Below are 72,089 nucleotides of genomic sequence, written 5' to 3'. Positions count from 1 at the left end.
TCTTGTGAGGCTATCTAGATGAGGAAGATCCTTGTTGCATTATTTGGTCAGCAGATGGATCCTACAATGATTTAGTGTCACAATCTAAGTTGTATCGAACTATCGGATAATCTAGTTTTTCACGATCGTTCCAAGCATATCGACATCTGGTATCATCATCTAGGATATTGTGTGCTGAGGAGAATCATGTTGTTGGAATACATTCCTACAGAGGAGAAGGATGCAGATACTTTGAAAAATGAATTTTCAAGATGAAAATTTGAGTTTCACAAAGGCAGGATTGAGGTAGAAGATAATCCTTTGTTGTTGAGAGGGAGCGTTGAAAAATGCAACAAGAAAATCCTAATTTAATTTTGTCCTTGAATTACATTAGGAATTAAATACTAATTCCATATCTCATGACAACTTGTAATAGTTAACTAAGTTAATTTGACTTAGTTGGCTCAGTTAATTCGAGTTGGGAATCTATCTAGAGTCATGTATAGTGATTCCTAAATTTTAGGGGCCCAGGTTGAGTTTATTTTAAGTTGTAATTATTTAATTCAGTCTAACTGAGCTAAATTCAATTAAACTAGTTCCAAGTGATGGAGTAATTAGTGGGAGATCCAGTAGTGGGGTGTAACCTGCAGTAGTGGGGTGTAACCAGCACTGATCAACAAGTGAACTGAAGATTCGCTCATAATTAACTCATGCATGTCATATCAAAGAAAGACCCTATTGATATTGGAGTTTAGGGATAGTGTACGTATAATCATCTGAATTGTATAGGTGGTGCATGCAATAAGAGGAAGGCCTATGATGGATTGTGCAGTTATGGATGAGAACTTTCCCAATTAAACAGGGGGTAATTCCATAGGAAAATGCACAAGGAAATAGGAGCTTGGAAGGCAACAGAATTGGATAACTATCGGCGCGAGCTGGTTCATGAAGCAATGAGACAGATAGAGATAGTGTAGAGGTTGCTCAGGCTTAAGAAAATAACTGTAATCTTCTCATATTTTCTGATTAATGCAATATACATATAGCAAGGGTTTCTAGTTGTGGCTTTCCCCATAAAATTATTTTGTTATGTGTGATTGAATTCTTTCTCTTTTATGCTTCATGATTTCATCGATCGTTTATTGTTTTCGTTGATGAGTGGAGTATATTCAAGTCAATTGTTTTAGCATATTACAATCTGTAATTTGAATCTACAAGGAATTTCTTCAATGCTCACACTCAAAAATAAATATGGAGTTACTTTTGATGATTGCAGGTCAATATCTTGTTGTAATGTAAGCTATAAAATAATCTCCAAAATCATAGCTCGATGAGTAAATCTAATCCTTAGTGACATAATTTCAAAAGAGAAATTTAGTTTTCTTCATGGCACGCAGATTCATGATGTGGCCTCTCACATGCAAGAATCAATTCACTTTATAAAAGTCTTGAACAACCTGGTCATAGCCTCAAACTTGACTTATATAAATTGTATGATTAGGTGAGTTGGAATTTCCTACAACTAGTTCTACTCAAGATAGGAAATGGACTCCACACTGTAAACTGGATCACATGATGTTTACAATCTATCTCTTATCTATTGATGATAAACATATATCCATCCCCTTTATAATTCCTCTCAAGGGTTGTGTCAAGGATTCCCGCTCTCTCCATTTATATTCATTTTAGTAGACAAAGCTCTTAGCAAGTTATTTATGGAGGCACAATCTAGGGTTATCCTCAAAGGTATCAAGGTAGTTGATAATCAATTCCTTCCCCATCTTCTTTTTGTAGATGTTATTTTAGTTTTTTGTGTTCGATGTGTACAAGACCTTTCAACATTGAAATCCATGTTATAGCTTTTATGTAAAGCTATTATGATGGGGATAAATATTTCAAAATCATGATTTATCTCCCTATTGAAAATGTAGCAAGAAAATCTCAATTTGACTTTGCCTTGGTCAACCTAGAGAAAATTCGAATTTCCATTTCAGCAAAAATCTTGAAATTAGTTAATTGAGGTGACATGGCACTTGTCATTTAGTTAACTCGGGTAACTCCAGTTGGGGAAGCTTGAGTTCAATTCAGTATGATTGATTGCTAATTTGTAGCAATCTATTTTAGTTAAATTGATTTATGGTCAGTTAAAATAGTTCTAATTATTGGAGGAACTAGTGGAAGGTCAAGTTGTGGAAGTGTAAATTCAACCACACTCAGTGATCAACCAGTTAGCTTATCAATCAGCCCAAAATAATTGATGAATGCATAGAATTCGAGTTACCCAGTTGAGATGGAGATTCCAAGGCATTGTACTATAAGTTGTAGACTATTCCAATGTGTATAGGTGGTGCATACAATCAAAGGATGAGCCTAGAGGAATTGCACAATCAAATTGAGGGAATTTCCTAAATTATAGAGGTTAATTTCCTTAAGTAACATCGCAAGGAAATAGGAGCTTGGAGGGCTTGAAAATTGGCTAAGTATTGGCCAGAGTCAGTTAGCCAGACAGAGAGATAGACTATACACTTGCAAGTTGTGCTTAGGCTTTAGAAACCATATGTATTCATCTCTATGCTTTGATTAATGAAATATATATAGGAAGGGGTTTTGCGCATTTTCTTTCTCCTAGATAAATCTTTGTGCATGTGTGATGTTTCCTTTTTCATATCTATGATTTGTGTTCTAGATTGTGAATTGAATTCCACAAAGCAGTAGAGTAGCTTTGAATCTTTTGATTTAGTAAATTTCATAAGTAGTTTCGAATCTACACCATAATTTCTACATGGTACCAGAGTAGGATGCACAATAGAACAGGAAATTTGAAGATGGGTCTCAGAGGTTCGAATTTGTAGATCAATGTATCAAGATTTCTTCAGAGTTGAGAAGATAGCCTTCAACAGACTAAGGATATAGTATGCCTTGGAAGGAACCTCAAATATTTTTGCATGGAAGGATTGCATGGAGGTAGTATTGGATGACAATGGATTGCTAGAATACATCAAGACAAATGCGGAAAAACCACAAGCATATGATGCCCAAAACCTTTTTCAATGGAAGAAATATGTATCCATCTTGGATGGAGTACGGGATCATATTTTCTCGAATCTCCATGGAAAAGAAACTTTTTTCATGATGTGGAAAGAACTGACAAAATTGCTTGAGAATAGTAGTGACCACAAGAAGTTGGAGCTCAAGGATAAACTTTGAAGTATCAAGATGAAGAAGAATGGCACAATCCTATGATATCTAAGCAACTTTACACAATGTCGTGATGAAATCGGCGGGATCGGTGTTAATGTCCATAAAGAAGACTTTGTATCTTAGCCCTTCTAGGCCTTCCCAAGAGTTGGCATAGATATCATGATTCAGTGAATTGGAGGGAGAAACTATTGAGTTGGGAGAGCCTATGGTCCAACTTGGTATGGGAGGAAATAAGGAAAAATACCATAGATGCGACTTCATCCAAAAGCAAGGATGAAGAAAAAATTGCATTAGCTGGAAAGGAAAAGAACAGAAAATGGGAGAAATCCCAATCCTATCCAGAATCCGATCAGTGGGGAAAGAAGAAATATTTGTCAAAAATTAAATGCTTCTAATGTCATGAATTTGGGCACTATGCCACGAAGTGTCCACACAAGAAGACAAGCAAGAAGACCTCAGGAGGAGCATTAGGTGAAACTTTGGCTTAACAATTCAAGCTTGACTTTACCCTCATTGCATGCATGGTTGACAAAATAATTGGGAGCATGTGGTACTTGCACTCATGTGCCTCATTCCATATGACAGGGAATAAACAATTTTTCAGTGACCTGAAGGAAAAAGACTTGCAAATGCACATTGAGATGGGGGATGACAGAAGATACAAAGCAATTGGGATTAGTACATTCACCTTTTAGAGGGAGTCAAGCTCCCACCTCAAGATCAAGTATTTCATGTTCATTTTGGGCGTAACGAAAAATATTGTCTTTGTTGCAATTTTGGAAGACCATGGTCATGGTGTGATCTTCCGCAAAGGAAAGGCATTCGTGAGACACATAGCCACGGGACAGGTGAAGTAGATCAGGGTTCATGTGAAGAACTTTTACAAGCTAGATGTGTAAGATTGAATTGCATTGAGCATGAAGGCAGAGAATTTGCAGAGCCGAGATGTTGATGAACTTTGGCATAAAAGACTTGGTCATTTGCATCATGGCAGTTTGAAAATTATGCAGCAGATAACCACAGGCCTCTCCAAAGGAGCACTTGAGTAGAAGGATGCTTGCAAAGGATGCACCTTGGGGATGTACACAAAAGCCACCTTCCATGATCGAGACAAAAAAGCACATGCAGTCCTTGAAAGGGTCCACTTTGATGTTTGTGAAGCTTTCTCAACAACCTCCACTACAAGGCACAAATATTTTGTCATTTTTATTGTGACTTCTCACCGAAGTGTTAGATCTTCTTCATATAGAAGAATGATGATACATTCTCCACGTTTGTAGAATTCAAGGCACTGGTTAAGAAAGAAATCGGCAATAATGTGAAGGCTCTCAATAGTGATAATGGAGGTGAGTATGTGTCGAATGAATTTAAAAAAAAATGTGCAAAAGAAGGCATTCGACGAGAGTTGACAACACCCCACAACCCACAAAAGAATGGGGTGGCTAGGAGGAAGAATTGTAGCATTGTGGGAGAAGAAAGGGTGATGTTGCATGATCAAGGCCTACCTAAGCATTTTTGCATCAAGGCATGCAACACAATGTTAGGACCCTACATTGTCCCTTTTTGCTCATATATTTTGCTATCATTCCATCCTTTTTCAATCCATATTTAAAGCCTATGTTATTACTTTAACCCATTTTCCAAAGGTATATAACATTTCTTCTCGTTACTATATGTTTAACTTGTTTTACATATAATTTTACATTACTTTCATAATTAGCCATTAATCGGAAATATATAGTTGTTAAAACAGTCCGAAGACTGCAGGATTATCGTTGCGGTCTACGTTTCTGAAACAGATAGAACAATGCGCAAATCCCGTTGCTAAAACAGCCCGTGATTTGCATTTTAGATTCAGCAACAACAAGAATATATCATCGAAGGAGCTATTACACTAGCCGCAACAAATACATTCCAAAGTCGGCATTGTCACAACCATTGTAACAGTATTTTGTTAATGGAAGAACCAACTATCCTATTTTAGCATATCAGGTTAAGAATAGGATTTATAATGTAATCAAATGTATAATAGATGTCTCCTCTTCAAATAGAGGAGACATCAACGTTAGAGGGAGATCGACAGACTACGGAAAGGTCTAGCTGGGAGTAAGGGAACTTGAATCTTTTTGTAATATGATACTTTAACAGATGAATAAAATCTTGTTCTAAGCATTCCTTCTTAGTTCCTTTTTCTAGGGAATCTTGTGAGAAGGAAATGGCCCACCTTCATCACAAGATTCACCCATTAATTCTTGTAGTGTGTTAAGTATTATTTTGCATTCATACCTTGTTAACTCTGTTTGCTAAAAGTACTTATGCGTTATTGGAACTCTGCATTTATTGTTGAACTCTGTTTCTATTTGATTATTGCATTGTTTCCATAAATTCATTCTTAGGTAATTAGTGATTAATTTAATTGGTTTTCCAGAGTGAGTTTGTGAAGCATGGTAATCAGAAATAGGTGATGAAGATTCCTGCTTAGGGAATAGGGTCATGTTCTCTGTTAGAGCATAATTAGTCTTTTCCTTTGCAGATTGATTTCCTTTCCTAGATTGTTCTTTTTAATTTAATCCAGGATTCTTTTGATAATTGTCTGCAATAGAGAGATTATTCCTACGGTAACTCAAAGTAGAACTTCAGTTTATTTAAAGCAAGGTGTGATCAGTGTAATTATTACTACAACTTTTCATTGCTTTTGGGATTGAGCATATACAGTGTGTGATTTCCTTTGAAATACACAGACTTCCCTGGGTTGAAAATTCATGTAACAATTGGTTGTTTAAATTAATAAGCAATTAAAGTTACCAACATTTTGGCACCGTTGTCAGGGAAGGAAATTGTAGATTTCAAAAGAATTGATTTTTTTCTTTTAGATATGAAGAATGCATGAGAGGACGCAAGAAAACTAACCATACAGGTGGCAAGGGCACAGGGAAAGGAGGAAGAAAGACCTTTATTGACGAGATTATATCAAAGGCTGAAACTTCTCAGAGGCTAAGCTCTCGAAAGCCAAAGCCTCAGCTCTCCCTTCAAACAAACTATGAAACAGAGGAAGTTGTGAGCCCTGAAATATTTGAGGAACCGGTAGAAGACATTGAGGAACCGATAGAAGAAATTAAGGAACCAATCGAAGATGTTGAGGAGCCAACAGAAAACATTGAAGACAGAGTGAGTGCAGCAGGAGAACAACCAATGGAAGAGAACAATGAAGGATTCTTTGGTGGAGGACAGGTAGAACCTGAAGGAAGAGATGAGAATTCTCTCTCTACCTTGGGATTTCCTATTGGTGATCTTCCCAGAGGAGCAACTCCCATGAAGAATATCCCACTTTCGGCCTTACCTAACTTCCATGGTTTATCTTTTGAAGACCCTGATGAGTTTCTTTTTGAGTTTGATATATTATGCAGAAGCTATGATTATGTTACTAATGCTCAAAAACTGAAGCTATTTCCAGCAACACTAAAAGGAAATGCACTAAGATGGTTCATGAGTCTGGGAGGCCATGTAATCACAACATGGGAACAGATGAAACAGAAGTTTCTACTCAAATATCAAGACTACTGCCGGACGAGAGAAAAAAGAGAGGAATTATTTAAGATGGTACAAAAGGAGGACGAAAATCTAGAGGACTTTGTGGAAAGGCTACAATATAATCTGCAGAGATCCAATCATCCTGATGTAAGTAAAGATATTCTTAAAACAATATTATTGAAAGGGGTGAGGGATGATTGTCTAGACATGCTAAATATGCTTGGTAAAGGGGACATATCTAAATAATCATATGATGAAATTGTTAACCTCTGTAAAATATGTTCAAGAGGAGATATAAGGAATAGATCAAACAGCAGGGATAATACATATTCAAGAGTTCAAAAATCAGCTAGCGGAGGAGCAACAAGAGATGAAATAGGTAATTTACTTGAGGAATTTAAAACTGAAATGTTAAGTTCTTTTGCTTCATAGATTGACACCTTGTAGGTTAAGAAGAAACAAGCAGAAGCAGAAGTTGCTTTGGCTATCTTTTGTTGCAAATGCAGAGATAAACACCCACTAAGGGAATGCCCATTGGACAAAGTGCCAATTTGCACCCTTTGTGAGAAGGATCATGAAACACAACAATGCCCTTCTTTACCAGGAATAAAAGTAGCATTGCAACCAACCAAAGAAGAAGTTGAAGCAATCTATCTGTTGAAATAGAGAAGGAAATGGCAACCACGAGGACAAGGTATGAACTCTAATATGCCATTTATGTCTTCTAGTCGTTGGAACAATTATCCCTCTTTTAATCAAGAAAATTACCCTCCCTTTAACCAGATGCAATACCCGCCCTTCAATCAAATGAATTGCCCACCCTTGCAACAAACAAACCCCCCCTTTGTAGACCCAGCTATGTGGACTCCTTGGCATCCACAACAACAATCTTACTTTAACCAATGGAATCCAAACTGTAGGGGTCAACAACTGCCATTTCCAAATCAATTTCATCAGTTTGCTGGACTCTCTACCCAAGCTACATATGTGAAGCCACACAACTTCACTCCTATTTTCAAGGGTCAACAACAAGTCTACTTGCAGAACTAAAGTCCTCATCAAATTTTGGGCATGATTACAGGGAAGGAGGCTTTCTTGTGGAGAAATTCATGTGTCACACTTCAGGATTTTTGGAGCCTCTATTTACTGCCATGTCAACAAAGATTCAAGGAAGAAGTTAGATCCGACAACAAAATTGGGGGTATTTGTGGGTTACATAGAAACTCCCCACAACTACCGTGTGTACATACCATCCCTCAGAAAGATAGTTGTGTGAAGGGATGTAAAATTTGATGAAGATAAAGCCATGCAGTGTTGTCTTGAGAGAGAGATTTAGATTCCACCAGAAGAGGAGCTCTTAGCTCTAAACGAGGAACCTTAAGAAGTTGCAGAGCAACCAAAATTGAGGAGCAAAGAGTGGAGACATCCACTAAAGTAGAACCATCTAGAGAAGGCAGGAAAAGGACTAGGGAAACTAAGATACTTGTGCTAGATGCGAGGGAGAATGTGGGTGCTCCCTCAAATTAGTGCAGGCAGATTAGGTCACCACATCGCTACACTTTCTACATGGCTCTAATGACTAAGCCTGTCGAGACTGAGCCATCCTCTTTCGAGGAAGCAGTAGAGAAACCTGTATGGGTTGATGCAATGGTGGAGGAATATGAATCCATTGTAAACAATAGGGTCTGGGAAGTGGTCCAAAAACCAGCAGACAAATCAGTTGTGTCTTCGAGATGGATGTTAAAGGTAAAGCATGTAGAAGACAGAAGCATAGAAAAGTACAAGGCCATATTTTTGGCCAAGGGGTACTCTCAAGTTGAAAGGATTGACTATGAGGATATTTTTGCTCTTGTAGCACGGTACTCATCCATCAGATCAATCCTTTCTCTGGATGCGTAGATGAGGTGGAAGATCCACCAGATGGATGTGAAAACAAAATTGCTCAATGGATTTATTGAGGAGGAGGCTATATTGAGAAACCAAAAGGCTTTGAGAACTTTTATCAGGATTCTCATATGTGCATACTCAAGTGAGAATTGTATGGTCTCAAGCAAGCACCACGTGCTTGGTAAACTAGGATCAACAGTTATCTCACCAACTTGGGTTTCACCAAAAGTTAAGTGAATGAAAACCTCTATCATATTTTGGTAGAAGGTAAATTATTTATTATTTTCCTATATGTTGATTTCTTGATTTTAACTAGTGATAACCAGCTGATTAGATGTTGCAAGGAGGACCTTGCAGGAGAGTTTGAAATGAAGGACATGGGACTCATGCACTACTTCCTCAAATTGGAAGTATGGCAAGGTGATGGGGAATTGTTTGTCTCTTAGGGAAAGTATGCCAACAAGATACTTCAGAGGTTTTGCATGGATAGTTGCAAACCCATGATGACACCTCTAGCGACCAACTGGAGGAAAGAGGATGTCACTTCAGGTGAGGAAGTGGATGCTACTATTTACTGACAGTTCATGGCTTCACTAATGTATCTTGTGAAAACATGACCAGATATGAGTTATGTAGCCAACCAATAGAGCCAATATATGGTTAGGACAACCAAACTATTTTGGAGGGTAGCTAAGCATGTTCTATGGTACCTCTGAGGCACAACTCAGTTTGGACTTTGGTATAGATGAACATAGGGAGTGAAGTTGTGTGGCTTCACATATGTAGCTTGGGTGGAGAGTCCAGCAGACCGAAAGAGTACATCAAGTGGAATTTTTAGTTTTCAGTCCAAAATAGTTTCTTTGTACAATAAGAAGGAAATACCTGTGGTACTCAACATGGCAGAAGCAGAATACATGGTTGCAAATCAAGCAACATGTGAGGCGCTCTGGATGAGAAATATTTTTGTGGGACTATTTGGTCAGATGATCAATCCAACTGTGATCTATTGTGATAATCAGAGTTGCATCAAGCTCTCTAAAAATCCTATTTTTCATGATCGATCCAAGCATATAGATATCTGGTATCACCATTTACGGGATTGTGTGCAGAGGCAGATAATGTTGTTGCAGTACATTCCAATAGAGGAACAAGATGATGACATTTTGACAAAGGCCTTGTTAAGAGGGAAGTTCAAGTTCCATAGGTGCAGACTAGGGGTGGTTGATGATCCATTTCTTGTTGAGAGGGAGTGTTGAAAATCTAGCAAGAAAATTTCAGTTTGACTTTGCCTTGGTCAAAGTAGAGAAAATTCAAATTTCCATTTCAACAGAAATCTTGGAGGTAGTTAACTGAGGTGACATGCCTCTTTTCACTCCATTAAATCAGTGAATTCGAGTTGGGGAAGCTTGAATTCAGTTCAGTATGATTTATTGCTAATTTGTAACAACCTATTTCAGTTAAATTGAGTTATGGTTAGTTAAATTAGTTCTAACCGTTGGAGGAACTAGTGGAATGTCAAGTTGTGGAAGTGTAACTTCAACCACACTTAGTGATCAACCAATTAACTAATTAATCAACCCAAAATAATTTACGCACGTAGAGAATTTGAGTTCCCCAGTTGAGATGGAGATTCCAAGGCAGTGTACTATCAGTTCTAGACTATTCCAATGTGTACAGGTGGTGCATGCAGTCGATAAGCCTAGAGGAATTCTGCAATCCAATTGAGGGAATTTCCTAAATAATATGGGCTAGTTTCCTCAAGTAACAACACAAGGAAATAGGAGCTTGGAGAACTTGAAAATTGGCAAGTGTTGGCCATATTCAGTCAGGCAGGCAGAGAGATAGACTATACAATTGCACGTTGTGCTCAGGTTTGAGCTACCATATGTATTCATCTCTATTATTTGATTAATGCAATATAGATAGGAAGGGGTTTTGAGAAGGTGATTTCCCCTAGATAAATCTATGTGTATGTGTGATGTTACCTTTTGCATGTCTATGATTTGTGTTCTATATTGTGAATTGAATTCCACAATAGAGTATCTTCAAGTCTTGTGATTTAGTAAAATTCATGAGAAGCTTCAAATCTACAAAATAATTTCTAAATGGTATCAAAGAAGGATTCACAATAGAAAATGAAATTCGAAGTTGGGTCTCAGAGGTTCGATTTTGAAGATCAGTGTAGCAATATTTCTTCAAAGATGAGAAGATGGCCTTCAATGGACTAAGGTTAGATTATGCCTTGGAAGGAACCTCAATTTTTTTTGCATGGAAGGACCGCATGGAGGAATTATTGGATGAAAATGGGTTGCTAGAATATGGGTCGCTAGAATACATCAAGATAGATGTGGAAAAACCTCAAGCATCTAATGCCCATAACCTTGCACAGTGGAAAAAATATGTAGCCAAAGCGAGGAGATTCATCTTGGAGGGAGTATGGGATCATATTGCCTCAAATATTCATGAAAAATAAACTTCATTCGCAATGTGGAAAGCACTGACATAATTGTTCAAGAATAGTAGTGACCACAGGAAGTTGGCACTCAAGGATAAACTTCTAAGTATGAAGATGCAGAAGACTAACACAATTCCATAGTATCTGAACAAGTTTACATAGTGTCATGATAAACTTAGTGGAGTTAGAGTTAATGTTCCTGAAGAAGACTTGGTAGCTCTATCCCTTCTAGGTCTTCCCAAGAGTTGGCATAACTATCAAGATTTGGTGAAAGGGAGGGAGAAACTATTGATTTGGGAGCGCCTCTGGTCTAACTTGGCACAGGAGGAAATAAGGTGGATTACCAGAGATGGGACTTCATCCAAAGGCAAGGATGAAGAAAAAATTGCATTGGCTAGAAAGGAAAAGAAGGGAAAAGGTAAGAAATCCCAATCCAAACCAAAATCCCGTCAGGGGGGAAAGAAGAAATATTTGTCAAAAATTAAATACTTTCATTATCATTAATTCAGGCATTATGCCACAAAGTGTCTATAGGTTTTAAACCTGTATAGAAATTACTTGCAAACAAATTCTTAAAAAATAGAAAATAAATAATGGTGAGAATATAAAACAAATACACAGAGATTTCCCCTAGATCCGAAAACTGACACTACCAGATTGATTTTTCATTATATTCCTTTCAATGCTACAACACATATATATACATGTCGAAGCATTCATAAACACCAATCCATTAACCCTAGATTAGAACATAATCGTAGTTCCCTTGACCGCATCTAGAAGATACCATGGGCAAAAAACCATCATGCCCAAAACCATGTGCAAAACCCATGCACAAAATCGTAGGTAGTTCCGCCCACCTAATAAAGGGTCCAAAAAAAAACTTTGGGGCTAGTTGTGGAAAGAATATAACACACACCCAAAATTCTCCCACTTGTTGATTTCTTTTCCACACAGGGCATCACAGGAGAGCTTAGTCATTGATCCATCCCTACAATGCCCATTGTTTCTCTACACCAAGAAAAATTCTCAGTGCTCACAGACTTCGTCAATGCATCTACAACATTCTTCAAAATGTCCAAATTTACTAGCAACACCTTTTTTGCCTCAACCATAGCCATCACAATGTGATATTGAACATCAATGTGCTTTGTATTTGAATGATAAGCAGGGTTCTTTACCAATAAAATTACACTTTGGTTGTTACAGTCTATCCTTATAGCTCATTGTATCAACCCCATACTTGAAAATAATCTTTGCAACCAAAATACTTCCTTGCTTACATGAGTGGCTTCCATGTATTCTACCTCTGTAGTTGAAAGTGCCACTACAAAATGTCTCTTGCTCATCCAATTGACTGCACCTCCAAATAGGTTAAACACATACCCACTTGTAGATATTATTTTATCTAGATCTCCATCCCAGCCTGCATCAATAAATCCATGGATGTCCAAGACTCTGTCCAATCCTAGTCTTCCTTCGTAACATAGATCATAATCACTAGTGCCACACAAATACCTAAAAACCCGCTTCACTGTTTCTAATGCTCCTTCCCTGGTTTTGGCATAAACCTGCTCAATACACCCACTACATGTGTAATGTCCCGTCTAGTATAGACCACTGCATAAACCAGGCTGCTGAATGCACTTTTTTATGGTACATGGGACATGTCCTCTACCTCTTCTTGTGTCTTGGGACACTGTTCAACAGATAACTTTACACCTACAAGAATAGGAACCTTCACCGGTTTACTATCCTGCATATTAAACATTTGTAGTATTTTCTCGACATACTTCATCTGGTTTAACCAAAGCTTCCTCTTTACCCTATCTCATTTAATTTCCATGCCCAAAATATAGTTTGCAACACCAAGATCCTTCATGTCAAATTTGGAGGACAATTGGGTCTTCAAATCCTAGATAATTTCTTTGTTATTTTCAATCAGTAACATATCATCCACATACAAGACCAAATAAATAACACGGTCACCAATTAATTGAAAATACACATAGTGATATTCTTTGCTTCTGGTGAAGCTAAGACCCCATATAGATGTATCAAATTTAAGATACCACGTCCTTCGTGATTATTTTAACCTATACAAAGAATTTTTTAACCTTGATACCATTTCTTTCTTTCCCTTCACCACAAAGCCTTTAGGTTGCTTTATGTAGATCTCTTGTTCTGGATCCCTGTGAAGAAATGTTGTCTTCACATCCATCTATTCCACCTCAAAATAAAAAGCAGCAACAATAGATAAAAGTAATCTAATAGAAGCTACCTTAGCAATAGGAGAAAAACTATCACCAAAATCAATTCCTGGCACTTGGGAATAACCTTTTTCAACCAACTGAGCTTTGTATTTCTCCACCCCTCCTTCTGCATTCATCTTCTTCTTAAACACCCATTTGCTTCCAATGGGTTTCCTTCCATCCGGCAACTTCACTAGATCCCAAGCTTCATTTTTTCCCAAAGATGCCATTTCATCAACCATGGCCTCTTTCTAGAGTTTTCCATCCTCTAAATCTATTGCCTCCCTGAAAATTCGAGGATCATCATTAGTAATAGATAAATAAAAATTTGAACAAAAATCAAATGGACTGTGCCTTTCTGGTTGCCTTATTTCTCGAACTAATCTTCTCACAGTTGGAGTTTATGGCTCTTCATCTTCTGATTCCTCTTCTGCTGTAGAGTTTGATTCTTCCTCCTTTAGCTCAAATTCTATCTTCTCAGGTTCCTTCGGTAGGAATCGATGTTTAATAACATATTTCACCTCTCTAAACACCACATCTCAGTTGTACACAACCTTCCTTGTTTCTGGGTTCCAAAGATTATAACCTTTCAAATTGTCCTTATACCCAATAAAGATGCACCTTTCATATTTATTATCCAACTTGGTTCTTTTCTCCTTTGGAACATGTACATATACATCACAGCCAAATACCCTTTGATGTGAAAGAAAGGGTTTCTTACCAGCCCATACCTCATGTGTAGACTTATCCTCCAATGTTGATGAAGGTGATCTATTAACCAGGTAACATGCAGTCTCCACCGCCTCTACCCAGAATTATTTTCCTAACCAGAACTACTGAACATGATTCTTGCCTTTTCCATCAACATCATGTTCATTCTTTACGCAACTCTATTTTTATGAGGTGTGTATGGAGTAGTATTTTTTTGTGCTATATCACACTTCGTACAGAACTCTCCACCATTATCTATCCTCAACACCTTTATCTTCTTTTCTGGTTGGTTTTCCACCAAAGCATTAAATTCTCTAAACCTATCAAAGACTTCATATTTATTCCTGAGGAAATATAGCCATATATTACTTGAGAAGTCATCTATAAATGATACATAGTACACAAACTTACCCAATGCTGAAACCAAAACAGGTCTGAACACATCATTGTGCACAATCTTTAATATCCCTTTCGCGCTCTTAGCACCAAAGGGGAAACTTTCCTAATTATGTGTCCCATATACACAATGTTCACAGAAATAAAAATCCAGAGAGAAATTAGACATACTTTCTACCATACCATTACCATGAAGTAATTGAATTCCCTTCTCTCTAATATGTCCAAGACTTTGATGCTATAGCATGGACTTTTCTCTAGAGACCACAAGGTTTTTTGCTTCACTTTTAGGAACCACAAAATTGTTGCACCCATAATAATAGTGCTACCCAGAAGCTTGTACAGAGTTCCAATATGAACTCCCCCCATCAGTATCAGTGCTCCCTGAACAATCTTGCAGGTATCTTTCTCGAACATTGTTTTTTCACCTACATCATCCATCTTGCTTATAGAAATTAGATTTTTTGCTAATGCAGGAATATGCAAAACACCCAGAAGTATTCTAATCCTTCCACCTTACCACTTCAGCTTGAATTTTTTGCATCTGATGATTCTAGCCTTCTTGTCATCCCCTAAGAATAAATCACCACCATCATATTTCTCATACTCGCAGAACCACTCCCTATGGGGAGTGAAGTGAAAGGATGCACCTTAGTCAATCAACCATGCCTCATGATCTACATGTGTACTTGAAGAAGAAGCCAAGTACACATCCCCACCTTCATCTGAGGTGGTTTTCACCTCTAGAAAAGGAGCATCACCAGATCCCTTTCCTTTCTCAAGAGCTTTATATCTATAGCTCTTTTTGAAGTGCCCTTCATTTCCACATTTCCAACACACCTTTACAGGTTTTCCTGGATATTTAGATAGATTTTAATCTCCCACCCGAGGACTTATTTTTGTTACTGTTCTTGGACCGTACTTGTACAAACCAAGGCATCTCCATTTTGGCCCTCCATATTGGCAGCAAGGATGAGCCTAATTCATCAAAATTCAAGGTAGTTATATTGCTACCTATTGCAACAACCAAATTATCCCATGAATCTGGTAGAGAATACAACAAACTAATGCACTTATATTCATCTAAAAATTTAATATCAATAGATAACAACGCCTTACCACAGTATTAAAGGCATTCAGATGCTCTGTCACCGAGTCTCCATCCTTCATCCTCAGGTTATACATCTTTTTCCGTAGGAATAGTTTGTTCACCAGAGACTTAGATTACTACAAAGTCTCTAACTTGTCCCACAAAGCCTCCATCGTAACTTCCCTTGATACATTCAACAATACTAAATCTGATATACATAACCGCATAGTGCTCTTTTCTTTCTGATCCAACTTCACCCAGTCTTCAGATGACATTTTCATTGGTTAAGTACTTGGATCTACTGTGATCCACTGATCTTTATCCACCAACAAATCCTCCATCTTGAGTTTCCACAACTCAAAAATCTGACCATTAAATTTCTCTATCTTTATCTTTCCACTTCTTGCCATCTTCTTTCACCGCAAGAATCAATCTCATAGATATCCCACTGAATAGGGTCTACCACAAGCCCGAGAAAAACCCCTCAACAACAAAGGCATCCCCTTGAAGCTGAAACAACTCTGATACTAGATGTAGATTTTAAATTTGTATAAAAATTACTTGCAAACGAATTCTTAAAAAACAGAAAATAAGCAATGGTGAGAATATAAACCAAATACACAGAGATTTCCCTTGGATCCCAAAGTCAGGACTACCAGATTGATTTTTGATTATATTCCTTTCAATGTTACAACACATATATATACATTTCAAAGCATTTATAAACCCCAATCCATTAACCTTGGATTAGAACATAATTGTAGTTCCCTTGAATGGATCTACAAGATACCTTGGGCAAAAAACCATCATGCCCAAAACCATGTGTGAAACCATGTGCAAAACGCATGCACAAAACCATAGGTAGGTCCGCCCACACAATATAGGGTACAAAAAAAAGAATCCTAGGGCTAGTCATGGAAAGAATATAACACACACCCAAAAGTGTCCACACAAGCAAACAAGAAAGAAGATCTTGGGAGGAGCAACAAGTGAAGCTTTTGCTTCACAGTTCGAGCTTGAATTTACCCTCATTACATACATGGCTAGCATAGTAATAGGAAGCATGCGGTACTTGGACTCGGGTCCCTTGTTCCATATGATAGGGAAAATATAATTTTTTTAGTGACCTGGAGGAAAAATACTTGCAGATGCACATTGAGATGGGCGACGATGGAAGGTACCGCACAACCGGGATTGGTATAGTCACCTTTCAGAGGGAGTCTGGCTCCCCCCTTAGGCTTAAGGATGTCATGTTCATTCCAGTCCTAAAGAAAAATCTCATCTCTATTGCAGTTTTGGAAGACCGTGGTTATGATGTGATCTTCAACGAAGGAAAGGAATTAATGAGACACATAGCCACGAGACAAGTGAAGCAGATTAGGGTTTGTGTGAAGAACCTATTCAAGACAGATTTGGAAGACTATGCTTCATTGATCATGAAGGAAGAGAAGGTGCAAAACTAATATGTCGGTGAACTTTGGCATAAAATACTTGGCCATTTCCATCATGGCATTTTGAGGATTATGCAGCAGATAACCACGGGCCTCCCTAAAGGAGAACTTGATGTACCTTGGGGAAGTACAGAAAATCCACCTTCCATAATTGGGACAAAAAAGAACATGTACCCTTTAAAAGGATCCACTCTCATGTCTATGGACCTTTCTCGATAGCCTCCACTACCAGGCACAAATAATTTTCATTTTCATTGATAACTTCTCACATAAGTGTTGTATCTTCTTCATGTGAAAGAAGGATGAGACATTCTCCAAGTTCGTAGAATTCAAGGCATTGGTTGAGAAAGAAATAGAAAATAAGGTGAAGGCTTTTAGGAGTGATAATTGAGGTGTGTACATGTCGAATGAATTTAAAAAAAATTGTGCAAAAGAAGGCATTCGACGAGAGTTGACAACACCCCACAACCCATAGTAGAATGGGGTGGTTGAGATGAAGAATCATAACATTGTGGGAGCAACAAGGGTAATGTTGCATGATCAAGGCCTACCTTTGCATTTGTTGGCCAAGGCATGCAACACAATAGTTTATTTATAGAACCAAAGTCCTCATAATATTTTGGGCATAATTACACCAAAGGAGGCTTTCTTGGGGAGAAAGTAGAATGTGTTGCACTTCATAATTTTTGGAGCCTCTGTCACACAGAATGAGTCGATCTTGCGGACAAGATAGACCTTCCTAGAATCTAAAGAAGACCTAATGACAAGCAAACCAATCACACACTATCTTTCTCTAAATATGCTTTTATAAACAAAGGCAGACAAGTGTTTTTAGGCCTACCTTAGGTCCAACGCAAGTTTGTGGAAGCCTTCGCTCCTTCGATCCAAATGAGCTCCCTTGTTGCAAATCTGCAAACACAAACAAGCAAACAAATTAAATAGCACCTGAAAAGCCAATATCATAAAACATATTTAACATGAAAGTCAAGGAATTCATGAAACAAATAACATGAGACAATTTGTTGAGAAAAATGAGTTTGATTGTATTAATTCAAAAGAAGAGGAACTTTACAACCTGTGCCTTGACGCTGTGCAAGCTCCTCCCAGGGTCCAGCAAGAAGTCTCCTCTACTTTGACAAGTTTCACTCTCTTCCCAATGAAGCCAAAAAGGTATGTGATCTCTCCTCTTAAGCTCAACTAGGAAGTCTTAATTTCACCAGCATTTACCCTCAAAAATGTTCAGCGTCTAACCCCTCCAGCAACCAGCCCAATGCCTGAATTTATAGTGCAATGGAGGGAAGTTACTAGGTCCTCCTTCAAAGGGATAAAGCCCTCCTTCAAAGGGATAGCTCCTCTCATCAAGGGATTAGCTCCTTCTCTTTTGGGATGCATGAACCACCTAAGAGCGACCAATCCACGTCAAAATTCCTTCTAGAATCATCTAGAATTAACCCAAAGTGAGTTTTTTAGAATAAACTTGTGCCTTTTTTACTTTCACAGGGGTCCGCACCCACACCTTTAGGGACAGAGCAGGCAGGTCCGCAGTTTTTATGAACAGGGGGTGCGGGACCGCAAGCAACAGTGAGAGAAAGTGCAGAACCAGAGCTTTGTTGATTTTCAATGTCTTTCTCTCATTTTCAAAGCTTGACTTGAAGAGCTGAGGTCTGAGACTTGCTTAGGAGGACAGTACAAGTGATGATAGACCCATACTGACTGCAAATAATCATGGTGACGATATTTTTGTGTAACAGCCTCTATTTACTACTGTTTCTTCAAATAATCAAGGAAGAATTTAGAGCCAACAACATAATTGGGGGTATTTGTGGGTTACACAAAAACTCCCCACAACTACCGTGTGTACATGTCATCCCTCAGAACGATAGTTGTGCAAAGAGATGTAAAATTGGATGAAGACAAAGCCATGTAGTGCTCCCTTGTGAGGGAGCTTCAGATCCCACCAGAAGAGGAGCTCTTAGCTCCAAAGGAGGAACCTCAAGAAGTTGTGGAGCAACAACAAATTGAGGATCAAATAGTGGAGACCACCACTCAAGAAGAACGATTCAGAGAAGGAAGGAAAAGTACGAGGGAAGCCGAGAGACTTGTGTAGGATGCAATGGAGAATGTGGGTGCTCCTTCAAATCATCGTAGTCAGAGAAGGTCACCAGATCGAAGCACTAGCTACATGGCTATATTGACTGATCTTGTAGAGACTAGACCATCCTCTTTCGAGAAAGAAATAGAGAAACCTGTATGGTTTGATGCAATGGTGGAGGAATATGAATCCATTGTAAACAATAGTGTTTGGGAAGTGGTCCCAAGGCCATTGGAAAAATCAGCTGTGGGTTCCAGATGGATCTTCAAGGTAAAGCATGCAGTAGACAAAAAAGCAGAAAAGTATAAGGCCAGATTTATGGCCAAGGGGTACTCTCAGGTTGTTGGGATTAACTATGAGGATACCTTTGCCCCTGTAGAAAGGTACTCATAAATCAGATCAATCCTTGCTCTGGATGCATAGATGGGGTGGAAGATCCACCAAATGGATGTGAAAAAACATTCCTCAATGGAGTTATTGAGGAGGAGGTATATATCGAGCAACCAGAAGGCTTCGAGACTTTTGACCGAGAGTCTCATGTGTGAAGACTCGAGCGAGAGTTGTATAGTCTCAAGAAAGTACCCTATGTTTGGTACACCAGGATCAGTAACTATCTCACCGGTTTGGGCTTCACCAACAGTGAAGCAGATGCAAACCTCTATAATATTTTGGTAGAAGGTAAATTGTTGATTATTGTCTTATATTTTGATGACTTGACTTTAAGTGGTGATGAGAATTTGATCATATCTTGCAGGAGAGTTTGAAATAAAGGACATGGGTCTCATGCACTAGTTCCTCAAATTGGAAGTATGGCAAGGTGATGGGGAAGTGTTTCTCTCTTAGGGAAATTATGACAACGAGAGACTTCAGAGGTTCTACGTGGACTTTTGCAAGCCCATGGAGACACATCTAGCGACCAAATGGAGGAAAAAGGATGTCACTTCAGGTGAGGAAGTGGATGTTACTATTTACCAGCAGTTGGTGCGTTCACTAATGTATCTTGTGAAAACATGATCAAATATGTGCTATGCAGTCAACTAGCTAAGCCAAGCTATGGGTAGGCCAACCATATTATTTTGGAGGGTAGCTAAGCATGTTATACGGTATCTTAGAGGCACGATTAAGTTTGGACTTTGGTACAGAAGGACAAAGGGAGTGAAGTTGTGTGGCTTCACAGATGTAGATTGGGCAGGGATTCCATAAGAATGAAACAATACATCAGGTGGAATTTCAAGTGTTATGTATGGAGTGTCTTCTTGGTACAATGGGCAGCAAAGATTTGTGGCACTCAGCTCAGCAGAAGCATAATACATGGCTACAATTCAAGAAACATGTGAGGCGATCTGGATGAGAAAGCTTATTGTGGGACTATTTGGTCAAATGATGGATCCAACTGTGTTCTAATGTGATAATTAGAGTTGCATCAAGCCCCCTAAAAATCCTATTTTTCACGGTTGATCCAAGCACATATATATATATATATATATATATATATATATGATAGAAATTCCTTGTAGATTTAATCTGCTAATTGTAATTTTCAAAAATAGTAGACTTGAATCTACTCTACTCATCAGTGAAAATAATTAAACAATCATGAAATCATGAAACATACAAGAGAAAGAATTCAATCAACACACTAAACAGTGATTTCCTATGAAAAGCGGCAACTAAAAACCCTTGCTATCTGTATATTGCATTAGTCATAAAATATGAGAAGATACACACTAAACAGTGATTTCCTATGAAAAGCGGCAACTAAAAACCCTTGCTATCTGTATATTGCATTAGTCATAAAATATGAGAAGATTACAATGATTTTCTCAAGCCGGAGCAACCTCTGCACTATCTCTATCTGTCTCACAACTCCATATTAGACAAACCTAGGCCAATACTTAACCAATTTCTCACTTTCCCAAGTCCCTATTTCCTTGTGTTGTTTCCTTGGGAATTTTCCCTCTATTAATTAGGGAAATTCCTCAAAGGAATTGTGAAATCCATCATAGGCCTTCCTCTGACTGCATGCACCACCATTACAATTCGGATGATTATAAAACTGACAGTACATTGTCTCTGAACTCCAATCTCAACTAGGTAACTCTTAGATATGACATGCATGATTTATTTATGAGTGCATCATCAGTTAAGTAGTTGATCAGTGCAGGCAACACCACACTACTAGACCGCCCACTGGTTCCTCCAACTGTTGGAACTAGTTTAACTAACTTTAACTTAGTTAAACTGATTAATTAATTACAACTAAAAACAAACTCAACCAAGAATCCTGTAGTGTAGGATACACTCTACATGACTCAAGTTATACCCTCAACTCAAATTAACTGAGCCAACTAAGTCAAATTAACATAGTTAACAAATACAAGTTGTCATGAGATGTGGAATTTCAATTTTATTCCTAATTTAATTCAAGGACAAAATTAAATTAGGATTTTCTTGTTGCATTTTCAACATTCCCTCTCAACAAGAAAGTGATTATCCACTACCCTGATCTTGCCTCTATGAAACTCAAATTTGCATCTTGGCAATGCCTTTTCCAAAATATTTGCAGCCCGTTCCTCTATAGAAATGTATTCCAACAACATGATTCTCCTCTGCACACAATATTGTAGATGGCTATACCAGATGTCAATATGATTGGATCGATGAGGAAAAACTATATTCTCAGATATTTTGATACAACTCTAATTGTCATAGTAAATAATTGTAGGATCCATATGTTGACAAAATAACCCAACATGGATATTCCTCATCTAGATAGCTTCACAAGATGCTTGACTAGCAGTCATGTACTCTGCTTCTGTCGAACTGAGTGCAACTGATCTTTGCTTCCTGCTATACCAAGAAATTGTTACTGACCCAATACTGAAGATTCCCCTTGATGTGCTCTTCCTATCGGATGGACTCATTACCCACATGCATCTATGATGCCTTGAAGCTTCACTCCCTATGTCTGTGTGTACCAATGACCAAACTAAGTAGTGCCTCTGAGGTATCTCAAAATATGTTTACCTACCTTCCAATAGAGTTTGGTTGTCTTAACCATTTCTTAACTAAGTTGGTTAACTGCAAAACATATGTTTGGTTGTGTGTTCACCAAATACATAAGTGAACCCACAAGCTACCTGTAAATAGTAGCCTCCACTACTTCACCTGAAGTAGCATCTTCCTTCCTCTAGTTTCCTGCTAAAGGAGTCTCCATGGGTTTGCTGCTCTCCATGCAGAACTTCTTCAGCATCTTGTTGGCATACTTACCCTGAGAGACAACCAATTCCTCGTATCCTTGTCATACATCCATACCAAGGAGATAATGCATGAGCCTCAGGTCCTTCATCTCGAATTTTGTTGCAAGATCCTCTTTGCAATATTTTACCAGTTTCTCATCTCCTATTAGAATTAAATCATCGACATATAATACTATAATAAAAAATTTACCTTCAACCACAATATGGTAAAGGTTTGCATCTACTTCACTTTTGGTGAAGGCCAACTTGGTGAAATAGTTATTAATCCTGGTGTACCAAGCACGGGGTGCTTGTTTCAATTCATATAGTGCTTGCTCGAGTTTGCACACATGTGACTCTCTATTGAAGGTCTCAAATCCTTCTGGATGATCAATGTACACCTCTTCCTCAATAACACCAATTAGGAATGTTTTTTTCACATCCATATGATGTATCTTCCATCCCACTTGCACTGAAAGTGCTAGAATAGATCTAATTGAAGAGTACCTTCCTACTAGAGAAAAGGTCTCCTTGTAATCAATTCCCTCCACTTGAGAGAACCCTTTGGCCACAAATATGGCCTTTTATTTCTCCAAACTCCCTTTGTTCCTTTATTTACCTTGTAAAGCCATCTGGAACTCACTAGTGACTTGCTGACTAGTCTTGGGACCACTTCCTAAACAGTGTTCCTGATAATGGAGTCATACTCCTCAACCATGGCATCAACACACACTAGTTGCTGCACTGCTTCCTTGAATGAGGATGGTCCAATCTCTACACTCTCGCTCATTAAATCCATGTAGTTATTTTATTGATCTAGTGACCTCCTCTGCCTACGCTATGATGTGGGTGCTCCCACATTCTCTCTAGCATCATGCATCAATCTGTTAGCCTCTCTGGTGTGCTTCCTTCCATCTCTGGAAGTATCTGCATGAGTGGATGCTTTCACTCTCTTCTCCTCTACATGTGGCTGCTCCACATCATCCTGAGGTTATTCCTTTGGAGCTAAAAGCTCCTCTTCTCCATGCAACTAAAGCTCCCTCTCAAGGTAACATATCATGGCCTTCTCTTCCTTGAACTTCACATCTCTATGAACCATTTTCATCCTGTGAGATGGAAGGTACACCCAATAGTTGTGAGGTGTATCAGTGTACCCACAAATATTCCCAACTCAGTTTTTGGTTCTAGATTTTTCCATGCATCCTTGGTAACATGATTGTAAACTTATGAGCCAAAGATCCTGAATTATGGCACATCTAGTTTCTTACCTGAAAAGGGTTCTTCTCGTGTACTCATCCCGAGAATTCAATGAGGACTTTTGTTCTGCACATATACAGTTGTGTTGCATACTTCAGCCCACAAGTGCAATGATAGGCCATGATCATGTAACATTTCCTGTGCAACTCCCACAATATTTTTGTTCTTCCTTCCAGCCACCCCATTCCGTTGTGGGTTATAGGGTGTTATTAAATCCCATTGAAAGCCTTCTGATGCAAAAAAGTTCTTGAATTCATTCGACATGTATTCTCCACCATTATCGTTGCTGAGAGACTTAACTTTCCTATCAGTTTCTTTCTCAACAAGTGCTTTAGATTCACAAAATTTAGCGAATGTCTAGTCTTTCTTATGCATGAAGAAAATCTAGCATTTACGTGAGAAATCATATAAAAATATTACATAATACTTGTTCTTGGCCATGGAGGCTGCCAAGAACAGTCCACACACATTTGAGTGAACTCTTTCAAGGATCAGTTGCACTCAACCATCCTTATCATGAAAGGTAGCTTTGGTGTACTTCCCCAATGTACACACTTTGCATGTATCTCTCTACTCTAATGTACCCTTGGGAAGTCATGTAGAAATCTGTTGCATGATCTTCAAGGCTCTTTGGTGCAAGTGACACAATATTATATGCCACAACTCACCAATGTCTCAAATATGCACCTTCTCTACTTTTTTGCTCAAAGTAGCACAGTCTTCTACATCCAATTTGTATAGGTTCTTCACCTAAACCACGATCCACTTCACTTGTCTTATGGCTATGCGATGAAGGAAAGCCTTTCTCTTACTAAATATCACATCGTATCCATGTTCCTCCAACATAGCAACTAAAACCAAATTCTTCTTCATACCCAGAACAACATGACATCTTTTATTGTGAGAGGAAAACTAGATTCCCTCTAAAATGTAATAGTACTGATGTCGATCGCGCTATACCTTCCATCATCTGTCATTTCAATGTGCATCTAGAGGTCCTTCTCCTCCAATTCGCTGAAGAATTATTTGTTTTCGGTCATATGGAATGAGGCTCCACTATCCAGATACCACACACTACCCATCACCGATGTCACCATGTAAGCGATAAGGGTGAAATCCAACTCGAATTATGAAGCAAGAGCTTCACCTGCTGATCATCCTCAGGGCTTCTTGTCGGCCTTCTTGTGCAGACACTTCTTGGCATAGTGTCCCAACTCATGACAGTGAAAAAATTTAATCTCCAACAAGTCCTTCTTCTTTCCACCCTGACTAGAATCTAATTTGGAATAGGATGACTTCCATTTCCATTTCTTTGGCTTTCCAACTAAGGCACAATTCTCCTCGTCATCATGCTTCGATGAGGATTTATCTCTAGTGTTTCGTTGAATCTATTCTTACACCAAGTCAGACCATAAATGCTCCCACTCTAGTAGCTTCTCCCTCCCATTTACTGAGTCCTAATAGTTGTGTCAGCTCTTGGGAGGACCTTGAAGTGTTAGGCTAACCAGATCATCTTTAGCAACTGTCACACTAACACTTCCAATATCATCCTGACATTGGGTGAACTTGGTCAAGTAATTTGGTATTGTGTCGCTCTTCTCCATCTTGATTTTTTTGAGCTTGTCCTTCAGTGCCAGCTTCTTGTGGTCACTATTATTTTGAAACGGTTTTGTAAAGGACTTCCACATTGCATATACAGTCTCCTTACCATGGAGGTTCGAGACAATATTATCTCGAACTCCTTCTAGGATAATCCTTCTTGCCTTTGCAACACATTTTCTCCACTCTGCCAGATCTTGAGCATCAGCTACTAGGGGCTTAGGAATATATCTGTCTATGAAATCCTTAAGCCTGTTGTCTTCCAACACTACCTCCATCATGTCCTTCCAATCAATATAGTTCGAACTACCCTCAAGGGAATATTCGAGTCTCAATCCATAGAACGACATCCTTCTCCCTCTGAAGTATGATACTGCAAATTTGATTTCACCTGCAAAAGATGAACTTGTATTCTCCTTTTCTATAGTGATTTTTGATCTGATACCATGTAGAAATTCCTTGTAGATTCAAACTGCTAATGGTAATTTACTAAAAAATTAGACTTGAATCTACTCTACTCATCAGAAGAAACAATTAAATGATTGTGAAATCACAAAACATACAAGAGAAATAATTCAATCAACTCATTACACAATGATTTCTTGGGGAAAGCCACAACTTAAAGCCCCTACTATCTATATATTGCATTATTCAGAAAATATGAGAAGATTACAATGTTTTTCTCAAGCCCGAGCAACCTCTCCACTATCTCTATCTATCTTACAACTTCCTAGACAAGCCTAGGCCAATACTTAACCAATTTCTTGATTGCCCAAGTCCTTATTTCCTTGCATTGTTTCCTTGGGAATTAACTCCCTATTAATTAGGGAAATTCCTCAAAGGAATTGTGCAATCCATCATTTTCCTTCCTCTGAATGCATGCACCACCTGTAATATTCAGATGATTATACAACTGATAGTACATTATCGCTAAACTCCAATCTCAACTAGGTAACTCTCAGATCTTACGTGCATGAGTTATTTATGAGTGAATCATCAGTTAACTGGTTGATCACTACATGCAGCACCACATTACTAGACCTCCCACGAGGTCCTCCAATAGTTGGAACTAGTTTAACTAACTTTAACTTAGTTAAATTGAATTAATTAATTACAACTCAAAATAAACTCAACCAAGGCTCCTATAATGTAGGAGACACTCTACATGACTCAAGTTAGACGCTCAACTCAATTTAACCAAGCCAACTAAGACAAATTAACTTAGTTAACTAATACAAATTGTCATGAGAAGTGGAATTTCAATTTTACTAATTTAATTCAAGGACAAAATTAAATTAGGCTTTTCTTGTTGCATTTTCAATAGATATCCAGTATCACCATTTACGGGATTATGTGTAGAGGTCGATAATGTTGTTGCAGTACATTACGAAAGAGGAACAAGATGTTGACATTTTGAAAAATTCCTTGTTAAGAGGGAAGTTCGAGTTCCAAATGTGCAGGATATGGGTGGTTGATAATCCGTTTCTTTCTAAGAGGCAGTGCTGAAAATGCAGCAAGAAAATCTTAGTTTGACTTTTCCTTGGTCAAACTAGAGAAAATTCAAATTTCCATTTCAGCAGAAATCTTGGAGGTAGTTAACTGAGGTGACATGGCTCATGTCACTCAGTTAACTTAGTTAATTCGAGTTTGGAATCTTGAGTTTAGTTCAGTATGATTGATTTCTAATTTGTAGAAACCTATTTCAGTTAAATTGAGTTATGGCCAGATGTTGTAACTATTGGAGGAACTAGTGGAAGTTCAAGTTGTCAAAGTGTAACTTCAACCACACTCAGTGATTCAACTGTTAACTAATTTATCATCCTAAAATAATTGATGCATGTAGAGAAATAAAGTTGCCCAGTTGAGATGGATATTTCAAGGTAGTGTACTATCAATTGTAAAGTATTTCAATGTGTACAAGTGGTGCATAAAGTCAAAGGATGAGCCTAGAGGAAATGCGCAATATAATTGAGGTAATTTCCTACATAATAGGGGCTAATTTCCTCAAGGAACAGTGCAAGTAAATAGGATCTTGGAGGGCTTGAAAATTGGCTAAGTGTTGGCCAGAGTCAGTCAATCAAGCAAAGAGATAGACTATACACTTGCAGGTTGTTCTCAGGCTTGAGCAAGCAAATATATTCATCTCTATTCTTTGATTAATGCAATATATATATAGGAAGGAGTTTTGAGCAATTGTTTTCCCCTAGATAAATCTTTGTGAATATGTGATGTTTCCTTTTGCATTTCTATGATTTGTGTTCTAGATTATGAATTGAATTCCGCAGAGTAGTAGAGTATCTCTAAGTCTTTTGATTTAGTAAATTTCATGAGTAGTTTCAAATCTACACCATAATTTCTACACTCCCTCGCTCTATCTGGTTTTTTTTCTCAACAATATCTTCTTCTCATTCTTGCATAAGTTTTAAGATGAGGGCTTTAAATCTCTTAGTTTCTTCCTCAAACCAAATGGTTATAGGTATGTGGATTGATTGTGGCTCTATAAAAACATTGAAGCTAAAATCTTGTTTTAGTTTAATCGCATTTTATATATACGAGGTAGGATTACCATTCTTAAAGTTGTTCTCAAAAGTATTCATGTATATTGGGTGTCAATTTCTTATATCCCCAAAGGCAACTTATACAAGACTCAAAAGATCAATTTCCATTTACTAACGTCTAATGCTCATCACTTAGGTAGGATCCGTTTATTTAAGTGGGACAGGGTCTCCCACCCAAAAAATATTGGAGGCTAGAGCATCAAAAACATTTCCATTTCAATAAAGTTTTTGTGGCTCATAGTCTTTGGAGACTAGTTAACCACACTTCTTTTTGCGGAAGAGTCATGAAATTGAAGTATCTTCCTTCATTGTCTTTTGAGGAATGATTCAGGAAACTCATAAAATCCACAAAGTGATCCAACATATGGAAATACATCATTCTATATTTTCCCTTAATTGGTTCTTAAATGGTGTGGAGTATAGGAAATAGCATAAAGGTGAATTTGGGGGAGGATCCTTGACTTGGGGCAAGAGACGAATTATGATTTTATAACACTCTTATCAGTCAGTTGCATTGAGTTACGATTTTCTTTCTCTCTAATGCCAAGTCTCAATCTCCCAATTGTGGAGACGCATAGGATGGAAATCCTCGATCCTTTTGGGGCTCTCAGGGACAAAAGCATTAGAGTGGGAGAAATATTTTAACCTCCTTGTATTCAACTTTATTATAATGAGAGTTGAAATTGTGGATGAACTAGTATGGTCAAAAAAATAGTGTAATGGTGATTCCATAGAAAAATTTAGATATTATTGATATGTCAAATCATATTTTGTTAAAATTAGCAACAAGAAATTCCAATTTAATTTTTCCTTGAATTAAATTGTGAATTAAATCGAAATTACATTCTCATATAAACTTGAAATAGTTAATTAAGATTAATTGACTTAGTTGACTAAGGAAATTCGAGTTGGAAGTCTATCCAAAGTCATGTAGAGTGATCCCTAAATTTTTTAGGTGCCAAGGTTGAGTTATTTTGAGTTGTAATTAGATAACTCAGTTTAATTGAGTTATATTCAGTTAAACTAGTTCTAACTATTGGAGGAACTCATAGAGGTCTAGTAGTGGAGTAGTGCACCAGTGCATCACCAGTACCACACTAGTTAACTAAATATTCGCTCTCAAATAATTCATTCATGTCAGTTCAAATGAAGACCTAGTTGAGATTAGAGTTCAGGGACAATGTACTATCAGTTGTATGATTTTCTAAATTTTACAGATGGTGCACGAAATCAGTTGAGGACCTATGTTTGGATTGCGTGGTTGTGGAGAGTGAATTTCCCAAATAAATATGGGTTGATTCCTCTAGGAATTGTGCAAGGAAGTAGGGGCTTGGAAGGAAGTAGAATTGGCTAAGTGTTGGCTTGAGTTGGCTTGTGAGGTAGAGAGTTAGATTGAACTAGTGAAGGAATTGTTCAGGTGGAACAAGCATTGTATTTTCTTCTCAAATATTTTGGTTAATGAAATATAGATAGTTGTACTTTTAGCAGTTTCTTGCCCCAAAGAAATATTGTGTTATGTGCGATTGTTATTCTTCCTTTTCTACTTATTGTTTTCATCAATCAATTATGGTTTCCGCTGAAGAGTAGAGTAGATTCTTATCTTTTGTTTTAGCAAATCACATAATTCGTTGAATCTACATGGTATTGGAGTTGAAGACAATATAGAAGAGGAGATCTCAAGTTTGTTGTGCAGGTGAAGATCAAATTTGAAAGTTCATAATCTCGAGAAACAATATGTCTTTCTACAGGTTGCGACTTGAATATGCCTTGGAGGGAAACTCGAATTACATAGCTTGGAAGGACAGGATGGATGAAGTGTTGGAAGACAATGGCCTCAAGGAATTCATAGATCATGACATTCTTAAGCCTCCAACATCAGATGTTAAAGATATGGTGTAATGGATAAAATGTGTGGAAAAAGTGAGAAGGATTATCCTGGAGGGAGTTCGAGACCACATTGTCTCGAGTCTTCATGGCAAGGATACTCCATACTCAATGTGGAAGGCATTGACAGACCTGTTTCAAAATAGCAGTGACCATAGGAAATTGGCACTGAAGGACAAACTCAGAAAGATCAAGATGGAGAAGGGTGACTCTATTCCGAAGTACTTGACCAATTTCACCCATTGTCGGGATGAGCTTGGAAGTGTCAGGATCATTGTTGTCAAGGACAATATGGTGAGCCTAACTCTTCTAGGAATTTCCAAGAGTTGGCACAGTTATCAGGACTTTGTTAATAGGAGGGAGAAGCTACCGGATTAGAAACAACTATGGTCAGATTTGGTACAGAAAGAGATTTAGAGGAATACCAAAGGCGAATCCTCATCAAAGACTAATGATGAGGAAAATTGTGCCTTAGTGGGTAAGGCAAAGAAAGGGAAGGGGAAGGCATCCCATTCCAAATTAAATTCTTGTCATGGAGGCAACAATAAGGACATGTCAAAAGTAAAGTGCTTTCACTGTCATGAGCTGGGACATTTTTCCACAAAGTGTCCGCTCAAGAAGGTTGGCAAGAATCCCTTAGGAGGAGCAGCAAGACATGAGGCTCTTCCCTCACAATTCGAACTGGACTTTACCCTCATCTCATGTATGGTGTCACCGATGATGGGTAGTGTATGGTACCTAGACAATGGAGCTTCTTTCCACATGACTGGTAACAAAGAGCTCTTCAGTAACTTGGAGGAGAAGGATCTCCATATGCATATTGAGATGGGTGATGATGGGAGGTATAGTGCTACCAGGCTTGGTACAGTTACCTTTCAAAGGGAGTCGGGTGCTCCCCTCACTTTGCGAGATGTTATGTATGTTCCTGGTTTGAAGAAGAACTTGGTATATGTTTCCATGTTGGAGGATAGAGGTTATGATGTGATCTTTAGTAAGGGAAAGGCATTCCTTCGTCACATAGCCACGGGATAGGTAAAGAGGATAGGGGTTCAGGTGAAGAATCTCTACAAGTTGGAGGTAGAATATTGTGCTACCTTGAGCACGAAAGCAGAGAAGGTGCAGATCTGAGACATCAATGAGTTGTGGCATAGGTGGTTGGGTCACTTGCATCATGGCGCTTTAAAAATCATGCAGCAAATTTCTATCGGTCTTCCCAAAGGTACACTAGAACAAGTTGACACATGCAAAGGGTGTACTTTGGGAAAATACACCAAATTTTTCTTTCACGACAAAGACAATCGAACACATGTGATCCTAGATCAAGTCCATCCAAATGTGTGTGGACTATTCTCGCCAGTATACATGGCCAAGCATAAGTATTATGTTATATTTGTTGATGATTTTTCTTGTAAATGCTAGATCTTCTTCATGCATAAGAAATATAAGACTTTTGCAAAGTTTTGTTAATTTAAAGCATTGGTCGAGAACGATACTAGAAGGAAGGTAATATCTCTCAAGAGTGATAATGATGGAGAGTATGTTTTGAATGAGTTTAAAAATTTATGTGCTGCAGAAGGCATTCAATGAGAGTCGACAACACCTCATAACACACAGTAGAATGGGGTGGCTGAAATGAAGAATAGAATCATAGTAGGCGCAGAACAAGCGATGTTGCATCATCAAGGCCTACCACTACACTTGTGGGCCAAGGCATGAAACACAGTTATTTATTTTCATAACATAAGCCCTCATCAAATTCTTGGGATGAGTACACTGGAGGAGGATTTTTCAAGGAATAAACCAAATGTGGGTCACTTCAGGGTTTTTGGTTCATTTGTCTACTACCATGTAACCAAACATGCACGCAAGAAGCTTGAACCAACAACAGAGTTGGGTATATTTGTGGGGTACACTGATACACCTCATAACTATCAGGTGTACCTGCCAACCAACAGGATGAAAGTGGTTCACAGGGATGTAAAATTTGATGAAGAGAATGCCATGAGATGTTCCCTTGAGAGGGAGATTTAGCTACATGCAGTTGAGGAGATTTTAGCTCCTAAGGAGGAACCTCAGATTGATGTGGAGAAGCCACATGCAGAGGATCAGGGAGTGGAGACACCCACTCATGTAGATTCTTCCAGAGATGGGAGAAAGTGCACCAGAGAGGTTGATAGGTTATTGCATGATGTGAGAGAGAATGTGGGAGAACCCACATCACAGTGTAGGCAGAGGAGGTCACCAGAGAGGTACACTAGATACATGGCTCTTATGAGCGGATGTGTTGAGACAAAGCCATCTTCTTTTGAGGAGGCAGTGCAGTAATCAGTTTGGGTTGGTGTCATGGTTAAGGAGTATGACTCCGTTGTTAGGAATAGTGTTTTGGATGTTGTCCCAAGACTAACAGACAAGTCAGTGGTGAGTTCTCAATGGCTTTACAAGGTAAAGCAAGTAGCGGATGGTAGTGTGGAGAAACATAAGGCCAGGTTTGTGGCCCGAGGATTTTCTCAAGTGGAGGGGATTGATTATGATGAGACCTTTTCTCCTGTTGCAAGGTACTCATCAATCAGATCCATTTTGGCACTGTCAGCGTAGATGGGATGGAAGATACATTAGATGGATGTAAAGGCATTCTTTCTTAATGGAATTAATGAGGAAGAGGTGTATATTGAGATGCCTGAAGGTTTTGAGACCTTTGACTGAGAGACATGTGTGATGACTCAAGCAAGTGTTGTATGGGCTAAAGCAAGCACCCTGTGCTTGGTACACTAGGATTGATAACTACTTCATGGAGTTGGGTTTCACCAAAAGTGAAGTGGATGTGAACCTTTACCATATTGTGGTTGAAGGTAAATTGTTAATTATTGTTTTATATGTCGATGATTTGATTCTAACAAGCGATGATAAGTTGATCAAGCCTTGCAAAGATGACCTTGCAAGAGAGTTTGAAATGAAGGACTTGGGGCTCATGTACTACTTTCTAGGCATGGAATTATGGCAAGGTGATGAGGAACTTTTTGTCTCTTAGGGAAAGTATACCAATGAGATACTGAAAATGTTCCACCTGGAGAGTTGTAAACCCATGGAGACTCCTCTAGCATGTAACTGGAGGAAGGAGGATGCTACTTTTGGTGAAGTAGTGGAAGTTATTATTTGTAGGCAGCTTGTGGGTTCACTCATGTATTTGGTGAACACACGACCGGACGTGTGCTATGCAATTAACTAGCTTAGTCAAGTGATGGTTAAGCCGATCAAGTTGTATTGGAATGTATCCAAGCATGTGTTGAAATACCTTAGAGGCACTACTCAGTATGGTTTATGGTACAAACGAAAAGACAAAGTGAAGCTTTAAGGCTTCACCAATGCAGATTGGGCAGGGAGTCCATCCAAAAGGAAGAGCACATCGGGAGGGATCTTCAGTATTGGGTCAGCAGATATTTCTTAGTACAGCACGAAACAAATATCAGTTGTACTCAGTTCAGCAGAGGAAGAGTACATGGATGTTAGTCAAGCAACTTATTAGGCTATCTGGATGAGGAAGATTTTGGTTGGTTTATTTGGTTAGCAGATGGATCCAACTGTGATTTACTATGACAATTAAATTTGTATCAAACTCTAAAAATCCAGTTTTTCATGATCGGCTGAAGCATATTAATTTCTGGTATCATCATCTTCGAGATTGTGTGCAAAAGAAGAATTATGTTGCTGGAGTACATTCCCATAGAGCAACAGGATGCATATATTTTGACAAACGCATTGTTAAGATGAAAATTCGATTTTGACAGAGACAGTATCGGGATAGCAGATAATCCCTTTCTTGTTGAGAGGGAGTGTTAAAAATAGCAATAAGAAATTCCAATTTAATTTATCCTTGAATTAAATCAAAAATATATTCTCATAGCACCTTGCAATAGTCAATTAAGTTAAATTGACTTAACTAACTTAGGAAGTTCGAGTTGGAAGTCTATCTAGAGTCATGTAGCGTGATCCCTAAATTTTAGGGGCCCGGGTTGAGTTCTTTTGAGCTGTAATTAGATAACTCAGTCTAACTAAGTTATAGTTAGTTAAACTAGTTCTAACTGTTGGAGGAACTAGTAGAGGTCTAGTAGTGGAGTGGTACACTAGTACAATGCCATTACCACACTAGTTAACTAAAGATTCACTCTCAAATAATTCATGCATGTTAGTTCAGATGAAGACCCAGTTGAGATTAGAGTTCAGGGACAGTGTATGATCAATTGTATAATTTTCTGAATTTCACATATGGTGCATGTAATCAGTTGAGAACCTATGTTTGAATTGTGTAGTTATGGAGAGTGGATTTCCCAATTAAATATGGGTTGATTCCTCTAGGAATTGTGTAGGGAAGTAGGGGCTTGGAAAGTAGCAAAATTGGCTAAGTGTTGGCTTGAGATGGCTTGTGAGGCGGAGAGTTAGATTGTACTAGTGCAGGAATTGTTTAGGAGAAACAAGCATTGTATTTTCTTCACAAATCTTCTGGTTAATGCAATATAGATAATCAGGTTTTTTAACAGTTTCTTTCCCTAGATAAATATTGAGTTATGTGCAATTGATATTCTTCCTTTTCTACTTATTGTTTTCATCGATCAATTTTGGTTTCTGTTGAAGAGTAGAGTAGATTCTTGTCTTGTGTTTTAGCAAATCACATAAGTTGTTGAATCTATACAAGAATCTACATATTTTACACAGAATTCAAAGAGGTGTTGGAGCTCTTTGTAGAAGCTCCATGCCTCTTAAAAATTAAATTCACCTTTTATCTTTCTCTAAACAACAAAATCCTTACGTAGAACAAAGGATTGAAAATGGGATGGTTTGGCCCAAATAGATGTCCTCTGTTTAAATATTTTGAATAATTTATTTCTCGTATCTTAATTCCGTGTCCATATACAAAATGGGTATTTGGGAAGGTGGCTGTTGAGCTTGGTGCACAAGCTAGTTGGACTTAGTTAGACTTGGTTGATTGCATGAAGGTTTGGAGTGGGGATATATTTGTAGCCCAATTTGAAGCATTTATGTGCATTCTAGTCTATGGTATTTTGTGGGTATGAAATTCTAGTGTTTTTAAGTAATGGGATATCTCGATCAAAACTACACCTAGTTTAATTATCAATATAGAGTGGATCCAAAGAAGAATAAGAATATAAATATGGTAATGCCTTCATTGGATTATTACATCCATTGGGCTTCTTTGATGGCGCTTCTCAAGGCCATCCCCCTATTTGTAGGATCGTTGTAGTTTTATATCTTAATCATTCTCACTTTATGCATATTCATTGTGCTCTAGGTTGTGGGTCTAATAATCGAACAAAATTTATAGCCATAGGAATGATTCTCTCTACTGCTTCCCTAAAAATTATTTAAATACTACAAGTGATGGGGGACTAAAAATTGGTTATCGATTAGGAAAATAAGAAAGTTTAATTTTAATTTGTCTTCTTGTATTCTCTTTTTCAGGACATTCAGGAGGATATTCTATCCTTTTAATGGCTATATTTCAATTTTTTTTCTCAAATATCTCAACTAAAAACCAAATTCTCTCTCTAAGGAAGCTCTAGAGCTCTTTATTGGTTATTTCAGTATCATAAAATTTGTGTTTGGAGAGGACATGAATAAATGGATTTCCACTTCTAATTTTTTTTAGTGGTTATTATCTGCAACAACTTATGCAATCTATTTTTGTTGGTGTAGTTTATACTACATTTGGTAGAAGTGAAAAAATTTATATACAAAGCTATAGTTTACATCTTACAAAGAATAATCGAGGAGATAAATCTGATGCAGTGATAGATGTTGTGTTATCCACAAGAGGGGAACTATTCTAATGATTTCTTGTTTTTTTATAAAGATGGGTTGAAAAGCCATGATCAATCCATTACATAACAACATGTATATTCATGGTTGTTAGAATTGGTGAAGGTTGATTTCCAAGTAACAGATATGTTGCCTTGATATTTGGAACATGTGATCAACATGTGTGAACAATTGCAGGAAACATGCTTGGTATTAACATGACAATATAAGAGTTGATTTGTTTATATAAATATCCATTGGGTGATGTGACAATACATAGTAACATTCAATTGCAGCAAGGTAAAGGTAAAAGAAAGGAATTGGGTGATAATTCCTTTGGCTATGTTTGGAAATTGAAATTCCAAACAAATGAGTGCTTTGCATACAGGAAGTCTTCTTACCCCTAATTTGTCTGCAATTATGTGGATATGTGCTATATTCATGGACATGTATTTGACAGGTATAACAGTTGGTGTCTAGTTATAGCTGGATGTGTCAAGGAATTGGAGTCCCTTGAGAGATGGAATAGCAATTGTTTTTTTATAAAGATGGGTTGAAAAGCCATGATCAATCCATTACATAACAACATGTATATTCATCACTCATGAATATAATGGATTTTTTCTTTTGAAAAAAAACACACTATTTGGAACATGTGATCAACATGTGTGAACAATTGCAAGAAACATGCTTGGTATTAACATGACAAGATAATAGTTGATTTGTTTATATAAATATCCATTGGGTGATGTGACAATATATAGTAAGATTTAGTTGCAGCAAGGTAAAGGTAAGAGAAAGGAATTGGGTGAGAATTCCTTTGGCTATGTTTGGAAACCACAATTCCAAACGAATGAGTGTTTTGCATACAAGAAGTATCCTTACCCCTAATTTGTCTGCAATTATGTGGATATGTGCTATATTCATGGACATGTATTTGACAGGTATAACAGTTGGTGTCTAGTTATAGCTGGATCTGTCAAGGAATTGGAGTCCCTTGAGAGATGGAATGGCAATTGTTTTTTTATAAATATGGGTTGAAAAGCCATGATCAATCCATTACATAACAACATGTATATTCATCACTCATGAATATAATGGATTTTTTCTTTTGAAAAAAACACACTATTTGGAACATGTGATCAACATGTGTGAACAATTGCAAGAAACATGCTTGGTATTAACATGACAAGATAATAGTTGATTTGTTTATATAAATATCCATTGGGTGATGTGACAATATATAGTAAGATTCAGTTGCAGCAAGGTAAAGGTAAGAGAAAGGAATTGGGTGAGAATTCCTTTGGCTATGTTTGGAAACCACAATTCCAAACGAATGAGTGTTTTGCATACAAGAAGTATCCTTACCCCTAATTTGTCTGCAATTATGTGGATATGTGCTATATTCATGGACATGTATTTGACAGGTATAGCAGTTGATGTTTAGTTATAGCTGGATCTGTCAAGGAATTGGAGTCCCTTGAGAGATGGCATGACAATTGTTTTTTTATAAAGATGGGTTGAAAAGTCATGATCAATCCATTACATAACATGGTTTGAAAATATGGTTTGAAAAGCCATGATCAATCCATTACATAACAACATGTATATTCTTCACTCATGAATATAATGGATTTTTTTCTTTTGAAAAAAAGGCACTATTTGGAACATGTGTGAACAATTGTAGGAAACATGCTTGGTATTAACATAACAAGATAATAGTTGATTTATTTATATAACTATCCATTGGGTGATGTGACAATACATAGTAAGTTTCAGTTGCAGCAAGGTAAAGGTAAAAGAAAGGAATTGGGTGAGAATTCCTTTGGCTATGTTTGGAAACCGCAATTCCAAACGAATGAGTGCTTAGTATACAAGAAGTCTTCTTACCCCTAAATTGTCTACAATTATGTGGATATTTGTTATATTCATGGACATGTATTTGACAGGTATAATAGTTGGTGTCTAGTTATAGATGGATCTGTCAAGGAATTGGAGTCCCTCACTACAAAAAATCCCTGTGATTAGCGTCCCTTTTTACTTCTTTTTTTGCATCTAGAGCCCATTTTTGGTGCTATTTGCATCCATTTATCAAATATGGTGCAAAACTTGACACAAAATTTTCATTGAGTTTTGCACCGAATCTTACACCAAGTTTAGCACCAGGTATTGCAATAGGTTTTGCACCACGTTTTGCACCAAATTTTATGCCAAGTTTTGTGTCATCCTTTGCAGCAGGTTTTGTTCCAGGTTTTGCATCAAGTTTGGCACCTAATTTTGTTTGACATACTTTTGCATCCACTTTTTTCACCTACACTTGCATCAACTTTTGCATCCTTTTGTAAATCATTTTTTGCATCCATTTTTTCATCCATTTGTGCATCCCTTTTGCGCCAAGTTTTACATCGAGTTTTGTGTCTAGTTTTGCATATAATTTTGCATCTACTTTTGTTGCATCCACTTTTCCATCTTGTTTGGCATCCATATTTACATCCTCTTTTGCATCTATTATTGTGCCCACTATTTCATCTAATATTTTTGTGCCACAATTGGCGCCTAGTTTGGCACCTCCTTTTGCACCCACTTTTGATTATGATTTTGCATCCACATTTGCATCCTCATTTGCGTCTAGGTTTTCATCAACTACTACATCTATTTTTGCATCCCTTTTTGCATCCACTTTTGGATCAGGATTTGCATCAGGTTTGTGTCTCGTTTTGCATCTACTTTTGCATTGAATTCTATTGCATCCACTTTGCATACAATTTTTCATCCACTGTTGCACCCATTTTAAATTTCACTTTTTGCATCCCTTTTTTACATCTTCATTTGCATCATACTTTGATTCTTTTTTTGCATCTATCATTACATCCACTTTTGTTATGCCACAATTTGCACCATGTTTTGCACTTACTGTTGTTTTCACATTTGCTTCCAATTTTTCATCCATGTTCACATCCTCTTTTGCATCAAATATTGCATCTCTTTTTGCATCCACTTTTGTGTCAGGTTTATGCATTGGGTTTTGCATCTCGTTTTGTATCTACTTTTGCATGTACTTCCATTGTATCCATTTTTTTCATCCAATTTTGTTTTGCCTGTTGCATCAATGTTTGCTTCCACTTTTACATCCCTTTTTGCATCTTATTTTTCATATTTTTTGTCTATTGTTACATCCACTTTTGTTGCGCCATATCTTGTGCCTACCATTGCTACCACGTTTGCATCCACATTTGCATCCTCTTTTTTGTTCAAGTTTGCATCGGATATTGTGTATGTTTTTGCATCCCTATTGCATCCACTTTTGTTTCATCCATTTTTGCATCTACTTTTGTGTCCGTTGTTGCACCCATGTTTGTGTCCATGTTTGCATCCCTTTTTTCATCTTATTTTTTACCCATGTTTGTCTCTTTTTTGCATCTAAGTTTGTGTCCTTTTTTGTGTCCGTTGTTGCATCCACATTTGTTTCACCACAATTTGTGCCAAGTTTTATGCCTACTATTGGACCCATGTTTGCTTCCACTTTTGCCTTCATGTTTGCATCCAAGTTTGCATTAACAACTGCATCTGCTTTTGCATCCACTTTTGTGTCAAGTTTTTCATGTTGTTGTGCATCTACTTATGTTGTATCCACTTTTCATCCAATTTTACTTCTATTTTTGCCCCCATTTCTATGTTCGCTTTTGCATCCCTTTTCCAACACTCATCATATTTTCTGCATTGATGATATTCCTTATGGCATTGACAATTATGAACAATTGATGACAATGTCAATAATATTGACAATGATGAAAATGAAGATGATGGCGATGACATGAATTGTGATTATGATGATAAAGACGATAGTCGTTACAATGACAATGATGATGATGGCAATGATTATGATGATGACGATGCTAATGACCTTGGCGAATCTTCCCAATTTTAGATGTTGTCATTGCCATAATCATAAGCATTATCTTTGGTGTCATCATCCTTGTCATCATCATCATCATTATCATCATTTTCATCTAGGTCATCATCAAAAACAATAATGACATGAATGATGATGATGTCCATGATGATGATTACAACAATGTGGATAGAAATTACATTAATGATGGTGATGGGGATGATAAAAATGACAATGACGATGATAATGGTGGTGATGATGATCATCATCGATCATCTCTCAAAAATAGAGTTGTTATTTCTCTTACGTATATCAATGTGTCATAAACAACCCTTTTCTAGCACTGATCACATTTTTTGGGTTGATGATATTTCTTACAACATTTATAATTATGAACAATTACAAACAATGTCCATAATGATGATTATGACGATGATGATGATGGAGCTGATGATGATGGCATGAATGGTGATTATGATGATAATGTAATGATGGCAATAACGATGACAAGGATGATGGTGATGATGATGACAATGATTATGATAATGAGAATGACCTTACAATCTTATGGATTCGTGAACAATTACTAGTTTCAATACCATCTTCTGGATACGTATTACTATCATACTTTTTAAATTTTCTATCTCTCTTGAGGTATCTTACTATAATGGTGTTTTCAACACTAGAAAGATATCTTTTTGTAATGGTGGTTCTAATGTTAGCACTAGCAAAGTTTTTGTTAAATTTTGGTTTAAAAAAATTGATTTATGCAATTATTTTGACAATCTATGTAAAAAAGTAAATAACATCCAATTATTTTGACTGTAGTCCCATTAATTATCATGAATTCACCAGTCTGAAGACCATCTTCTACATATATATTATTATTAAACTTTTTGCATTATATCCCTCTTATATCTTGTTGTAATGGTAGTATTAACACTAGAAAAATATCTTGTTGTAATGGTGATGTTAGTATTAGCACTAAAAAAATCATTAAATTTTGGTAAAAAAAAGTTGATCATTTATTTATTTTTAATTTGGGAAATTTTTGTTTTTAATTCTATTTTTATGCAGTAATATTTTTTTGGTTGAATTTTGGTAGTAACTAGTTTTTGGTCGAATCATATGTATTAACCATGTTCTTTGTGCTACAAGTCTAATTGTTGGGACAAAATTTCTCTTTCAAATAAGTTGCAAAAAGCATATAAATGGAAGAATAGCGATGACAACTATTTGCATTGTCCAACTGTTTAGGATATCATGTATGAAAATATTCAACATTTTTATAAACAATGGATTAGAGGTGAGTCTGTAATTGTACATAATGTTTGGATGATACATAAAAACAAAGTTGGTTTCATTGATGTGCTTAGGATCTACTTTGGATACGAAACCCTAAGTTTGGAAGTATGCAAATAATTAATTTGGTTTACCTTTGATAACAAATGAAATTTTATTTCTTTTTCCTCGTAAAACCAAGGAAGATATGGCAATAATTCTCATTAGAAAATTACTTCTTGTTGAAGGTTTATAATTGGTTGCAAAAGTTCAACAACTAGGTATAGAAGTTTTTAGTTTCTATTAGGGAAACAATGTGATTATAGGTTTTAGTAGACATAGATCATTCTTGGTATTTGATTCACTTTGACGATGGCCTCTTCTGACCAATATATGAGATTGTGAATTTGTTGATATTTTTTAGATTACCAAGTAGATATAGTTGTTTATAGGAATTTTGTAAAGCCTGAAGTATTGACAAATGGTTTTTCACTGTTAAGCAAGTTTAAGTCAAATTGGGTTGCAAAACTTAAGGAGAAAGCAAAAACAATTGTTAGTTGTTGTGAATTGATATAGCCATTAAATAATTCCCAACTATTTTCTTTGTGCTACAAGTCTAATTCTCAAGACAAAATTAATAATTTTGTTCAGTTACAAAGAGCATATAAGTAGAATAATATCAACCGTGGAAACTATTTGTAGTGTCCATTAACTATTCAGTATATCATGCGTGAAAATCTTTAACATTTTAAAAAACAATGAAAATGAGAGGTGAACTTGTAAATATACATAATGCTTGGATGATACATCCAAGACAAAGTTGCCTTCATCAATGTGTTCAAGATCTACCTTGGAATAGAAACCATATGTTTTGGAAGTGTGCAAAAAAATAATTTGATCTACCTTTAAAGATAGTCTAGTATGGTAACCTTTTATGACCAATGATTTTTTTTTCTCATCATCATCATATACATATACATATTAGAAACCAAGGATGATATGATGATAATCCTCATCAAAAAATGACCTATGATAGTGGTGGTGATGGTGAATATGATGACGATGACAATGGAAATGAGGATGATGATTAAATGATGATAACGATGACAACAATACAATGATAGGGACCCTATGCCATCAGGGATTCCCTATATGGGGAAAATATTACCTGTGTGTGGGAAAGTTATTATTGATCACAAAAATGAATAAACTCAGTAGACAATTTGAATCACCTTCATTACCCATCCAAATATCCTTAATAATTCGAATTTTTATTGTAGTGTAGTTTAATATATTTGTGTTAATTAATTCCATAAATTCAACTTAACAAGTTATATTTGTGTGTTAAGTTATATTTGTCTATATGCACAATATGTGACAATTTATACACACATAAATTATTTTCATTTTGTCTCAGTCATAACTTCATATCATTTCTAACCATTTTCAACTAATAGATGAAACTAACCATAGTAACTCTTATCTAACTAACTGAGCTTGTTATTTCCAACCAACAAACCATATTAACTAACATACATTTTAATGACATTAATTGCATCAAGTAATGAGTATACCTATAAGAATATTCAAAACACCAATTTAGATTATGAGTTCTAAACATGGTAATTAAATGACTATTACAACCAAATAACAATGAATCATTTCAAAATGGGACATAATAATTGTCCTTATTTAAACATGAATTACATACCTTGTAAATTATCTAGAAGTCTTCATTTATGTTATCATCTGCATCTAAGTCTTCCAATGCTTCCTTGTCAAAGTTCATATGTTCTTGCAGGCAATTAATATTACTCTTCCTAAACCATTCTGCTAAATTCATATTGTGATCATCCTCATCTTCACCTTCGTCATATTCTGTATCAATAAAATTTGTTTCTAGATCAAAAATATCAATGTTACCAGATCTATTAATTTGATCTTCATTTTGTATATCATCAATATTGCCTTCTTCTATAAGATCATTTGCCTTTGGAAATTGTTGGTTGTCATGGTGAATTGCCTCACCTAATTTATTATTTTGTGAAAATACACCTCTAGCCCCGCTTCTCCATACTGCTAAAGGAATGTTGTCACCATCATCTAGTTCACAGTCTTCTAGTTGAACATCATCATCTTGAACATCATCATTGATGCCAATTTGTTCTATGTTCCCCGATTCTTGAACTATATTTGGTTGGTCATCATTACTTTTCTCTGTATTGATTGAGGCATCTTCGAATATATGCCTTAATCTTGGATCATAATGAATGACAAATATCCATTTTGGATCCAAAATATCTTCATAGAAAAAAACCTACATGTGAAGAAGATAAATATATTAGATCTCCAGTGGTATCAAATTTTATTATCAATGAGAATGTATATATCCACAATAAAAAATGAATTAGAAAATTACATAAGACCATTATTTCTTATATTTCTTATATTGTTTTAGTGAAAAAATACCTGCTCACAATGAATTGGTAGAACATAGGGGTCCTTATATGGTGGTTGGTTTTTGATGAATCTATAGAAAACAATCCACTATGGATATCATGTCTCCGTGTCCTGTTAAATGCTTCATATCATTTACATTTAAAAATACTACATTTGAAAGAGCGGTAATCTAACTCAATAATTTCTTGTATTTTTCCAACGTATTGAAGATTCCCTTCAATAACATTTTTATCTTTTGAACTTGCTCAACTTGATTGCTTGAAATCAACCATGACCCCACAAACGAAGGATCATCTTTTTGCATCTACTCTTTCTACACAATAATGATGACCGTATTCCCACATTGCAGGATACTTCCTCACCTGTGACAAGCCATTTACTTGAGTGAAATTAAATATGATTGTGCATAGTTAAATAGTTAACAGTGTGATTAATGTATTCAAGCAACATTTTGTAATAATTCAAAATTTACCTTTTTTTCACATCCTCTGCACATGTTGATCTCATCTTCTATTATGTTTGCATCTATTCCTTCCTCATCTATTTGGTTTTGAATTTGTTTAGAAACCCATTCTATTGTGAATTCTTTTCCCCATTGACCGGAAATATTAGTGGGAAGTGGGGTATTCCTTGGGTTTGATATCTTAAATTGTTTCCTTGCTTCTAACACTTCTTTCCTTTTTATATCATACATATCAATCCATTTATTCATGAATTCCATTTGGTAGAGGACAAACTTGTTGAGCACAACATTTTCATCAACACCTATTAAAAATCAACATGTATAATTCAAACTTAAAATATTATTCTTTCAATTCGGGAAGCCCAAAATGATTTAGTAAATGATTCTAAAATAACTATAATAATGAATATTTTACATACCAATTACTTCTTGAACACCATTAGTTTGAGGCTTTTCTCCATCTATAATATCAAATGCACGTTCTTGATCCCAAAATTGTGCACCATCTTCAAAATCTTTACCAAGGAATTCACATAGGAAGAAAAATGCTTCATTTAGTACATACCCTTCAGCCATGCAACCCTCTGGATGTGCCTTCTGTCGGACATATCTTTTTAGGGTTTTCATGTATCTCTCAAAGAAAAACATCCATCTTCTTGAAATGATACCTGCCATTTCAATGTCATCAACTAGATGTATAAGTAAATGGACCTATAGGTCCATGAAACTTGTAGGGAGCTCCTTTTCAAATACACATACAATTTCTATGATTTCTTTCTTCCATCTTGGCACTTCAAACTCATGGATCTCTTTAGAGGTCGCCCACCTAATTAGATATTGTCATTAAGTTAGTATGAATTTTTAGTGACATTTAGAATGAGATATAATATATCATTGTATCATATAGAGGAACATTTCATACCATGTAAAACCTTGTAAATATCAAGCGACCACATACCTCGTAAAGGCTGACAATCGACATATGGCATTCCTCAAGTCAGTTGTAATGCAAGAATCCCCTCTTATTGCTAGTGGCATGATATGCTATCAAACCAAATTATTATAATTCATTAGTATTGATTTATCATAATATATCAAAATAAGTTTTAGTAAGTAAATGATAAGAATAATAATTAATTGATGTTAATACCTTCATAAAATTGTGAGAATCATGTGTTTTGAATCCTGTGATATGTCCCTCTACTGTAAAAGCTTTATTCAATGATGATCCATATCCAGTGGGTGTTCTTATTGAACGAATCACATTTTTTAGTTGATCTAACTCTTTCCTTTTTAGTATCCATGGAGCTTCTGCATATGATTCATTTTCCTTACTTGGCCACAAATGTCTTCTATCAAATTTGGTACGTGAAAGAGCAATATCCCTCCTTGATGATAAAGTGTCTTTATCTTTGCTAGATATATGTCGAAAAATAGAATCAGGGACATTTTTGAAAACATGCATAGGATCTAGTAAATGAGATATTAATAGATCCTTCCAGTAAGGGAGATCATAAAATATGGATTTCCTTTTCATTCCTTTTGGCATTTCAACCATAACTTGTTCTGGTTCCTCAATTGAATGATCATGACGAAAAAAATGGTTCCAAGCTTTTGATTCAGCATCTCCATACATTTTAAGCCAATCAGCTGGACCCATAACCTTGGGAGGAGGTTTATTTTCAATTTTTCCATCAAATTGATTCTTTAGGCGATTTCTGAACTTATGGTCAGGTGGTAGAAAAACCCTATTGTTTGCATAAATAACTTTGTGTAGATCTTTAGAATATCGCCCCTCAAATTGTTCTGCACATCTTGGACATGCAAAAATCCCTTTTGTTTGTAGCCCTATAATCAATAACTAGCTTACATAAGAAAACAATAATAATGTAATACTTATATACAGCTTGAATTGAAACTAAATTATGATGTACTACGAATATGAAAATTATTTTATCTCTTACCAGAACAAACACCAAGTCCTGGGAAATCATGAATTGTCCTACATAGTATGCCATAAAACATGAAGGACCTATTTGATGGAGGACGTGATATGTCATACATTCTTATGCCTTTCCATAACAATTGCATCTAATCAATAAAAGGTGCAATGTAAACATCCATTTTTTTCACTTGATGTTTTCCTGGAACGATGAGATTTAGCATAAGGTGTTCCTTTCTAACACTCATCCATGGGGGAATATTGTATACTATCAGTCCAACTGGCCAAACACTATAATTTGAGCTTAGGAAAGAGAAAGGGCACACTCCATCCATTGCAAGTCCTAACCTAATACTGCGAGGTTCATCTTTGAATTTTCTTGGCCATTTTTCCTCTATATATTTCATTGCTTTGGAGTCCACAGGAATTCTCATGAATCCATCTTTACTCCTATTCTTTGCATGCCAATCCATCAATTGTGCAAGAGATTTACAACGAAACATCCGTTGTAGTCTAGGAATAATTGGCATGTGTCGTAAAACTTTATTTGGAATTGTAGAACCTTGTACATCCGTACGATATCTTTTCTCTTTGCAAATAGGGCATTCTTCATTGTCTTTATATTCATCTCTATATAAGATGCAATCATTTTTACATGCATGAATTTGCTTATATTCAATCCCCAACTTGACTAACAATTGACGCGCTTCTCTACAAGTTGATGGCAACACATTATCTTTAGGGAATATTTTATCCTTTAGAGCCCTGCAAGTTTTTTTTTCAAACCTACATGTTAGAAATGTCATTTATAACGTTGTTTATATACCATAATGTAAAATCCACCTCAAAATAAATTAAATGAAGTTAGTACTTATATTCTAATTGAGGTCACAAATTGACAGTGCAAAACTAGAAAAATAATTCAAATTACTTTAGTAAGGTAGTGAAGCTCTTGTCTGACCAACCAAATAATGACTTGATTTCCAATAATATTAATGTGCATGAAAGCTTGGATGTTCTACTTGCACCCGATTTGAACACCATTGTCTTTGCTACTTGCTTAATTGATGCATTGATGTTGATATCATCATAATTATGTTGGTGGTAATTTCCCTCTATATCAACATCATCATTATTATGCATAGGATCATCACCCTCATCATTGTTTCCATCCACAAAGAAACTTGAGAGCATTTCGTTCAATCCTTCTTCATGCATTACATTTCCATCGACATCTCTACCTGAGCAGTGGATGGCATGTCATCAGTGTATGCTAATTTCATCAATTCCTCAAATTTTTCACGTGGTAGTGCTCTCTTCAATGCTTCTCTTCTTCTCCTAGTATGGTTTAAAGGATGAGTTGGATCATCTCGTTGAATTCTTAATGGTCTAGTTGGATCTTGATCATTAATAGGTGTATCATCAACATCGTTTACCTATAATTAAATGCAACCATTATTTAATGTTAGATAACAATTACTGTATAAAACATGGATCCATTTCAAAGATATACGCAATAAATTACTCAACAAAACAACATTATACATATATACAATAAATTTAAAATATTATTTTTGAACACATTATTTTAAAAACAAGCCACATCAATTTCATATTCTTAGATTTTCTACCTTAGGAACATCCAAAACAACAATTGTCTCAAATTATTCATCCATGCATGTAGTATCATCATGACCAACCTCTTGTTCATTGTGTTGATTTTCTATTGCATTTACAAACTCCATTGTCATATCCTCTTCCACCCATTTCTTTTTGCGTGATTTAATTGTACGGTGTAGGCCACATCCATATGCAGGTATTTGTATTGGTCTATCAAAATGATTAAACTCCTCATTTGTTCTTATTCCATTGCCAACCTAAAATAATTGATACATGCATTATTTTTTCCAAGGTTAGAGATTAGACTATATGATGTACTTATATTGTCCTTTAATTTATAGCTGAACTTATTTATAACACCCACAAAGTATAACAATTGCATCAAAGTATTCATTTCATGTATTATCATCATGACTAACCTCTTGTTCATTGCCACCAATTTCTATTGTATTTGTAGACTCAATTGTCATATCTTCTTCCGCCCACTTTCTCATGCGATGTGCTTTAATATTATGGGGTCCACCCTTGTGTACATATTTTGGTTGTTTTACAGTAAAAGGGTTCAACTTTGTATTTGTTGCAAACACATTTTCCACCTAAAAGAATCAATGACATGCATTATTTTTTTTCAAGTTTGAATAATAAACTATATAAATTACTACGTTTAGGAAAACAAGGATCAGAAACTAAATTTCATTTTATTATATTTCATAAATTAATGTAATACTCAAGTACCTGATGCCCTAAATCATGTTGTGTGTCTTCATTGGAAATAAATTCATTTGTTTCCATGGCCTCTCCTAGCACCTGCAATACACAACAATGATAACAATTTTTATTAAAGTCATCTATGGAATTGTTATAGTCTTATTTCTTATTGCATTATTTTAACCATTCTATTTTTCATGTTAGCTATTTGCATTTTCAGTTATGAAATTCTCCACCATTGTTGTGACACTCTTATGATAATGATTGAACCTGAGCTGAAGTCTTAACTTTTCATGCAGATCTACACTTCTGATTATTAGGGTCATATCTATTGAATTTTGGATACTAGTTTTTAACATGGATATCAAGTTGCTTATCTAGTTTGAATGTACATTAGGAACATAGCAGTACTAGACTCTCATGAAATTGTTTGAATCCTATGGAGATTTCAATATTTACCGAACATTAGATGTTGAACATATTATACTACCATGTCATACATGTGAAGCATATTTAATATATGTTAGATGATCTAAATTACACCTTTGCATTAATATTAATACACAAATGATATTTTTTTCTTATCGGGAAAAAAAACACTATGGCATTTCCAACCTAAGTCAATAATGACTATTAAAAGAATTATTGCATAAATCAATAAATCCTAAAATGATGCCTAAGTGATCTATTCCTCCCAAAGAGATAGGAGTAAAGTATAAATGGTACAACTATGGGCACTACAATGTAAACAACACATGTTCAAACCTTTACAGGGGTAGAGCCTCTATGCACTGTGCATGAGGGAAGGTGTTTGATATCTTATAGTTGGTTTCCCTTCATCACCAAAGTGGATTAGGTTATGAGTGGATTGGAAAAGCAACCCTTATTTGTTCCTTTTAGTTTTTGAGAAATCTCAAGTTCAACTAGTGCTAGTAGATGGTTTCAAAGATGTTTGCTAGGGTTTTTCAACAAGGTCACTAGATCCCAATGTAACATAGATACTTCAGATTTGTTGAAAAGTAAAACCCCCACATAGCACCGAATAGATCATTAATGACTACCTAGAGAACTTAGACTAAATTATTTGTGGAAGTAAAAATTACAACCAAATTAATCATGAAAGTAAAAACTACAATTGAAAAAAAAAACATACACTTGGTAATACAATAGAATTCATCCTCGCCAAATCCAAAGTTGATGAATAATATGTTAAATCTTTAATGAAACTCATGAAAAGTAATAAGCATGTTATCGATATAAGAGTGCATGAACTTGCTTAATGTATATTTGTTAATTGGAGATGATGAATATCTAAAGTTGATGAATAATATGTTAAATATTTGATGAAATTCATGAAAGATAATAAGCATGTTTATCCATATAAGAGTGCACGAACTTTCTTAATGTGTAGTTTACGAGAAATTTTTCTGACGTAAATCACAAGATATATCATTTGTCGACGCATTTTGAACCAACAAGTGTGGTTCATCGTTAGGACAAGTTGAAGAATCAGATCCAACTTTGCATGTTAAATAGTTTGAGTAGAGCCTCCAACGGCTAACTAGACCAACGGCTAAATTTGACTTGGGACCAGGGTCAAAAAAAAATACAAATAAATAAAAAATAGTTATTTAATAAATTAAATGGAAGTTAGTTATAATAAGGGACCTTACCTTTAAATAAATATATAAATTATATGTATAAAGTAATTTTAATTTAATCGGTTGTTAAGTTAATAGATAGTTAAAAGTATTAACTATTTAATAAATACATAGAAAATATAAATATTAGAAAAAATGTATAATTAACTAGTTATAGAGGTATAACTAACTAATTATAAATATATATATAAATTATATGTATATATATAAATATAAAAAGAATTTTAAAATTGGTTGTTAAGTTAATAGTTCCTTAAAAAAAAATGGAGATGATGAATATGTATATATATTTATTTATGTATTTACGACAGATTATTGTAATTTTAAGAAATAAATATAGATGGCCAATAAATAGATTATTGTTTTTTGGCTTGCCCTAACTAAGCTGGAACCTATGGCCCTCATTCCCATGTTCAATGGGCTGACCATAGACCGTTCACTCCAGAGAACCCCGATTCGCTCCAGAAAACCCCGATTTCGAATAGGAAAGAAGGCGGAAGGAGGGGAATTGGGAGGATAACCCGAAAAAGAGGCGGTTGGAACGAAAAAATGGCCAGTGCTGGAACCTATGGATCTCACTCCCATGTTCGATGCGCTGATCATAGATCATTCGCACCAGAAAACCCCGATTCGCTCCAGAAAACCTCGTAGATCATTCGCGCCAGGAAACCCCGATTCGCTCCAGAAAACCTCAATTTCGAATAGGAAAAAAGGCGGAAGGAGGGGAATTGGGAGGATAACCAGAAAAAAAGTGGTGGGAACGAAAAAGGGCCAGCGTTGGAACCTATGGATCTCCTCCATCTTCAATATGCTGACCATAGAACATTTGCTCTGGGAAAACCCCGATTTGGAATAGGAAAAAAGGTGGAAGGAGGGGACTTGGGAGGATAACCAAAAACAGAAAAAGACGCGGTGGGAACGAAAAAGGGCCAGCAATACCAGATCATCTGTAGATTGAAGCTATTGGTGGCAGGAGAGAAGGAAAGTGCACAGGTCAGGGAGGCAGTGGGACAAATCTGTGTGGCTTATAAAGACGCAGCACAGAGGTTAGTTGATCCATCTGAACTTACCCTCACCAACTTTGACATTGTCCGCGCTGTTTATACACATTATGTGAACAACTGATGGAATCCCCTAAACTTTCTGTGCGTAGAGTTATTTTTCAGTATTGTTAATGAATGGATTATTATAAGCCCTAACTCTCTATTGCTATATTAGCATTATTTTATCCTAGGGCAGAGGAATTGTAGACATTTTGTTAGCTAGCCACTTCTAATCGAAGAAATTTGTGATTATATGAGACAGTTATTGTATCCTTTAACATTGGAAAATACCTTGGAACCTTTTGCCTCCCATTAGACATAGTTACTGGTTGGTTCTTTAGGCTTTGTCTCTAGAAAATCTGTCACAGCTGGCATCATATAGTGAAGGTCAAGCACCTGGGGAATGCAGTGAAGAGGAGATTTTAGTTCTAAATGATGTTCAGCGAAGTCACATCCCACTGGTTAATGGTGAAGCTCAAGAAGATGAATTGAGTGATCCCAAAACTAGCAAAGGATTTCATGACTTTGTATATCAAAGAAAGGAGCATTATGAACTTGCTTCAATGGCTGAAACTCAGGATGTTGAAGAAACTATATTTCACAAGCAAAATGATGGCTCTCCTTATGCAGTTTGCATGAAAGTGAGAAATCATGAATAGGTATATATGTCCAACGAACTTCAAGGAACATATGAGAACATTCAAGCTTCAGAGGATGAAGTGCATCAAGACAACTTTTCAGACAATGGAAATGAGTTTTATAACCTCAATGAGTTGTATGGTTCAACTCCTCAAAAGGAGGAAGATGTAATTGAGCAGATCACCAAGAATGTTCAAATTCCCTTAACAGATGGTGATCAAGTAGAACGTGGATCTTACAATGTAGCTCTGGAAAAGAATGTAGTTGAAGATGAAGCATATCAAGAAAGCATTAGTATTGTTGATGGCATAACTGATGCAAGTCCAATTAAAAAAAAAATTGTTTGATATGGACAACCATGGAAAACATGAGGGATTCATTGCCCCTGACAAAATTGAGGGAAAAGAGGATGACCAGGAAGAACAATCTATACAGAACGGAGCTGAAGAGACACAACCCAGCTACTAATGATTTGCTACAATAATTCTAGAACAAATTAAATGAGCGAAGCTTCCAGATAATAATGATATGTTCCCTTGTTCAAGTATAACTGATTCTATTCTTGAAACAGAAGCAAACATTTCAATCGATTTTGTAGACTGTAAGAATGTGTTCTCTCATCAAGATATGTATGATTTTGTTCCAGATAAAAGATGGATTGTCTCAGTAATGATAGTACTGATGTGTTGTTCCCTCTGATGTAATGACTCTGGTTACAAAGTTTGTAGGTTTTTTTACATGACTCTCGCCACAGGAAGTCTCTCGCTCTAAATCTTTATTGTTCTTAAGGGACCTTGTTATTGCTCTCAGTTACAGTCTCCCATCTCTTGTATACTACATTGTACACTGTTCATCCATTCATCAATGATCACATTGACATAGAGACATTGTTCCTCTGCGACCTAGTAGGCTTCACTGCACATATGTGTCTCACTATCCTCTGTATATATATAGATGTGTCTTTGGCTCTACACAGTTCATATGGCTCACGATGTATAAGACTTTGTTCCTCTGCATTATGTATAACATTAACACACAGGTCGACTGACACGTTCCTCTACAACAAAGTCAGTTTGAATGAATGGCATCAATCTACATTGCTTCTCTGCGACATATTTTGGCACTGATGCATAGTTAATATGGAATCGATACTCCATATATATGCAATAGCATCAAATGGCATCATATTATATGACCATGGAAATAACTCCTAATGAAGACTGTAATCTTACAGATACCGGCATAAATAAACATGTTGAATTTAAGATCCATAAGGCACTGTTGAGTATTTTTTAAGTGACAAGACACCATTGTTGAGAATTCGATGTTTATATGTAATCTAACCAATAGCATCAAATGGCATCATCTTATATGACCATGGAAAGAACTCCTAATGAAGATTGTAATCTTACAGAGACCAGCATAAATAAACTTGTTGAATTTAAGATCCACAAGGCACTGTTGAGTTTTTTTTTTAAGTGACAAGACACCATTGTTGACAATTCATTGTTTAGATTCAAGTCTAGGGCATATAGTTGGCATAGTAAGAAAAGATATGTTGCTCCCTCGGAACTCACTGATACTTCTCACTGGCACTAGCTAGTAAGGTTCCTATGAAGAAGTGAAAGGAACAAATCTCTATGATACCAAAGATCATCTGACTTCACTTCTAAGGAATGTCAGACTTTTGCTATGTCTTCAATCTCCATAATAAGTCGAGGAGTATCCACCGATCTTCATTCTCTGAATCATTGATCTATCTCATTGGTATAATTTCCTTTGCCTATCTTCAATATCATAATCAAGGAAGAGCATATGCATGGGCAGATTGTTCTGGTAGTTAGTGATATTGTTGACATCCACTGTCTATACTATTAGCATTTCAAAATCGAAGCTATCTTCTACACTTGGGGTTTCAGTTGAAGCAGGGTTTCAAATCATAACCCTGCAAAAAGTTTTGAATAGCAGTAAGAAGATCTTCATCAAGTTTGAGCTTTATCTAGCAGCAGGGCTGCTCTATTTCAGTAGTATGAATGACTTGTTTCAAGTATGGTAATAAGGATGACCAGGAAGAACAATCTATATAGAATGGAGCTGAAGAGACACAAGAATTCAAAGTTGGAGAAAATATACAACTTGTTAAAGTAGACACAGTGGCCAGCAACCAGGAACCTTCTAACATGGATACTCCATTGAAGATGCCTATGCTTACGAAGGCCTTGATATGTCTTCTTGCTTGAATTCTTTTTTTGGTACTGGACTTTAGTGATCCATTAGATAAGCCAAATCTTACACAGTTCATATGGCTCTTGGCTCTACACAGTTCATATGGCTCACGATGTATAAGACTTTGTTCCTCTACATTATGTATAACAGTAACGCACAGGTCAATTGACACGTTCCTCTACAACAAAGTCAGTTGAATGAATGGCATCAATCTACATTGCTTCTCTGCGACATATTTTGGCACTGATGCATAGTTAATATGGAACCGATACTCCATATATATGTAATCTAACCAATAGCATAAAATGGCATCATCTTATATGACCATGGAAATAACTCCTAATGAAGGCTGTAATCTTACAGAGACCAGCATAAATAAACATGTTGAATTTAAGATCCATAAGGCACTGTTGAGTATTTTTTAAGTGACAAGACACCATTGTTGAGAATTCGATGTTTATATGTAATCTAACCAATAGCATCAAATGGCATTAGCTTATATGACCATGGAAAGAACTCCTAATGAAGATTGTAATCTTACAGAGACCAGCATAAATAAACTTGTTGAATTTAAGATCCACAAGGAACTGTTGAGTTTTTTTTTAAGTGACAAGACACCATTGTTGACAATTCGCTATTTAGATTCAATTCTAGGGCATATAGTTGGCATAGTAAGAAAAGATATGTTGCTCCCTCAGAACTCACTAATACTTCTCACTGGCACTAGCTAGTAAGGTGCCTATGAAGAAGTGAAAGGAACAAATCTCTATGATACCAAAGATCATCTAACTTCACTTCTAAGGAATGTCAGACTTTTGTTGTGTCTTCAATCTCCATAATAATTCCAGGAGTATCCACCGATCTTCATTCTCTGAAGCATTGATCTATCTCATTGGTATAATTTCCTTTGCCTATCTTCAATATCATAATCAAAGAAGAGCATATGCATGGGCAGATTGTTCTGGAAGTCAGTGATATTGTTCACATCCACTGTCTATACTATTAGAATTTCAAGATCAAAACTATCTTCTACACTTGGGGTTTCAATCGAAGCAGGGTTTCAAATCATAACCCTGCAAAAAGTTTTGAATAACAGTAAGAAGATATTCATCAAGTTTGAGCTTTATCTAGCAGCAGGGCTGCTCCATTTCAGTAGTATGAATGACGTGTTTCAAGTATGGTAATAAGGATGAACAGGAAGAATAATCTGTACAGAATGGAGATGAAGAGACACAAGAATTCAAAGTTGGAGAAAATATACAACTTGTGAAAGTAGACACAGTGGCCAGCAACCAGGAACCTTCTAACATGGATACTCCATTGAAGATGTTGATGCTTACAGAAGGCCTTGATATGTCTTCTTTCTTGAATTCTTTTTTTGGTACTGGACTTTAGTGATCCATTAGATAATCCAAACCTTATGGAGAGTAATGATGCATTATTTTGTTCAGGTATTGATGATTCTCTTCCAGAAAATATCTTAGAGATTTTTATAGAAGCTACCTGCAAGCAGGAACTTTACCAATTGGATAATCGTTTGAAGACCCGTGAGGTTACAGAGGGATATAATATAGCTGCAGAAAAGAATGAAGTTGAAGATGGAGCATGCCAGGAAAGCATTTTTATTGTTGAGGGCATAACTGCTGCAAGTCCAATTAGAGAACATTTGTTTGATATGGACAACAACAGAAAACATGAGGGATTCATTGACCCTGCCAAAATTGAGGGAAACAATGGCCAAGAAGCTAGAGAGACCCAAAATTTCAAAGTTGGAGAAAATATACAAATTGTGGTGAGCAAGCAGGAACCTTCCTAATAGGATACTCCGTTGAGGATCCATGAGGTTACGGCGGGATATAATATATCAACTTGTTTAAGCACCTTATTTGGCCTGGACTCCAGTATTCCATCCAAAAATTCAGAACTTAGAAAAAGTTACAATATATCCCCTTGTTTAAGTATGAATGAATCTCTTCTAGAAGACAAGGATGTGTGCAATCAACAACTTTCCCTGGATAAGCCATTAAAGAGGCTTGAACATGCTGAGGGACCAGAATATGATACCCCAGTGAAAAATCTTGAGCTTATAGAAAATGATGTGACATCAGAGACTAAATATTTGTCACTGCATGTCCCACTTGGAGACCATGTGTCTGTCATGGAGAAGGATGCTATGGTTTTGGAAGGGACGGAGCATTTTGAAAGTATTCTCCTTACAGAAAATCCTGTAGAATCTAGAGAAGTAGCTGAAGGTTCTACTATTTTGGCTTATATGAATGTTCCTAGTAAAAGGGATTCAAAAAGAACCAAATTGTAGACAGAATACTGACTTTGAGCAATAGATTGCAAACTTTGCAATTGGACTTAGAAGGACAACTTCCAGAGTCATTCTATGCTACACCTTCCAAAAGGCCGATGAATTGAAAACTTAAGGGAAGCACAAAGAAAACCATAGATACCATTTCTGTATACAGGCCAAGACAATCCATAGGAAGTGATGAGGCTATGCACAGTTCATTAAAGGAGAGTCGTGCTGGGCTGGTGGGACAACTTAGTTTATGGAAGCTATAGAATCTACACAAAGAAAATGAAACAGCAGCAAAGGATTCTGAAAAGGTAAGCTAAATTATATATGAACTTCATATTTTTCCATCTTCTTTATCAGATTCATCTTAAGGAACATAGTACATAGTTGGTGCACTGTATGTGTGACATTTTTTCTTTTCAAGAGATAAGTAAACAATTTTTTTCACAGAATATGTCATCACCTACACTGGAACAGAGGATGGAATCCTTCGACACACCACTGAAGACGCTTGGACATATTGAGGGCCATGATATATCTCCTTGCTTGTACACATTATTTGGACCAAAATGTAGTACGCCATTGACAAATCGTGAGCTCACATAAGATAACGATAAGGTTGTTACTGGCACACCATTTGAAAATGCTCTGCAACCTCCGTTAGTGACTGAATCAGGGGGAGTTGACAATTTTGGCAATGAATTGCCACGGTTAGTTTATGTATCCCATGAAAAGAGGCCTGGTTTCCAACACCACAAGAAAGCTGGAGCAATGAATGCATTGGTATATTCCTAGCTATGTACACATCTCTCTTTTTCTACTGATTTCCTCATATGAAATTCATTAATTATTATGCTGACGCTGATGATTGGTATCCATTGCTCCACTTAGGTCTGAGTGTCTGCTGTCCTCACAAATGGCATCTTTCAGTTGAACCTTGATTGTGATCAATATATAAATAATATCAACGCTATTTGTGAGGCAATGTGTTTTTTAATGGATCCAGTTCTTGGGAAGAAAACTTGCTATGTACAGTTTTCTCAGAGATCAACACTTGGAGTTTTTAACTCAAGTCGGTTCACTCGCAGTGTCCATCACATACAAGTAATGAAGGAGGTTGGTGGAGGTACAAACATTTGAATCCTGACAGCTAAGAAACCTTCCTGTCCAATAGAGACAGTTGTTTCCCAAGACGGCCTTTTAAACTATAATTGGCCACCTTTCCAATAATTTGTTGTTATCTCTTTGCACATTGAATGTTCAGACGTGGAGATCAAGCGCAACCAGTCTGAAAAACCATTGGATTTGGGGCTCTTTGACTATAGTTTTATTGGTCGACATCAAAAACATTGCTACCAACAAAGGTAAAGGGAAGAAGCCCATTAAAGCTAAAGAAGAGATTGAGAAATTGATCCTAGGTGTTCACTTACACTGGAAAAATGTGGTTAGGTTCTGAAAGTGCATGCTATTTGTAATATTGGTGTAATGAAAGGAAGGGTAAGGAGGGTATAGCCAAAAGAATTGATAGGTTTCTAGTGGACACAAAATTAGGCTATACCTACCTTCAGTGACAATGGAATTCACAACCACCAAACCCAAATTTTATATTTTTTAGGCACTAGCTAGAGTAGTGGATAAAACCGCCACTCCTTTAGATCCTAATAGTTTCAACTTCTATATCAATCCATCACCACTTTATGTTATTTCCTTGTAGACAAAGGGATGGAACTCCCTGTCTGAAACATAAAACAAAACTTAAGGAACAGTAGCATGAGTCAAGCAGTGTTCTCTCCTGTGATGAGTTGTGGCACAAAAACCATGCATTATCTAAAGTCCCTCCTCTTGAAGGTAGAACTGGGTGAGTGATTTGCAAGTGACCTGGAAATCTTCTTCATCCTCTATTGCAAAACAGAGTATTTCTATGTTAGTCAATCGAACTCACATGGAAAATCCAATCTGTGATATGTTTTATTTCTCTAAAATAAAACAAAATTAACCATAAGTTGCATTACAAATTTGTTTTCGACTTGCATCTCAATCAGCGATATTAGGCTATATATCTCAATAAATTACTGTTTTCATTGTCACGTTCCAGGTACTCCTTTGAGATCAAGTCCTGAATTCTGGATTTTATTGCTTTAAGTTCGGGCTTGAATGTGCTTTGGAGCTGTTCAACACACTCACTCAATAGTTGTTGCTGAGGTAAGATTTTTCTAGCCTTCATGATGAGAACTATTGTTGAATCTATTTAGAAATGTCTGTCTTATTTTACATTTTCGATCACTCTATTCCCCTCTTTTGCATTCATATCTGTAAGTGGAATCTTAATCTTTTTCAACTTGTGCAAAAAGGGAGGATTGAATTCAAAATTATCACTTGTAGATATTGTTGCAGTGCTAGGTTCCTTTAGAAGAATCTTGTTCTTGCCACATGAAACTAAATACAGAAGTCGAATAAGATCTTCATCTTCCAAATTTAGTTGAGATTTAATTTCTACATAGCTCAGCTTCGTAGCTTCATTGAACAGCAATAGTAGAGCTTCTTGGTATGTTGTTACTGCCAATTCTATTACCGTGGTGTCAAATTTAGAGATGATGTCATAGATTCCATTGCTCTCCTAGAGTGTTGAGGTTTGATATAAATCATTGATCATTTTACAAACCATGGATGTAGTACTATTTCTGCAAGACGAGATATCAATTATATTTCATCTGATAAAGAAACAATAAGTGACTTACAAACCGAAAATAAATAAGTACTTCCTGCAATTTATGGAAATTGTCAGCCAAACATAAACGGGAATTATAGTATGCTTGGTTTTCTATCATTCAGTGCATCACCTTTTTGCAAAACAAAGGGTTGGCCTTCAATATGTTTAGCAAAACAACTCCTGATCACCCAGTATTGGACCATGAATATTTGGTGCAAACTACTCAAGACACAGTGGAGAGTAGATAAGAAAGCCTGCCCTAGTGAGGTCATGCTCCCCACCAGCTACAGAGGCTCAAGTTCCCCATGCATGTGAATCAGCAATGACTGAATCCGATTGCAACCCATAACACCATTAGTGGGCTATTGACACCCACAACTAGTGGAACAAATTCCTAATAATCCATATTGATGAGATATGCATAACAACTAGCATTGTGTTGGGCAACTCCAATACCAACATCATTGGCATAGCCGGATACCAACATCATTGGTAGCGATGGAGAGAGGAAATTTTGTAACCCCAGAAACGATTGTAAAATATTACAAAATATATATGTTTAACTGTAGGCAAAGACACAACTGTGTCATTTTAGCATCAAGATCCAAACATTAATTCAAGTCACAATGGGCAGATATTACAGCATTAAGGTTTTCACATGGGTAGATTTCCTAGGAATCCTAATGCAGATAATAAACTCATATAAGTTTCATGTGATTTTAAATACCATAACAATGATTTGACCAAAATAACCTTGCTATGAAAACAAACCAGTATACCACTTCAAAATAAGCTTAAGTCTGTTGTTAAGCACAAATAAAAACTTACAAATTCCTTTGGGAAATCTATGGGAGAGTGCTTGTTCCTCCCAACCAACACGCAGGCATCACCAACTCCTCTCGATCATAGAATTCTTCCTTCTAGGAACAACACCTTCTTATTCCCTGAGTAATATTTTATAAATTTTTACTAGTAGATTTTTCCTAGCAACTGCTTTTAGGGTTTTCCTTTTACCAGGGTTTCTCTTTTAACTAGGATGGGTGATGCTAGGGCATTATTAGAAATTAGATTTTTATTAAATTAGAAATGATATTTTTATCAAATTATAGATTAGATTTCTATCTAATTTCTAATTGGTAAAGATCTACTGCTTTTCTTTTAACTAGGATGGGTGATGCCACGACATCATTTTTATCTAATTTCTAATTAGATTGTTATCAAATTAGAAATTAGATTTTTATCAAATTTCTAATTAAAAATTAGATTTGTCTCAAATTTCTAATTAAAAATTAGATTTTATCTAATTTTTAATTGGTAAAAGTCTGTTGCTATTTGTATTATGTAATTATATAAAAATATGCTGATGTTTACATTTTGTAATTATGTAAAAAGAGAAATGTTTTTTTTTAGAAAAAAACATGAAGTGGGAAAAACAATGGCATGAAGTTTTTTATAACTGTTTTTGAGTGAGGTCCTTTATAAACAACAACAGATTTTTACCAATTACAAATTGGATTTTTAACAAATTTCCAAATGTTTTTTATCTAATTACAGAACATAAACAGCAACAGATTTTTACATAATTACATAATACAAACAACAACATATTTTTACCAATTAGAAATTTGATTTTTATCAAATTTCTAATTGGTAAAAATTTGCTATTGTTTGTATTATGTAATTATGTAAAAATCTGCTACTGTTTATGTTCTGTAATTAGATAAAAAAACATTTGGAAATTTGCTAAATCTAATTTCTAATTGCTAAAAATCTGTTGTTTGTATTATGTAAGTATATAAAAATCCGATGTTGTTTATATTTTGTAATTATGTAAAAAGGGTAATGTTTTTTTAGGAAAAAACATGAAGGGGGGGAACAATGGCATGAGGTCTTTTATATACATGACAGCGTAAGAGCTGAAACATTTTATCATCTAGGACTGGAGAATCTGATTCCAAGAAAGGAAGAAATTGTCAAAACAGAAATTGTCACTTGGATTTTTAACTAAGTTGTCTACAAATTCCGCCCTAGAGAGCCATTTTGAGATTATTCACCTTCAATCCTTTGTTTTTTTAGGGAGAACATCCTTTCCTATCGATCTCTTCTATTTTGGGGATATGGCAAGTGGAGAAGGAGGTGCAAGTGGATCGGAAAAGGTAAGCTTACTTTGTTTTTATAGAATAATTACATAATATAATATGTTTTATTTTTTGTTTAAGGTTTGAAGTTAGAATTATAATTTTATAATTATACTTTGTGGTAAATCATTAAAACTTGGACAGGGAAAGAATCTGATAATAGAGTCCTTGCTTGAAGATGTTTTTGGGACAGAAGGACTTAAAAAACTTCATGCTTTGGATGCTGAATCCCTAATCCATTTTCTTAAGACAAAATCCCCTGAAGCTAATCAACTAGGTCCAGGTAATCAACAAGCTTTACGAGAATCCATAAGTTCCCCATCCTCTCTTGGATCAAGAAAAAAATCGAAAAAAGTGTCACTGACATCAAACACCAATAATGAAGAACATTGTGTTGAAACATCTTGTGTGATGGCAACTCCTGGGACTGCAAATTCTTGTTCATCCTCAGCTTATGCATCATCTATTGGTAGTTTAGGTACCAAGATAGAGTATGACCCTGTCTCAGGGGAGATAAGAAGGACAAATGCAGGAAAACAATTCTTAAATAGGCTAAAGGACTCCTGCCTTCAACGATTTAGAGATCATCTTCACCTCAGATTCTCCAAGATTCCACTTCACCTAAAAAAGATGGTGGTACAGGACATAGAGAATGAATTTGGTACAAGTTGGTCGGTTAAGAAGATAAAATTGCAAATGTTGCTCAACTGTAAGAGGTTTCATTGCAACCAAACAAGAAAAATTAAAAAAAATGCCTCAAGATCATAGACTAAAACAAAGACCATTTGACATACCTTTTAAAGTATGGAAAGAACTTGTAAAATCATATGAGAAGTTGGATGCACAAAGAAAGGCCGGCAATGAGAGCATTCAGGTATTGAATTTTTCATTAAACGTTATTTAGAATGTATTAATACTTATAAGTATCTTAGACATGTATTTGTGTGAAAATAAATTGAATTGGTTTATATTTAAGGACAAGGCATCCAAGGTGAGGTTAACCAAGACAAAAGTCAATCATCGTAGTGGCTAGAAAGGTTTAAAAGCACTGATAACAACCTTTATAAGTATATTAAACATGTGATATTTTTTTAATAAATTTTGTACTAGAAGAAAGTCATTGTTATATAATTTCTCCCTATTTACTGATTGATAGGAACTAAAACATGGAAGACCTCCAAATCATTTGGAAAAGGAGGTGCTGCAGCAAAAGAGATGGGTTGAATTTGTTGTTTGTATGGACTCTATGGTATGTAATCTTAGTTGGATTTCCAATATACTTTTGAATCGTATTTTCATTTTATTTTTTAGTACTATTAGATATTATATATTACCTCATTTTATGGTTAACATTGTATAACAAAAACATGTGTTGTGTTATGTAATTAGTACTAACATGTAATATTGATTTTTTTGTCAGAATGCTATAGGTAATGATTGCCAAGACGATGATTATGATGATGATCTAAATTATGTTCAACATATATCAGGAGATGATGAGGATGAGGATGAGGATGATGGTGGTGAAGGAGGAGATGATGATGATAGTTGTGGTGTTGGTGATGATGTGGATCAGAGTAATGAGGATGGTCAAGATGATCATGAGGATGATCTTGGTGGTGGTAGCTAGGCATGCACATGCATTGTTTTTGATGAAGAAATTATTGTGTATAATGACATTGTTATGTTTAGATGGGTGTTGTGAATTTACCCTATATCAATGAGACATTTTGATTTTGTAATCATATGATGAGTTTGATTTGATTAAAGATGATGATGGTATTATCATTATTATATTTTTATTTGATTTATATATTGGAAAGTATCATCATTATTTTGATAGAGAATTATAATGTATGGTGATATTACCATCTTTGGATGTATGTTGTTAATTTATCGTAGAATAATGATATTCATGAAATATTTTGATCTGTTAATCATATTTGAATTTTAGTTGTTCTGATTAAAAATAATACTGGTTTTATTAGTATTATGTTGCTATTTTATACATGTCTTGAAAATTGTTAATGACACATTGTTATTTTTTTGGATGGATGTTGTCAATTTCCCTTAAATTTCTTTACAAATGATTTTGAATTGTGATATCTGCTTTAATGATATTTAGAAACTATGATATATTTCACTATGAATCTATAAAGGGGGTCATATATGTAAAGAAAAATATATTCTACATAAGAAGTCAAATGCGGATGTAACCATGGATGCAAAATTGAAAGTAAAATTGAATGTTAAACTAGGAATTAATACAAAATGCAAACAATTGACATACAAAGTGTTTTAAATTAGAAGTGAAAAATTGTGCAATAGTTGACACAAAGAAGGGAACAAAACATGGCATACAAAAGGATATCAAATTGGGCAAAAACAAGGACACATAAATGGGCACCAAATTAGATGCAAAACAAGACAGACAACTAGATGTAAAATAAGATGCAAAGTTGAGTGTTAAAAAGAAGCAAAAAATGTTACAAATTAAGATGCCAAATGATGATGAAAATAATGGTGTAAATTTGGGATGCAAACTTGGGCGCAAAAAAGGAAAAAAAAAAAAAAAAAAAAGATGTAAGAAAAGACATAAAACAAGATGCAAAATGGGGCTGAAAAAAGGTGAAACCAAGGATGCCATATTGGATGTAAAAAATGATGCCTAATCAGATGCAAATTTAGGCTCAAACTTAGACACAAAATTATATGCAAATGTGGACACAAAATGAGGCAGAAAAAGATGCAAATTTGGATGGTGAAAACGATGTAAAACTAGACACCAAAAAAATGCAAAATTGGATGAAAAAGTGGGTGTAAATAATGGTGCAACATTGGACACATAAGTAGACACAAAAAATGGTGCAAAAATGGGCATAAAAATAGCTTAAAATTGGATGCAAAACTTGGTGCAAAAACAAATACAAAAGTAGACGTAAAAAATGGCTCTAAATTGAATGTACCATTAGACACAAAATAAGATGCAAAGGTGGACACAACACATGACTCAACATAAGATGCAAATATAAATGCAAATTTGGATGCTCAAAATGATGTAACATTGGATGCAAGAAATGGTGTTAAAAACGATGCAAAATTGGATGCAACAAATGACGCAAAATATGGTGCAAAATGAGATGGGAAAAATGGAGACAAATCAAACGTAAATGTGGATGTAAAAAATGGTCCAAAAAAAGATGAAAAAATGGGCACAAAAATGGATGCAAAATTTTGTGTTAAACCAAATTCAACACATGGTGCAAAGATAGGCACCAAAGCTGGTGCAAAAATAGAAGCAAAAACTAGTGTAAGACTAGATACAAAACCTGGCATAAGACTAGATGCAAAAACTAACACAAAATGGATGCAGAAAAAGACGTTAAATTGGATGCAAAATACAATGTAAACTTGATGAAAATGATGGTGCAAAAATGGAAGCAAAGAATGACACAAAATAGGAAGCAAAAGACAATGAAAAATAGATGCAAAAAATGACACAAAACTAGAAGCAAAACCTGTCATAAAATAAGATGCAAATCTTGGTTCAAAATTTGACGCAAAAAATTATGCATAGTTTGGTGTAAAAAATGATGCAAAATCTAGCGTGAAAAAGGATGCAAAATCAGACGCAAAAAATGACACTTTAAAAATTGTACAATAGAGCCAAATTTAGCGCCAGGTTGCTCATCACAATTACAAAAAAAATGCACTAAAATCTTGCACTAAATCTGGCGCAAATCGTTGGTTTTGTTGTAGTGCCTTGAGAGATGGCATGGCAATTTTTTTTTATAAAGATGGGTTGAAAAGCCATGATCAATCCATTACATAAAAACACGTATATTCATCACTCATGAATATAGTGGACTTTTTTCTTTTGAAAAAAAAAGGAACTATTTGGAACATGTGATTAACATGTGTGAACAATTGCAGGAAACATGCTTGGTATTAACATGACAAGATAATAGCTGATTTTTTTATATAACTATCCATTTGGTGATGTGACAATACATAGTAAGATTCAGTTGCAGTAAGGTAAAGGTAAAAGAAAGGAATTGGGTGAGAATTCCTTTGGCTATGTTTGGAAACTGCAATTCCAAACGAATGAATGCTTTGTATACAGGAAGTCTTCTTACCCCTAATTTGTCTGCAATTATGTGGATATGTGCTATATTCATGGACGTGTATTTGACAGGTATAACATCTGGTGTCTAGTTATAGTTGGATGTGTCAAGGAATTCGAGTCCCTTGAGAGATGGCATGTCAATTGTTTTTTAATAAAAATGGGTTGAAAAGCCATGATCAATCCATTATATAACAACATGTATATTCATCACTCATGAATATAATGGATTTTTTTATTTTGAAAAAAAAGGCACTTAAATTGACCCTAAAATATATTTCCCATATATGCATATACACACCCTAAAATATATTTCATATATATATATATATATATATATATATATATATATATATATATATATATATAGAGAGAGAGAGAGAGAGAGAGAGAGAGAGAGAGAGAGAGGCTTTAAAATATATTGCATCTATATATACTTTAAAATCTTTCTTATATATCAAGTGTCTCAACTCCAACTAGATGACTTGTATTCACAAGCTTGGGAGTAGTGTCATCAATTGTGTGATATTCAACATCCCTCTTTCGAGCAAAATTGTAAATTGTGACCTCTTATATGGTCATGAGCCTAACTCTAATCATAGGTCTTTAACCTTAATTCTGAACTTTGTCATGCACAATAGCCACATGCAAGAGAATTGTGAGATTTACAAGTTAAGAGGTGTAAATCTCTATTTAAATATTTTAAGAAGAGATCCATTTTACTTTTGTGAAAAAACATGTGAACATTAAAACTTGATAATAAAAATATGTACAATCGCGACTTTCCTCCATGTTGCACAATCGTGGTCTCCATATATTTATATGCCGAGAGAACACAAGATGTTTCTCACTTGGTGGATGTTGCACTGACAGCAAAGCACGGGTAATGAACAACATTTGGAGGGTTGATTTAATATAGAGAGAATCCTCTATCTCTCTCTACTGGACACCCGGAATCTTTCAGATGTTGAACAACTAAGTCAAGATATTTAAAGAAGTTGAAGCAGGAAGCATATGTTTCGACGGAGACTTAGCCTCCAATCCAAGAGCTAATATAGTCTAGTAGCCCTGCAGACAGTGTGTTTTTTATGTAGGTAGAGATGGGATATTCAAGCCCATTGAAGTTGAATTTCATCCTTGACACGGGTAGCAAACTAATCTGGACATTGTTCCAACCTCGCGATTCATGTTCTGCGCAGAATGATTTAATGTATAATCCCCTTCAATCTTCATCTTACAACAATGTTTCTTGTGGTAATTTTTATTTTTCATGCATTAAGGTTGACCCTTCATCTTATGCAGAATGGTTTTGCAATTTGTAGTACAATTTCATGTACTATTATGCATATCAAGATGGTTTGATTAACATTGGAGTCTTGGGTCAAGAGACTACTACAGCAGGCTCCCCAACATGGACACCCATTCCCCACATGTACTTCGGTTGCATTATGATTCAAAGTGATAAATCGACTACTATAATCTCTCTGGGAAGAGGAAATATCTCTTTGGTTTTATAGATTGGATCCAACATTAAAAATGTCTTCTCTTATTGTTTAATATCTAGGAATAGTTCTTTGTAGATAGGTTCCTTATTTTAGGGTGAGGTCAAGAAAGGATATTGTGGATTTGAAAGTACCCCTCTCATTCTAAATTTGAATTCAAGTTCGTACTATATCAGCGTGGAAGGAATCAGTGTGGTTGGAATGCAACTCTGTCTTCCCAATGATACATTTGAAATTATAAATGGAAGGGGAGGTTTTGTCATTGATTCTGGATCGACTATGACGTCTTTTCTGAAACTCGCCTACTCACTTCTCTGAGAAGCTGTCAGATCAAAAATATCATCCATTCCACTTAATGTAACTGCTACTACAAGTTCAAATCATGATTGTAGTAATTCAAAATTTTCATGTATATGTTACAATGTGACATTTGAACCCTAGTTTCCACCCGTAACTTTTCACTTCGCATGTGGAAAGGAAGAGAAGGGGTAAGCACACTAGTAGTGAAAAGAAGAATGGGGTAAGCACACTAGTGGTAAAAGCTTTATTCTACCAAAAATAATGCGTTCATTTTATATCCACATGTTGTACCCGAAATACTTTTCCTGATGTTTGATTGTGTAGGGAAGGTAGGTTCAATGCCAATTTTTAGAAATGTTCAGCAACAGAATTTCCACATAGTCTACGATCTTGGAAAAAAAAAGTTGTGTTTTTCTCCTAATGATTGTGCTTCTATGTGATATTGATATTGAAGGACTAACTCAATATACTTGAAAGTTATATGTAGAACTTCTCAGATATGAGTGGTTCCTTGAACCAAAGTTCATCAATGGAGACGTTGGTTTTCATGCTTTATGCAATTGTGAGGCATGCTTTCTTCTTGTGGTATACCTAGTGCAATTTATTTTAGTGTTTTCGTGGAACCCTCGTAAGCCTCTCCCCATGGCCTCTTTCTAGTTTTGAAGAGCATAGTGTTTTGTAATTTCCATCTATGTTTATGTGGGTGCCCGTTGGGGATGTATGCCCTCTCTCCTGGAAGAGGCCTCAACATGGAATAGGTATGTGGTTTTAGGCATATGCATTGTCAACTGTGTGGTCATATTGAAAATTTGCTAGGTTGTTTGGAAGTTGGAAAAGCATAACCCTATCTTAGCACTAGGCCTATTACTCTTTCTATTTTCTTTAGATCTATAAAGTTTCTCCCACTACATTCTTTATGTTCCACTAGTCCCCTCTAAGAACTTTGCTATGGTTTTTTAGTAAAGTGAAGACTTGGGTTTGAAGCCAATAATCAACTCTTTATCAATGAAAATGAAAATGGGTTGTTGTGGGTATCTAATATATTATTTTGTGTCTCAAAAGAGAAGACAGACAAGAGGACTCATGAAGAGTCCATCTAAAGAAACAAAACACCAATTTTTACTCCAATTCATTAAATGTATTAAATTATCAGGTCATTAGTCAAAATGAATATGGGAAAATTGGTTCAATTTAAATGTTGGATATTTGTTTTGGAAACTAGATACAATATGCTCAGCATCTGATATTTATCCCTCAAGTGCCCATGCCAAGACTCATCCTCCTCATTGTCACTTCTAGTAAATAGTATCTCCAATATTCATACATAACCCATCTCTCCATATTTTTTTAGCAATGACACCAGTAATTGAACCACGGACTTAACGATCTACATTATATATTTGAACAATTTTCTTCACTTGCTTTTCCTTCTTGTTTGCATCTAAAATCTTAGGATATTTCAACAAAGTTTCATCTAGAACAAGCCCATTTGTATGAACATTTTGTTGTCTTATCTTTGTACTGCTCCATTTTTTTCAACCAACACTAGAAATTAGATAACTGAAATCGAGTTGTTGAGACTCCATGAGGGATCTATCTCTTAGTATTAGAAAATCTCCAGGTACACCAGGAAACTGCATTCGTAAGTCCTCCCTCACATACTAGCAAGCAATGCCATTAGGACAATTATTTTTGTGGCATATGCTTAGAAGAATGCTCAATACAATATGATCTTCGGATCTCTGTTTTGGACATTGAATACAATATGATCAGAAACATGGTGATCAATTTAATAAAGAAAGTTCACTCTGGGGCATCAAATCAGGACAACTAGTAATTGTGAAAACTAAAGGAAAAAGAGAACAGTTCTCTAGCTGCCAAAAGCAAAGAAAATCATCGCTAGAATGAGATCCTAAGAACCTAAAAATGCAGTAATGCTTTTCTTCCATTAATGCAACCATCATGCTTTTCACCCACCAAGTATATTACAAAGATTTTAGGAAATCAAGAGCAGGTATATTAGCAAGGTTTTAGGATATTAGGACTTGATCACCAGAAAGAAACATTGAATTGTGTTACTCGTTGATTTAGATAGGTATGGTGATATACAAATAATAGTTTTATTTTTATTTTTGGTTTTGTTTAAAAATTGTAACACCCCTAGTGAAAATACATGTAATAAAAGTTAATAAAGGAAAAAATAACAACCACAGTTGATGGAACACTTATTCCAAGTTGAATGTTGGGAAATACATCTTAGTGTGGGTGTTAATTTGGTTTATTGTGGCTAAGGAAATTTGAAAAGGCAATAGTTAAGGCTTTGGAAAGGAAAAATGGCATTTTTGGCATATTTATTTATGAAAATAATGGAAATTAGGAGAAAAGGAAGGTGAAAAATCACAGGTTGCATGTGAGGAGGAAAATGAAGAAAATAGAGGCCTAATTGATAAAAAGGCTTATGAGGATCAATTTGTAACCTTTTTTCATATTAGTTTTGGAGCTCTCTCATTATTCTCACTCTTGGACACTTAAGAGTTTTCTTGGAGAACTTTGGCATTGTATCAAGAAAGGCATAGAATGAAGGAGAAAGAAAGGAAGAGCAAGATCAAGTAGCTATGACAAGATTCTTTGCAGGTATCAATTTGCATGTGTGTTTTCCTTGCTAGATTTGGCATGCATGGTATTGCATGTGGTTCTTTGCTGTCATGGCATGGTTTTTTCTAAGTGTGACAGTGCTTTCAGCCTAGCCTTGCCATTTCCAGATAGCCATGGTGTGATGGGGTTCCCATGTTTTGGTTGAGCTGAATTTCCGAATGGATTGAAAGTTGAGTGAGGTGGATCTCCGAATGCCAGAACACATGGCATAGTAACCCTTGAACCAGACCGTGGGTTGCAGTAAAGTTGGATTTTGTGTTTCCTCGATGGGCTTAGGAATCCTCAACCTGTGAATGGAGGGATATACGGTAAAGCCTAGAGGTGGGTGCTCTCCATCAGGCCTAGTAATCCCGGGATGGGATATGTGGTAAATCCTAGAGAGTGGGTCTCAGTTTAGGGCCTAATGATCTGGTATGGATTGTGGTAAAGCCTAAGAGACTGGTGTCTTGGTTTGGGGCCTATTGATCCAATGTGGATTGCGATAAAGCATGAGAGACTAGGAGACAAGAAAATTCCTCATGATGTAGGTGGAGAAATCTGGTGGCTTCCATGCTTGTTTGGCCTAGTGATCTGGTGGAGATCATGGTAAACCCTATTATTACATGTTTATTGTGTTGGCCTAGTGACCTTAGATGGATTATGGTAAAGCTTGGTCTTTATTGATGAGGGTGAGGTCATTTAGCCTCGAGATTCCCTGGTTGGTCTTTTGGTTTGAGTCCCACATTCATGCTTGGAATATGGCACGGGGGTGAGTGACTGAAAAGATATTTGGCTCAACCATTCTATGGTCACGTGGAATGTGGTAGTCCCATCCCTGGTTGGATTTTGCATTCATCAATAAAAGTTTTTCTCCTTGATATATTATGTATAAATGTACTAGTTTATATGTGGATTTTATGGCTGATGTACCCTTGATATTTATGTTGTTATTATGTTGTTTATAAGCATGTTTTATGACAGTGATGATATATGGCTCTCCTCATGTTTTTATTTGTAAATGAATGAACAATCTATCTATGACCTAATAGATGATAATGCAGATAATGATATAAGGGAACAATGCTTCTTAGTGATTCTCAGATAAGTATGAGACCCCTATGCTTAAATCTGTTGTTTACACCTGTAGATTACATATTTGTGATATGTTTGACGAAATGCCTATCATGGCTAGTAGGGGTCCAGTCAATCCCTTGTTCAAGTAATTTCATTTGCATCATCATTCCCTTGTTATATTTATGTTCTGAAGGTGTCATTTAATTCTAGGCAGTGACCTGGGCTCTGGGCTTGAAAAAGTGGCTCAAATCTCAGGGACACTGGCATAACACAAAGAAAATTAGTCCTTAGACACTCGCTTGACATGCTCTGGGAGCATCCAGATCCCTATGGATACTGGCGTGCCCATAGCATGGGAGAGTTCGGGAGTTAATTGGTCTAAAAACTCAATGGGACTCAAGGGCTGGTTGTCGAAAAGGTTGGGATGGTTCTTGGGAGTCCTCGTGCTTATGTGTAAGGTCTGTATGTTGTGTTTTTGTCGATTCCACTTCCTCAAGGTCACAAAAGAGGTTGAATCCCATCATAGTAGCCTCTCGTCACACATTTACCCAGCTGGTTAGTTACTTGGGTAGATGTGGGAGGAGGGCATTACAGAGTGGCATCAGAGCATGGTTCACCCCTTGGACTAGATGGGAGGTGTGTGTTGGTCATGCATTCATGTTACTTGCATGTGTGTTAATCATCCTTGTGGTCTATATGCTTGTTGCATATGCATGGTGTCGGTCATGGTTGTAGTGATGTCGCCATGTGAAAGAGGATGTTGTTGTTGTGAAGTGTGTCATCATGAGTGTATGATTGGTTACATGTTGTTTATGTTGGTGTATGATCAGGGTAAATTGGCATGGTTGTTGTTTTCATGCATGAGGTCACAGTATGTGTGGTTGATATGATCAAGCATCGATGACTCGACTTTAGCTAGACTAATGGTTACATGGTTATATGCTGATGTATTATATGTCTACATGTTGTTATGATTATGTTACACATGTATTACGCTAATTTGATGATCTTGAAGATGAGATATTCTCCCTGAATTATGCTAAGGTATGTTGGTTTATTGTGATTTGGTTCAGCTGACATAGTATTCCTTGCAAGAAAGAGATCAAAATGACTAGAAAGATCGTAGACTACAAAGATTCTTTGTATGAATTAGATGAGCAGCGTGGTGTTGGGCACTCTTCTGAATTAGCAGACACATTGATAATATTGAAGGAAGAGATAAGGAGTTGTAAGGCGGACAATGACAAAATCATGTAGGCACAAGAGAAACAAGTAGAGGTTAATGCAATACTCCTTCAGAGTTTGTCAGAATTGCAGTGACAAGGGCCACTTTGAATCAGCCATGGGAAGGAGGACAGAATTAATGGGGCATATGGAAATAGATCTCATGGTGGTCATAGGTTGGATAGAGATAACACAGTTAGAGATGGAAGGTTGTTGGACACTCCGGATAGGAGAGGTGATGGACACAGGTATTATTCTAGTTCTGGTTCTGATAAGCATCATGATCGTCATTTTTATCATCCTTACAGGAGGAGTGATAGGGGATACTTGTGAGATGAATTTAAGAAATAAAAGCCACCTACTTTTGATGGAGATGTGAATAAGCCGGAAGATGCAAAGGCTTGGATACTTGGGATGAAGAATTTCTTTGAATTTCATAATTACACAGATAACATGAAGGTCGGCATAGCTATCTTCAGCCTGAGAGGTAAAGAAGATATCTGGTGGGAAGATGTGAAGCAGGTCAGATACATTAGGACAGATGACTTGACTTGGCATGAGTTCAAGAGGCTTTTTAGGAAGAAGTACTTCTCAAAAAGGTACTACGACAGTAAGGCCAAATAATTCTATGAGCTAAAATGGGTTCAATGAGTATACGACTAAGTTCCTAGACCTATTGATGTATGTACCATATCTTAAAGATGAGAAGGCTAAACTTCATTGATTTTTCAGAGATTTTCAATTAGCATTT

Source organism: Pinus tabuliformis, chromosome 5_1 (assembly GCF_031772625.1).
Source record: "Pinus tabuliformis cultivar Carrire ecotype Pingquan chromosome 5_1, CPIR1, whole genome shotgun sequence".
Classification (NCBI taxonomy): domain Eukaryota; kingdom Viridiplantae; phylum Streptophyta; class Pinopsida; order Pinales; family Pinaceae; genus Pinus; species Pinus tabuliformis.
This window is presented reverse-complemented; position numbering follows the sequence as displayed.